General features: G+C 37.4%; 1 long non-coding RNA gene across 3 annotated transcripts; it reads left to right on the forward strand.

Moving 5' to 3' along the window:
* The first annotated feature begins 14,153 nt into the window (after nt 1-14,153).
* Nucleotides 14,154-51,089, forward strand: LOC102013717. 3 transcript variants are annotated; one of them, XR_263655.2, is made up of 4 exons: nt 14,154-14,382; nt 15,319-15,404; nt 15,841-16,069; nt 50,853-51,089. It is a non-coding gene; the product is annotated as an uncharacterized LOC102013717 (long non-coding RNA). The 3 variants fall into 3 exon arrangements; XR_263656.2 differs by lacking the exon at nt 50,853-51,089 and adding an exon at nt 19,180-19,305; XR_001230818.1 differs by lacking the exon at nt 50,853-51,089 and having other exon boundaries at nt 14,158-14,382; nt 15,841-16,117.
* Nucleotides 51,090-68,981: the final 17,892 nt, after the last annotated feature.

Here is a 68,981-nt window from a genome sequence, read left to right on the forward strand (position 1 = left end):
AGAGAGAGACAGAGAGAGAGAGAGAGAGAGACTCACATTACTCCTTGAAGAAACCTAGCCGGTGGTGTTAGATGGCATCCTAGCAAAGTGGACATCCTAATGATGAGAAGGAGGAAGTTCTGGTGTGATTTTCACTATGGATGGCAGTGTCTCCATGTGTATCCCACATGGAAGGAATTCCCGTGGAATTCCTTCTTCAGGAGGTTCATATGCTCTGCTTCTTCATCAGTTTCTGGGATTGAGCTAAAAATAAGAGTTCCAGGACCTGAGGGCTTTGGAAGTCTCAGAGAGTCAGTTCCAGAGAAGTGTTCCTTGCACTGAAGTAATGACAACAAACAAGAAGGCAATTTTACTGAAACAAGAAAAGAAACTCACAATTCTCAAGTCTGTGGTGGCTGAGTTTAAGGAAAGGCTTTTTGCTACTTGATACATACAAGGAAGAAACTGGAATTTTTTCTGTAGGACAGCATGGAGGAAACTAAAATCACATTAGATGGTAATAGACGACAACAAGAGAAACCTGAGGACGTTTAACAGACATCCTAATTACATTGTTTTTAATGTTGCTCCATGTGACGTTTTGTGCGCGTGATAAACAGGTACATTGAGCCAGGTACACACTTGAATGCAGGGGGGCATTTCTTGTTTTTAAATGCTTGGTGAGCTTTGGGTACATCCCTCCTTCGAGTAACAGTACTGACTATCCCTATCCCTGTCGGTCTGATTCCTCCCTGCCTTGTCAAGCGGGTGGATGTGGAATCCAGGTCTGCCCAACCCTGATTCCAAGTGCCATCAAATGACCACCCAGGGATGAGCTCAGGAGGTCATATATGGGCACTGACAGGGAGAATTTGGCTGGATGCAAGAATATACATTCAAGGCTGGGGATTTAGCTCAGCGGCACAGCGCCTGCCTGGCGAGTGCAAGGTCGTGAGTTTGATTCCCGGTACTGGGGAAAAAAAAAGAATATACATTCAGATGCCGAAGTCTAAGTCCCCAAAGCCTGGAAGACCTGCAGGATGAGGACAACACAGATAGAAGGACAAAAAGCCAGAGAGAAAGAATCCTGGTGGCTCAGAGTCATCTGAGGTCTGTATCACAAGTTCCCAAAATAAGACATTAACTGGAACTGGTGAAAAGTCATGTGGCTCCAACTTGAATGGTTCCCAAAGTAAGAGCCAAGGGAGGATCCAATGGCAAGATCTAGTCCAGATACACGAGTGAGATAATGAGTGGAGGAAGAAGAGCTGGTGATTGAAGAACTGAGTATTCATACTGGTGGAGGGATCAACTGATGGTGCGGAGGGGGTAGAGGACTGCCAGGGGTGGATGGGATGAGCAGGAGGAAAAGGACTTGGACTAAAAAATGAGCAGGACAGATCTTCATCCCGGGAAATCTCACTGGCTCAAGTGGACTGCTGTGGTGGAAAAAGTTTGAGTTAAGGCTGCAGAGAAGTGGAGAGAGAGCACGATTGTTTGGCACACTATCTTATAAACAGACACAGGGAAGCTAAGTTCCTGACTGTCCCTGAAGCAGACAGAGAGGCTGCAGTGATGATGTTGATGATGATAAGGATAATGATTGCTCTTCTCGATGAGTATCCACCTCACTACCTGCGAGGGAGAAGGTTTTTCTCAGGATAGGTAAAAAATGAAGACTCTTACACGTCTCTTTGCAGAGGAATCCATTCTGGGTAGACACACACATATGACAAACAGATTGCATCTATAAAGCCACATTCACAGGAGTGGATGGTGTCCTAAGAAGAATGGTAGCTGTTCACTCTGTGCCAAGAACCTGAATGTAGGCAGAAACTGAAAGGGTCTCCTTCCTAAGCTCACATCAAGTCCCATGCAGTCTTGCCTTGACCCACCTCCCCCATGAAATGGAGGTGTCCCAGAGAAAAGAACAGATACTTGCTTCTCCAGCAGTGACAGCCTGAGCAAGGGCTCAAGAGTCATATTGGGGGAAATTTTTGAGCCAGGAAGAGCAGCCAGGTTGCTGTGTCTATGGTCTGCAGACTGCCACGTGTTCGTGGCCATATTTCACAGTCAGCCAACGCTCACTGCAACCACTGCTGAACCTGTGCATGGCCCTGTCCAAGGTGCTGGCCCCAGCAAAAGAAGAAGAAGAAGCTGGAAGGGATAGGCAGAGAGAGGACTGTTAGAAATGATTGCTAATTGTGTGGAGGATGAAAGAGAAAAAGATAGGGTAGAACCCATGTTTGGAACCACAGTACTATATTGTGCCTCAGGAATCATTGCCGGGTCAGGTTGGATTATTGTAATTGGGATCACTGAGTGTTGTGTCATTGACTGACAAGTGTTACAAAATTCAGGATCAAAATTTTTGGAGTCCTCTTCCTCGTAAATTGGAGAAATTATTCATCTATCATAAAGTTGTTCATATTTATTCTTTTCCTTCAGTCTTTTGAAAGCATACTACAAACTGTACAAAAGAAATCTATTTTACAGTATAACATAAATATGTACAATATACTGCTTTATACACATACATTATATATTATGCTATAGGTATGTACTATGCACTGTACTACATTCATATAATATGTACTATGCTTTATACACTTATTATATACTATACTATATATGCATACCATACATCATACTCTATATCCATTCTATGCACTGTCTTATATACATATACTATGCACTGTGCTATAAATATATACTATACATGGTGCCATATATATATATATATATATACATATATACACACACTATGAATTGTGTTATGTTTCTTTACTAGTCAATGTATTCTGTACTATAATATATATATAGTACTACACACTATGTTATATATAACGCTACACATTGTGCTTTATATGTATAAATATATATAATGGACTCTGCTATACAATATAGAATACACTGTCATACAATATACTATGCACTATACTATATACATATACTGTAGACTATACTATCACATCCACTTGTATCACCAGATTAACTAACATGTTAGGAATGCCTGATATCCCCTTTGAAATTATTTTTGCTATTTTTCTCCTTCTGACAGATCCAGTGCCAGTGTATTCACACTCAATCAATGCAGTGTTACCTGCTCTCTTTTAATTCCTACTTTCTGTGTTGCCCTTAAATTCAATCATTAGAAAATTGCCAATGGTCTTTCTGCAGTAGAAATTTGAACTCATAAATGAACTGTGTCTGACTTTCCTCATTACTACTCCTGCCCACAAATTTGCTCAGCATCTTTTGTAATAGCATTTTTCTTTCTTCCAAGAGGTGCTGTGTTCTTCCCTCATCTATACAGACTGAATTCCACTAACTCATTCTTCCCAATTCTTGCAAATCAGTGCTGATGAAAAGGAAGGACTTTACACTGTGTGGGGCCCACACACTAAAGGACAGATGTTTTTCTCAATAGTTGCCTGACTTATTAGTTCTCTTCCTCTCTTCCCCTCCCCTTTTCTAACCCTTCTATCCAGCCCTGCCCTGTCTTTTCTCAACTCTCCTCTCCCTACAGCAATTTAAACTGCCTGAGAAGCAAAGCAGAAGCAATGCAGTAAATGACTCTTAATCCACTCCCAGGAACAAACCTCCTGGACCATGGAATCCTCTCTAGCCCCTCCATAAAGCTTGATGCCTGATACCCATGGTTGATCCTGATTTCATGTGATGTGAAACATATACAAGGGATACTATTCATTCCTTACCTTTGTTCTAAGTGTTGTGCTTGTGTATGGGGATCGGGAACATCCTCTTGACAACAAAAGAAGGCAAGACCTCAGATTTGTGTGCTGTCCTGCAATTCTTCACTGGCACCCAGGCCACTGTCTTCACAACTCAGTTCTGGATCTCCTGTTGAAGTGGTGAGTTGTTGCTGATTTTGTCTGTTTTCAAATTTAATTTTGTAATAACATGTATACATATTAATGGATCACAATGTGGTATTTCAATAGATAACATGCAACATACACTGATCAAATAAGGGTAATTGGAAATTTCCCTCTTCTTATCATTTCTTTATGTTTGAAGCTTTTGAGCACCTCTTTTCCAGGTATTATAAATACATGATGAGTTACTAATGGCTACTCCTTGATGAAAAGAATGCAGAATTATACACATCAACAGATATGAAAATGTTTATTTAAAATGATTTTAAAAATTTAGCAGGTTATAAATTTTGAAAAGTTGAAAAATATGCACATCACAAAATCCAGAAAATAATATGCTCCCACATATTTCAGCGGCATATTGTGATCATCTTTTATCAGAGAAACAACTTTGAAATATCATTTTCTATAAAGCCGTATTATGCAATAGAAATATATAACCCTCAAATATGAGCCACATCTATCATTTCAAGTTGTCTAGCTACATTTATCACTTTAAAATAGAAATATGTGAAATTAATTTTAGCAATATATTTTATTCATGCAAAATAGTCAAATTACTATAATACCAACATATAATTAATACAAAATATACATGAAGTATTCTATATTCTTTTTCTCTCACTAAGGTTTCAAACATGGTGTTTTACACTTACATCAGCTTTCAATTTTCAGTAGCTACAAAAGTGCCCAGGAGTCACATACGGGAAGTAGTACCATCTTGGCCTGGGTAGCTCCATCTCGACTAGAAAGAAAAGCCTTTCTATCAGGTCAAAATTTATTTTTATCATAGATAATTTACGTAAGCTGCTTTTACCTTCTCAAACTCATTATTTGTAATGTTATTACATTTATAGTATGATCATCATGTTTGGAAAGCCTTCTATTAATTCTATCATATATAAGTTGTAAAGGTTCAGGGCATTTTGAGATGACTCCTGCAAGGATTTAACCTTTAAATCTTTTTGAATTGAAGACACTTATATACCATTTTGTTGAACACAGTCCACATTGTGGTAGCTTATTATTTTCTTCTATTTTTGATGTCAAGATTCCATGACACATCAGCAAGAAATTGAAAGAACAGCTGCACAGATTGAAAATGATCCTCCAAGTCCATTTGCATGGATGGGGTGTAGGGAAGTGGAAGGTGATGGAATAAGATCAGAAAAGCGTGTTAAAGCCAAGTAAGCAGGTAGGGAAGGGTGTCTCCTGTCAGTGAGAGGCTGAGCAGGGACTCTCAGGTTAAGGAGTCAACACTTGTGTGCAGAAACATTACTGGAAACAGTTCTCCACAACTACCCAATACATCCTCACTTTTTCTCAGCAGCATAACTGAGGGCATTTTTCCTGGACATCTTTCCAAGAATATTTGCATAGTAAGTGCCTTTTGGAAGACAAATGATCTCTTTCCAGGGCAGAGGGTAGTTTTTGTTTCCTGATCAGGATAATAAGAATCATTTCTCCTTCTAAGCAGAGGTTTGTTAATAGTCTTTTATGAAATGTGTGTTCCAGGGGCTGGGGATTTAGCTCAGCGGCAAAAGTGCCTGCCTGGCAAGCGCAAGGTCGTGAGTTCGGTTCCCGGTACCGGAGAAAAACCAACCCCCCCCCCAAAAAAAAGAAACGTGTGTTCCCTAAACTTGGGATTTCTCAGGTGTGACACAGACCCATTATGCACACAGCATTGCTCAGAGCTACTCCACTCCATATCATCTTCATGGAACTGGGAACAAAGAGAGTTGATGGTAACATGAGCTCAGGCTACCCATGCTGACATCAGTACTGAAGTCTTTTGTCTCTGACTTGAAGACTTGTATTTGTTACATCTATGAAATGTACAGGCTCACTTGTGACCTTGAAAGTGGGGTATAATCTCAGACTTTTCACAACTCCTTGCACACCAGCAGCATGGAAAAGGCCTTTGAGTGTAATAGCTTGATCCTTAGTATCTGAGACCTAGAAACCTGGGTGTGGATCCAATTCTGAATCTAAATTTGTGGCTATAAGAGCTGCTACACACAAAACCCACTGCAAATCACAGATGCCATCAAACACAGGGTGAAAGAATTCACAACTAAGCTTTTTCAGTAAAGCCAAAAAATGCTTGCAGCCACTCCATACCAAGTAAACGAAGGGAAATTGGAGCAGAAATAGACAATAGTCTGAACTGATTGGACATATAAAGTATAAGTATTTACTGTAGCAAGTTTGCAATCACATGGACACATTCAGAGCAGCTCCATTCCCTGAGAGACGCAGGCAGCAGGCAAGATACATTCTAGTGATCCGCAGCTGGTTGCACCTCCTGAATGTACGCAGAAACATACCCCCCATGAAAGGCTCCAAAAGCTTTCCTGCTCCTCCAGCTGAGTCACCTGCTCCCCAAAACTCAATTGTCTGTTTCCAGATCTGCCTTTGCCAATTGTCCTTGAAATTTTCATCATCCGCTTACAAAACCACTGAAATATAAATGTATAAACATTTATGGTTTTCACAAAAACTAAGTTGAAAGATTTAGGAAACAAGATTTGCTTTGAGAGACACAAGTCATTTAAAACTTGCTGTCAAGAAAGAAGTATGAGGAAGATGACTGTAGAAGTTTTTGGGGAAATCATACATATACAGAATTTTTGTTACAAAGTTTCTTCCAGCTTCTTTTCCCCTCAGCTTCGAAGTCTCAGAAGTCAGTATTCCAACTCAAAACACTTCAAGATGACCACCCCAATAATGATTTTATTTTTCTTCCCTCCTCATTCTTTTTCTTTCGAATAGAAAAGCCTGGTCAGGGTAGAGATGACTCCATAGGAAGATAGTAACTTTTCTTTTAAAAAGTTATTAAAAGCCTGGTAAGGTTGATCTGCTTCCTAGAGGTAGCTACGAGTACTAACTTCATTACAGAATTGCTAGGTAAGCCAGGCTATTGCAAAGCCTTTGGTGTTATCTATTTCCCTCTGTCCTCCCACTTACTGATGGCAATGTTTATGTCTGTATTATTTCCATGGCTATTATAACATGTTGTCACAGTTTAGTGGCTTAAATTACACAGGTTCGCTATCTTATAGTTCTGTAGGATAGAAATACAATGTTAGGAAACTCTGCTGCTTGCAATAACATGAATGAAACTGGAGAGCATTTTGCTGAGTGACATAAGTCAAACAAAATAGACAGTGTATGGTATCAGTTACATGCAGAATCTTAATAAAATAAAACAGAAAAAGCAAATTCACAGGAATAGAAAGTAGAATGTGGTTTTCAGAGATTATTGGTGGGGTGAATTGGGGAGATACTGGTCAGAGGGTACAAACTTTCAGCTATGGAATGAATAAATTTTGGAGATGTAATATTCAGCATGGGGGCTTTACTTAACAGTATTGTATTGTAGACTTGGAATTTACAAATAAAGTAGACCTTTTCCATTCTCATCAAAATACAAAAGGTGATCATATAAAACAGTGGTGGCAAACCTATGGCACACGTGTTACAGAGGGAATGCACAGCCCTCTCTGTTGGCACCTGAGGCAAGTCCTCCCAGTATCACCCCAGCAGCAGAGCAGCAGATAACAGCACACAGTGAGACCAAGTGCATCCTTGGAAAGGAGTAGTGGAGCCAGACAATGATGTCATGAGTAGTTTGGGCCCTCAGTCTCTAAAAGATTCACCATCACCGAGAGGGATGAATGTTAATTGACTTGCGGTGATCATTTCACATTGTACACATACACGGGCCACACTTCCTTCTGGTAGCTAAAGAGGAGAATCATTCTTTCACTCCCTGTAGTTTCTTGAGGTCACCTACATTCCTTGGCTTCTGGCTCTTTCTTCCACTTCAAAGACACGCACATGTCTCTCTGCCCCAGCTTCCATATAGCAATGCTATCTACTCTCTTTTTCTGTCTTCCTCTTCCATTTTCAGATCCCTTTTGATTACAAGGAGTCCACATGGGTAATACAGGGTAGGCTCTCTATCGCATCAATGATTTGTGACCTGAACTCCATTTGTAAACTTAAAGTTTCCTTGCCATGTAACATAACACTCAGATGTGAATGTTTTTAGGGGTCATTATTCTACCTAACACCACAAAATTTGGAACAGTGAAGTTTGTGTCTTTTAAAGCAAACTTCCATCATTGCATACTGCAGGCTCCTGCTATCCAAATCAGCAAGCAGATCCCAGAGATCTGGAAAGAGTGGGAAGTGGTGTGGAGAGCAACACTCAGACTATATCTGCATATCCTGACTTCCAAATGCTGCACTCCTGAAATAGGGGGCAGAAGAAGGAAGTACAGGGTGTCCCAGCGCCTTCTCGTGACTCCCATGAACAAGAGGGGTGACATGGAATTTGTGCAGACCAGGAAGGAGACCTGTTGACAACATGCCAGTAATGTACAGGTGTAAAGTTTGAAAAGGAAAATCACAGCTGTTTCTTGTACTCTGAAGCAGGTTCATATGAGACATACAGTTTACCTTTCTAAAACACAGTAATTTTAATAAAGTCCTACTAGGCTACTGTTTTCTATGAATACTTGTACTTTTTGAATTCACTTTAATTGACAGTTTGGGAGTCTTTGTGAAATCTACTGAGTTCACACTCTCATAATTCACTGCACATTAACTACCATTTTAGAAATAATATGCCTTGTACCAAATAATAAAGACCAATTCCTGACCAGAAGACTATTCAATTCGTATTTTGCATTGAAAGATTTTAAAAGTTAGTTTATTTTTTTTACTTGTAAAGTGAAACTATGTGTAAATAATGAAGTGTTCACTCAATTATAGAGGTGTACTTTACTTGCAAGGGTTTTCATCTGTAATTATGCAAAGAAAAATATTGCTGTTGAAGATGGGAAAGTGATAATATGCAACCGTCTCAGCCTGCAAAAACATAGCCTGAGGGTCACAAAAACAGTGATGGGTTGAGAAAAGTATTCACAGTGTGTTTATTACTTGTGCATTACTGGAAAAAAATCACTGAGCATGTCAAAGAAGATTGCCACAGAGACCTTGTCCAAAAAGCTTGCAAATTCATTGGAGAAAAGACAAATGTAATGAAAATAGAACTGCACAGAATTTGTTAATAAACATGCTCTGTGCTGTTTATGAATTCTTCACAAAGAGCTTGAGCTGAGGTAATGATACAGGGGAGGCATTCCTTTCATTGTTGAAAACAGTTCTCAAAGGGAGCATTTGGCTGGACCAAGGTCACATTAAGTGCATGTATACCAAGAGCAGGAGGCTGGATCCCCTCTTCTTGGGCTGAATCAAACTTAGGAAAGAGGGGTAAGGTCTAACTTGCTTTCCCCAGAGATGACTGATGGTGAGAAATCAGGAGAGGACACACAAGCCTGGGCTGAACCAGTCTCCAAAGACTGGGAAGGTGAACGAAGAGGGTTTCATGGGAAGAAGGCATAGCTTGAGCTCAATGTTGGCACCTATGAGCATAAGGTTGAGGGATTATGTGCAAGAGATGAAGTCATGGCTGGATTTCCTAGAGAGCTGGGGTAGATTTGTAGAGCTTGGTAAAAAAAACAAATTGTGAAGGAGGGCAGAAATCAGAATTGGGAGATGATCAAGCTAGGGGTGATGACACTGGCTAGCACCAGGGTGTGAACATTAGACATGTTAAGAGGGTAAGATTCTGATTGTATATGTACCTGTTTTCAATGTACTTCTTTTTGCTTTTGTTTGTGATTTACTGTAAATCAATATTAGCAACACTAAATGCATACATGTATATCTGTGTAATATTGCTAATATTGACATAACGTATACTATCTATACATATGGATACATAAATATGTATATGCATGTGTAGACACAGATACATGTATTCATGGCACATAAATTGCAAAAAGGGGTATAAACTCAATGCATCTTAGTTTTCTCACTTATATTTAATAGATCCCTTTATGGAAGCCACTGAACGTCTGATTCAGTCTTTTCAAAGAACTGTGTAGTATTCCAAGTTGGGTATGTACCAGCACACATTCAACCACTGTTTTATAGTTAACACCAGGATGAGCATTGTACTAATATCCCTTTACATGAGTCTTAGCTACAAGTGATATAATTTTCAAAGCAGAACTTCCAAGGAGGAGAGCTACTGGTTATAAGCATAAGTAGTATATATATTTTTTGAGCACTTCTCTGGCTCACTCTTTTATTTTTTATTTTATTTATTTATTTATATATTTATTTTAAAGAGAATAAAAAGTAAAGATGATATTGATGTCATTACTGAAGTGTAATTAAGATACAATAAACTTCACTACTTAAAGTATATACTTCGTTATGTCTTGACATATGTATGTATTCATGAAATCATCAACATCATCAAGACAAATATGATTTGTTTTCAAGTAAATTTTGGGAGATTTTATGTTTCAAAAAATTTGTCTATTTCATCTAAGTTGTTGAATTCACTAACATAAAGCTATTTACTAGCATAATGTTCCCTTATCTTTTAAAATATCTATAAAATCTATTGTGGTGTCATCTATTTCAACTTGATATTGGTTATTTGTGTCTGTTCTCTTTTTTCTTGATGAGCCTGGCTGTAGCTTTATCAATAGTATTGATTTTCTCAAATAACCACCATCTGGATTTCTCTTTACATTTACTGTTTTATATTTCACTGGTTTTCACTCTGATCTTTACGATATATCTTCTGTTGACTTTGAGCTGAAGTTGCTCTACTTTTAAATTTTCTTAAGGTAGAAGGTGAGGTCACAGCTTTGCAATCTTTATTGTTTTCTTAAATAGGAATTTGGTCTTATGAATTTCCCTCTATGTGTTGTATTCATTGTCCCTAAAAAAATTTAGTATGCTGTATTTTCAGATATATTAGCATGATTTCATTCTGTTAAAAATTTCTAATTTCCTTTTTAATTTCTTCTTTAAAGTGGGCTATTTCGAATTATATTGTTTAATCTTAATACTTGAGGATTTATTTGATATCTTTCTGTTATAAATTTTTAATTGAATTACATTCTAATCAGATAATGTCCTTTATAAAAATTGAATCCTTTTAAATGTACTAAAGTTTATTTTGTGGCTCACAATTTGTAAATCTTCATTAATATTCCATCAACACTTACAAAGAAAGTAGATTTTGTTGATATTGGGTGGACTTTTCTCAGACTGTAAGTTTGCCAAATCCTAAGATCATAAATTTTCTAAATTTTAAAAATGTAAATTTGCCAATTTGATAACAGACTCAATCATATACTGCCTACAAAGAGTCCATGTTAAGTAAAGACACATATAGTGTTTTAAATAAAAGGATAGCAGAAAATTATTTACACTGATCAAAAAAAAGCTGATGTGGCTGCACTAAAATCAAAATGAATTTCAGATTTCCTACTTGCTCTGGCAATTATTGAAATTGAGGGCTAGGGCTGGGGATTTAGCTCAGCGGCATAGCACCTGCCTGGCAAGCACAAGGTCGTGGATTCGATTACTGGTACCGGCAAAAAACCAAACTACCCCCTCAAAAAAGAAATGGACAGCAGAAGTTTCTCATAACTGTGATCTTCCCTCTTTCTCCCTCCAACTCTCTCAGTTTTATTTCATATATTTTGAAACTGTCTAAGTCATTGCATAAATGTTTGAGATTATTGCATATTGTTGACTAATCAACCCCTCTATCATTATGAAACACATTTTTAAAATCTCTGGTAATATCCTTTGCTCTAGAATCTACATTGAGAAATGGAAAATTTGGGCCAGTATTTCTTCAAATGTCTTATTAGTCTCTCCCACTTTCAGTGCTTCTTCAAGGATTTCCATTGCACATATACTAAGCAGCTGAAATTTTCTTAGAACTCATTGATTTACAACTAGTTTTTTCAGTCTTTTTCTCTCTGTGTCTGTCATGGAGAGTAACGATTCTTACACCTTCAAGCACTCCACTTCTGCAGTGTACCATCTGCCATTCATGCTGTCTCGTGGCTCATGCCAGGCCAGGTAGCATAGCCTGGTTCACATAACCACCAGATGTGAAAGATCACAAGTCAGAGCTGAGCAGCCTGATGGGCTTGGAGGGACTAACTATGGTCAGGCAGGCTCAGATGTGTCACATGTGGGGTGTCCCGAGGTGCAGCAAGTACATAGACTGGCGTATGAGTAACAGGTTAGAGTTAGAGAAACAGAAAGGAGATTCCTTAGTTTGGATCCTAGGATTTTTACCCTAAAATCCCGTAAAGGGATTTACATTTAAAAGGTTGATCTCCAGCTTGAAACTATGGGAAGGTACTGGACATTTTAAGAGTTAGGCCTAGTGGAAGGTCTTTTGGTCAGTAAGGCCATGCCCTTGAAGGAGATACTAGTCCCCCTTCTCCTCTCTCTTTGCAACTCACCATGAGATGACCAGTGTTTTGCTCTGTCACAGCCTTCCTCCCACCAATATGTGCCGCCTGCCACAGACCCAAAAGCAATGGGGCCAACTGACCATAGATTGGACCCTCCAAAATTGTGAACCGAAATGAACATTTCTCTTGTTAAGTTAATTATCTCAGGTGTGTGTTACAGTAATGGAAAGCTAACACAGGGACAAAAAATGAAATCAGAGAAAAATTAAGGACTCCCTCAATTTAGAGTACACCTACACTGTGCTAAGCCTTTAGTGATTCATTTAATCTAAATCTGTCTCCCTGTGCAGGTTGAACAACAAGGGCAGTGATAAGGTTTTGTGCGTTTATTTGCCTGCCTGGCAAGCATAAGGTCCTGAGTTCGATCCCCAGTACTCCCTCCCCCCCAAAAAAGGTATGTTTGTTTATGAGAAGAACTTGGTCTATAGAAGCTGCTTAGGAAGTACTTTAACATAATTGGGGGAAGCAGTCTGTGGACAGATGAAGCCCTGAGAGGCCTGTTTAGGGAGGAGGCATTGACACTAGCTTCTGGGGTTCAAGATTTTGTGACATGGAAGCAAAGAAACAGAAGACAGCAATGCCATCTATCAGCTTTTCCCTCTAAGAATTTACTCCAATTCAAGTTTTCTGGCAATTATATTTTTACAGGGTGAGAAGGACATGAATACAGGGTAGATGTAATTATGCCCACAATGCATAATAGCTACCAGACTGATCCAATATAAATGGATTATGTTTATTATTGTAGCAGACTGTAATTTTAAATAAAATGAAAATTGGGGTTATGCAATGCATCGCAAAATATCTAATTACCAGAAACCAATTTTGTGAATAAATGCCCTAATCTATTATTCAAAACAAGAGCATTTGTAAAGTAAAATTACTAGTCAGTCACAGTTGTTCTGACATTATAAGGCAAGTCTCTTTCAAAGGCTGTCAAAAGTGTTTCAGCAATGTTGGAGACTTTCAGTTTCCTAAGGAGAGGTGGTTGATAAGATGGGGAGACCTTGAAACTGTCATCAAAAGCAAAAGAAGTCAGAAACTGCTACGGTCAAGAATTATGCAGGGAGACACAAGGGCTAAAGTGTAATATGGCATCCCGGGACAGAAAATGAATATCAGTGAAAAAAATGAGGAAATCTGAATAAAATACATGCTTCAGTTAGTAATACTGATTTATTAACTGTAACAAACATGTCATCATAATGTGAGATGTGAAAAATAGGAGAAATGAATGTGAGCTATGTGGGAATTAATTATCCTATCTTCCCAAGGTTTTCTATATGCATGAAATTGTGATAAAAATAAAATCTATTTTGAAAAAAGAGATACCTAAAATAATAACTCATGGAGGCTTGGAGCCATATGTAACTGCCCTAAAGTGGTTTTAAATTCCTTCGTTTTATTTGTTGAGTTACCTTAATAGCTTGTATTGTGTTTTCTTGGGCATTGCGAGTACATGTATTATGTGTACATTGCATTATATATACTAAAGTCACCCTAATTCCATGTTGCATGGATCTTCATGTAGATCATGTTTACAAACATAAAACACAGATACACATGGCCTCAGTGCAGTGTTAAGCTTGTTTTTGATTGAAAGGATGGTGCACTCGTAAATGTTCTGTTTGAAATCAGCATCTCCGGGTTGCCCGAGACACCGTTTTATAGGAAGAAGTGGGATGCAGAGAGCGCCATGGGTGTTAGGGAAAAGATGATTTTTTTTGAGACTTTCCGGCCATCTTCAAATGAATCATGTCACCTTTATGATGAGCTACTGTCACACTGAAAAAAGTTTAATTTGTTTGGAAACAGTAAATTGTGACACGGACAATGCGGCTGCCAACGCGGTTGGAAAAAAACAGCACCATTTCCACACCTGATTTGCATATTTTTTATTTAAACCAAATGATTACTTTACACCACTGAGGTTGTCAACATCTGATCTAAATATTCAAAGCCCGCTCCCCAGTGTAATCTGAGAGGTCTTTATGATCTATCAGGCTGGGCGGGCAGAGTGTGTTTTCCACGCGGGGAGCGGCGGAGTCGTAACTCAGCCCTGACTGGAGGGGGCGAGGGCAGCACAGCCGTTGGGAAACCGTCTAACGAGTCTGAAACGCTGCTCATGGATGCCAGTAAGAAAGGGGCAACCAGGATTGGGAAATATGGGAGAACGAAGCTTAATCATCGTAATAAAAATCGGGGTGATAATCAGTACTTTCCCTAAGCCATTGCACATGTCAAGTCCCGCACTACATGCGGTAGATGTGCGTTCTCTCATTTAACCTGCCTGGCAGCGCTGTGTGGCTGCTGGACCTAGCAGTATCCACCGGAGAGATGCAGAAACCGGTGTGCAGGTGGCATAAAGTATCTTGTCTGAGGTCCCATGGCTCAGGACTGATGGACCTGGGATTCTTAGAAAGGAGTATTTACTGCTAGAGCTCAATTCCTGGGCCCGGAGTCTTTAGCTCCTGGATGGATACACTAAGGTGGACCATACTCTTTGGTAGAATGAGGGCATTATTTTTTATTGTGAGAATTTGCAAATTTTCTAAAAGAATAATTAATAGATATTATCAGAAATGAAGTGAGAATGAACAACAGCCAAACCCCTTGCGTTTAAAAAAAATGGATGTCGAAAGAAACTAGGCAAAACATTACGTTATTCCTTTTTGAACAGGTACTTACTACATTTCTCTCTGTAGATTCTGTATATTTAAAATTTTTATCATAAAAAATAAGAATGGAAAGAAACTCCTTAATGTAATATAAACTATTTAGCAAAATCAATAGTAAATATCAATCACTTTAAAGAGTGAAACTCTAAAGCCATTATTAAAATCAAGAGCAACAAAAGCATACAATGAACACTTGTATAGTCTTGCTCTAGAGGACATTTGTCAGTGTTTTGCTTCTTGGTGTGTACGTGTCTGTGTGTGACTTTTTTCCCAGACTATTTGAGACTACATTGCAGACACCTGTGAGATCTTACTCCCTGATTCCTAGGCAGGCCCCTCCTAAAAATTAACCTGTTGAATGGAGGGGATTCTGACTCAGTTTTTCCCAAACAGGAAATTGATCTTCTATGAACATGGAGAATCCTATTGCTTTTGGACATTTTTCCATCTTCTGAGCTGGTGCCACAGGTTCTCCCAAGGTCAGGCCCTAGGAATGACATCTCCTCCCCACCCTTTTGCTGCACCCACCTGACCCCTTCCCATTCTCCATGCTGCTGAGCCTCTGCTGTCCTACCCCCTTCCTGGTCCATGGAAATTGTGCTCCCATTGAGGGTTTCCCTGACCATCATTGCCCGGGTGGGTCCCTGAGCCCCTCCCCTCAGTGCCCTCAGAATGCTCTGCTTTACTTTAGGGGCAGCTCTTTCCTGATCTGATTCTCTCAATGGGTAGCACACTCCATATAGAGAAAGGTGACCCATTCATCTTTGAATCTTCTTCAGCATGTGATATAGCAGTGTACATATAGTAGGTGCTTAGTAAACACTCATAGAACTGTCTGGATATACTTGTTGTAGATAAGTTATCACAGTTACTCTGGAGTTTAGATATTAGATATATATTTTTTTGTTGTTACAGGAAAAAGAAATCACTCAAACTAATTCACAGGTACAAACAAAATAATCCAGAGCACTGGGAATGTTACCGGCATATCAGACAGCAGAACTCAAAGACAGAAGCACTTTCACTTCTCTTAAACACCATCTAATGAAAAGAGCTGACTGTGTTGCGAAGTCATGGAGGCCATTCAGCACCCACAGTTATCACCACTCCATCTGTCCACAATGGGCATTTTAAGTCATATGAGGTAAAATGAAACAGTATTAAAATGAAAGTCATGATTGACAAAACTATGGAAGAGGGAAGATTTTTTCTTGGGAAGTGCCTGTAACATGGAAAGAATGCCACAGAGCAGAGGCTGTTAGCAGCCAATGGTTCAACAGTTACATTATTATACCCAACTGCCAAAGTGGTAGAAAAAGGCAGTAAATGAAGCAGTTGAGAGGAACAGAGCCCATTTAGAAGGAGAAAAATACATTGTATTTCTGAATGCAACAGCTGCATGTGAGTGTAACAAGAGCCTGGCTCAAATTATAGCTTTGGATTCTGCCCCCTTTGCGGTATCTAATCTGCTCCCCCAAGACTGGCACAGGAGGGCAGTGGATGCATCAAGGACATTTTCCCCAGCAGGAGAATGTGGCAGCTGCTTGTCAAGCAGCTGCATCATGTGGATTTCAGGTCAGGGTGCATAGGAACACAGCCTTTTCCGTGGCGCACTGCAGGGGAAGTTAATGTCAGCCTGTGCCAGCCTGCTGGCTCTCCCTGGCAAAACCCTCTGAGATGACCCCATTCTGTACAGCTGCAAGGCAAGGGCTTGTGGTTTTTTTGCTTTTTTTTAAAGACATAAACAGTCTGTTCCTTCTCTAATGGGGCTGAGAGAGGAAGGACTTTCAGTCAGTAACACATGAATGGGAAAGAACAATCACCATGTTGCAACATGTCCTTGGTGTTCATTTTGCCATCCTGGGCAAACATTGCCCCAGAGAGAGACCCTGGAGCCCTGTCACTCCTCAGAATGGCACACTTATAAGACAGAAAGGGATAATTCTCAGCATGCAGACACATGACACTGCCCAAAGCAATGATTAAAAACTTTTTGCAGTTGGATCCTGCCAGGCTAATCATCCCTGCTTTCCTTTGTTGGTGGGCTAAAGGACACATGAGACTAGAGGATCAGAATTAAGATGCAGAGAAGTGTTATGGGAACAAGAACCATGTGATAAGATGCTCTGATCAGCATCCCCTCCCTGGGATGCCCAGTCCCAAGTCATTTTCATCTCATTCAATCCTGTGAGGAGGTTGAAGCTGGACTCACCCTTTTTTTCAACGAGTAGGAACATGATACCCAGTAGCAAACTTAAATCCTCTAAGCCATTGTGGTTGGTTGGGAAGAGGGCACATGATCAGATCAGGCCAAGGAAAGTGCTCCGCTTCTGATCAAACCAGGGCCAGGAAAACCCTCCTTGAGATGTTGCCAGGACCTTCTGGGAAGACCCTCTCTTTATCTGAGAAGGAACATACAGGTTGGGCCAGAAGGTGTCTTGCTGCCGGGGTGGAGGAAAAACTTGAAACAACCTAAGCACGGCCGTCTGAGTCATGAAGGAAAAGGTAAAAGCTCTATACCATTGTTTACCCTAAAACCTAAAGCTGATTCAGCCCTTGGACTTTCCCACTGCATGATCTAGTCAATTCTTTTAGCTTGAGTTGAACTGGAGTCCTGTGGAAGCCTCTGAAATCACGTTTAAATATTTGCTTCATGTTTTGTGCCTCTTATGAGGATATGAGCTCTGTTAAACAGGGACTTTGCCTTACTCATTTTTATTCTCAGCTCCAAGAACATTTCTTACAATCAGTGAGGTGCCTAGTGCCTTTTAAGGTGAGGAGTGGGAACAAGGAAGTATAAGAATGGCTGGGAAAGAGAGGACTTATGTTGGGAGATACGGACCTATGGTGGGAGATACAGACCTATGGTGGGAGATACGGACCTATGGTGGGAGATACGGTTTTTGCAAATTTCGAATCTATCCAGTGCCACTGACACCAGGCTGTCCTGTGTATAACAGAAGCAGAACTGCCCCTCTCTGTAGATGTGGCTAGCCAGCTCTTCAGGCAGAACTGGCACTCCTAAGATCTGTTTCTGCGAGAGCAGCCAGAAGGCTTTGTTTCCCTTCATTATGACGTTATGGATATCTAAGGACACCTGAGCCAGCTGGGACTGAATTGTCTCCAAGCACAAAAATACTTGACTCCAGAAGGATTATGGTAGTGACCCAGCAAAACTTGTCAGTTAGTTTTCTAGGGCTGTGTAACAAATTTCTACAAGCTGGGCCACTGAACACAGCAGAAACATATTCCCTTATTGCTCCGAAAGCCAGAAGTCCAGAATCAAGTTGTCAGCAAGGCCATGCTCCCTCAGGACCCTCTAGGAGAAGAATCTATTTTTCACATCTTCCCTTTTCTGATACTGGAGATGTCCCTTGGCTGGTGGCCAAATCACTCCAACCTGTGCCTCCATCTTCACATCTAAGCATCTGCATCAGATGTCCCCTACCTCTTTCATAAAGATACTTGTGATAAAATGTAGGTCCATAGGGACAATACAGTGTGAGATCTTCCCATCTAGATCCTTACCCTAACCAAAACTGTTGCCTTGTAGTGTAACATTCTTTTCTGTTATTTAAAGTAATATTTACAGGTGAACATTTGATGTTGACTTCTTTTGGGGAGTAGTTTTTAGCTTTTCATAGATCCTTGCCAGAGACAGAATAAGAAGGGATGGAAGAGCTAGGTGGTTGTCCAGGCCCCAGGTACACAGAGAATGAGTAGCATGGAATTTATCACAACCCAATCTTCACAGTGTGGATTTCTTGAGGTCTTTGGGATACCAATGGGATGAAAATGCCAAGGATTTGCCTACAATTTCTCAGATTCAGTGTCCATGGCAGCCTCCTGCCTTCAAGCCTACTCTATGTCCAGTGGAGTTGAGGTTACTCAGTCCAATCCTACCTTGTAAGAGTTGGAGGCAGTAGAGTGATGTGTAGCAGAGAGCAAAGGCCAAAGGGGCTCAGGCATGCAGAGAAGCTAGGTGGTAAGGGGTTGGCAAAGTGGTTCAAGCAAAGAGCACTTCATAGCTGCCTCCTCACTGTAAAAGTGGGCAGAGAATGAGCCATAGAATGCTTTCAGCAACTATACTATGACAGCTGCCCTCTCTGCTCTTCCTTTGAGTCACAGAAAGGTCTTCTAGGATGTAGATAGAGGGTAAAGAGGTAATCTACATAAAACTGCATGGCAGACAGAACTTGTCCTTTAAAAGCCATGACTGATGTATCCACCTCCTCTCTTTCTCATCCTCATCAGGTCGGTGAACACCAGGATGGCAGGAGGGGCCAGAGACAGGAGATACCTGAGCAGGGCTTGTTGATGAGGGAGCAGGTTGCACTAGACCAAACTTCAGCAGCTCAGCTTACTAATAGTGTAACCTCAGGCAAGTTACTTTCCCTTTTAATTCAGATCTAAAACAGAGATAATGATATTGTATAGATCACTAGGTGAGTGAGACAATAGAATGAAATAACACAAGTACTGGGCTAAGAACAATGATATGCAAATACCGAGAACTTAACTAATAGGTGCTGTGACTATGGCTGGTGGGAGATCGGAGGTCCCGACCAATGATTCTGAGTGTTGACTAAGCACCAGCCAAGGGCAAGGTCCTGGAAGAAACCCAAAGAAGACTGTGCAGTATGTGCTCTCCAGCCACTCAGGCTGGATGGGACAGTGCATGAATATGTAGAAATTTTAGCAGCAATAGCTGAACAAATCTATAGTACTTGGCTCTATTCACTATTCTAAATCTACCAACTTCTTACTGCTCTCCATTCCCACTGTAATCAAAGCTTCCAGCATTTCTAACCTGGGCCATCATAACAGCCTTGAGATAAGTGAGTCCTTACTAAGCCCCTCTTCCTCACAGTGGCTAGTTTGGTCCTTTGGAAATGCAAATTGGTATTACTTTCCTTTCAGTAGTCTCCAGAGATATCCCCTTTCCCTTTGCAGGCAGATTAAGAATTTCTACCTGGGCTCATGGGGACCCTACCTAATCTCCCATCATCTTCCCTTGTCATGCTAGCTTTCTTTCAATCTCATCTTGTCTATGGTCCTCCACCTTCAGCCTCGCTGTCCACCTTGCTCCTCCTCACCACAGTGAGCACCTCTCTACCACAGGGTCCTTGCAGTGACTCTCTTCTGCCTGGCTCCTGCTCTCTCTCATTTCTGGACAGAACTGGGGCTCATTCCCTGTTCTCCCCACTCTCTTCTTTTAGCAAAAATGCCTTCCTGATTACCTTGATTTAAAAAGGTGATACCCTTCCCTTGTTTGCAGCAATTCTTTGCCTGCCTCTGTCAGTATCTAACATGATATTTATTGTTTGTTTTCCATTTGTTGCTCTCAAATAGAGTATAAACCTCCAAAAATCTAAGACTCATTTTTCATGGTTTAGGCCATTAATCCAATAAAAAGTTGTTGAATGAATATTTTAATGCCAAGGTACAATGTTCATCCATTTAGACAGCCATTAAGCTTTTTGCTTTGTCTTTGTGTACTGGAGATTGAACGCAGCACCTTGAGCATGCTGGGCAAGCACTCTACTACTGAGCTACAGCCTCAGCCCCCAACCATTAAACTTTTATGAAGCCCAGATCTTGCTCTCAAGTGAGCTTCAGTAGGTGAATAAATTGTAAAATGAATGAAGACAGCATTCAGGAAGATAAAAGGAAGGAAATCTTCCATCAGTGGAGGAGAGGGATTCCCAGAGGTTCTTGACACAAGGCAGGTTAGTGGTCAGAGGGATTTAATGGTCTTAAATCAATAAGACACCCGCACTCTTACTACATGTGAGGGGTTGAGGCAGACACAGAGATATTGGAAAATAATCCAACATTACTAGAAACATAAAAAAGGATACTTTTGGGGGTAAGTCAATTTCATACTGAAATCAATATTTACCCATAAAGTAGTCTGAATGACCTTTATTGGGAATATATTCATGGTTGAGCAGCTCACGCAAAAGTTGTTTTATCTTTTTCTGTATTCTTCATAACATATGCCTATAGCCCTACAGAGACAACACTCACGTTGATGATTTCTGCTGAAGAAGCCATTGGCTCAAGCATGGAAAAGGCAGATACACAAAGAACTGAGTGACAACCCACGAAATCTGCCTGGCATCTGGGGAACTTCAGAACCAAATTTTTCTCTTTAAGAAGCCATGAAGAATATAATCTAAATGTGAGATACAGGGAAACCTCATTAATTCAGATATTTCTATTCTCAATGTGTGACCACTTGAATTTTATCACAGTAATGGAAAATTCGCAAAGCAAATTAATATAAATAAGATTAGAGAAGGAATGTTTAAGCTACTGAAGAGAACAAAGTGTTTCCATGCATTCATAAACAAAATTGATAGGTTAATTAAAATATCTTCTCATTATTAAAGACACCTATTGCCCATATGCTTAATCACATAAGTGTATTTGAAGGTAAATAAATTTTGTTTTTCATGAAATAGTTCTGTGACTCTAGAAATGGAGGTTTTTCTGATCATTCAGTACTCAGAATCACTTTCCATATCACTGTAATATTTTCTCTTTTGTGTTCTTAATATGCTTTCTTGAACATTTTTGTGTTGCATGTTTTTGGTTTTGTTTTCAGCTCAGCTTTATTGACCAGTTGATGAACATTAGAGCTACTCATAGTTTAGAAGAATTGAGTTCTGAAGTTCCCCAGGGGCCTCGCAGATTTCATGGGTCTTCACTCAGCTCTTTGTGTATCTGCCTTTTCCATGTTTGTGCCATGCCTGAATACGCTGGTTCTGAATATTCCAGGTGAATCCTTGGGGTTTTTACTTTTCTTGGGTAGATAGATACCTAACAAAGGAATGGCTGCATCACACAGTAGGTGAGTGATAAGTTTGTAAAAAAAAACTGTCACACTCTTTTCTGAAATGTTTGCATCATATCTTATGCTTACTAGAAATGTACAACACTTTGTAATTTCACCTTTTAAAATTTTAATTATTTCAATATGACACTGTCATAATTACTATAACTTTTTAGTAAGTCTTGATAGCAGGTATAGTAAGCCCTCCAATTTTTTTTATAAAAATTGTTTTGGATATTCTTGGAATCCATTTGTCCATTTAAACCAAAAAAGCCTGCTTGAATTTTAGTTGTTAGTATGTTATAAATGTAAATATATTTGAGGATGATTGATATCTCTTCCTTTCACTCTGCTTTAATTTCTCTCAACAATGTTTTAAGATTTTCAGGATACAGGTTCTTTATATATACTGTCATATTTATCCTGAAGAATTTCATGTAATTATACTTTTGTAAATGATGCAAGGTGCCAACTTTTCAGTGCTAATATAAGAAATGCAACTGATTTTATGTCAGTCTCCCACTTGCTAATCTGATTAGTTCTGATACAAGTTTTTGTAAATTCTTTAGGATGTTGTACAAAGAAAATCACAATCTCTATAAACAGTTTCATTTCTTCTTTTCCAATCTGCAATTGTTTTCTTGTTCGCGGTTTATTTTTGTCTTACTGGACTGGCTGGCACAACCTTGAATACACGAGATGAGAGTACACCTCATCCTTGCCTTGTTGCTGACCTTAGGGGGAAAAATTCAGCTGTTACTTTGATGTTAGCTGTGAGGTTTCATAGATGTCCTTTATCAGACTGAGAAAATTCACTTATACTTCTTTGATATGGAAGTTAATAAATATAAAAAAGAAATAAAATTCATAATTAGATGTTAAATTTTTTTTCAAAATTATTTTCTTCTTTTCTTGAGATAATCATATGCTTTTTCTTTTGTGGGTTCATTTATGTAGTAAATTGTATTAACATTTGAATGTTAGATCAGTTTTATGATTTTAAGATAATTTCAGCCCAGTCATCATGAATTCTTCCTTTGGTAAGTTGCTGCTTTATATTTGACAATATTTTCTTCAGAATGTGTGAGGGTGGGTGCATGTGTGCTGACATATCTGTTTTTATGAAGCAAAATGGTTTGAAATGTTTTTCCCCAAGGCAACACTAATATTGTTTGATATGAGAGTGATTCTCGCAAAATTAGTTAGAAAGTCTTTTTTCTGTTTCTTCTTTAAATGCTTGGTAAAATTTGAAAGTGATGGCATCTTGGCCTCCACATGTGTGTATAGAACTCTTCAGCTCATTTCATTTTTGTTGAGAGAGTTTTAATAGTTTATGTCTTTAAAGAATTTTTTCCAATCCCATCTAAGTTGTTAAGTTTAGTGGTATAAAGGTTCTCATGATATTCCCACATTATGTTTTTAATGCCTGGAAGATCTATCTCAGTGTCCTCTCTTTCATTCCTGATATTGGCAATTGATGTCTTCTGTGTTTTTTCCTTTGCTCACTTTGGCTAGACATTTATTGATCTTCTCAAACAATTAGCCCATTTTATCTCTTTTCTTTTTTTCTAAGTCATTGATTTCTGCTCTAATATTCATTATTTCCTTCCTGTTGCTTTAATTTCCTTTATTTCTGGTGTTTTAATTTGGAAGATTCAGTGACTGCTTTGAATTCATTCCTGTTTCTAACATTTTGGATGCTGTTGTTCTATAATTGTGAATTTAATCAAGTTGGTTGATAGTGTTCTTTAAGTTTTCCAGATACTACAGATTTTTTTTTTCATCTTATTCAGTTAGTTACTGAGAGATGGCTGTGGAGCTCTTCAGCTACAAATGTGTGTTTTCCTATTTCTTATTTTCGTTCTACTAGGTTTAGCTTTTGATATTTTCTGTCTTTTTTATTAGATTTATACACCATGAGTATTTTTCTTTTTTCTTCTTCTTCTTTTTTCTTTTGCAATCAAACCACAACCTCACTGTTGCCCAGGCAGGGATCGAACTCACAACCTTGCTCTTACCAGGCGGGCACTGTGCCACTGAGCTATGTCCCCAGCCCCATACTATTCTTTATACACCATAAGTTTATACATCCTAAGTATTATTTATGCACCATGAGTATGCATTATTAAATAATTAACCCCTCTACCATAATGAAATACCTCTGCTTATTTATTTATTTATTTATTTTTTGTCTTTTTGAGACAGGATCTCTCTATGCAGTTCAGGCTGGCCTTGATCTCACTTTGCAAGCCAGGCTGGTCTCAAATTCACAGTGATCCTCCTGCCTCAGCCTCCCAAGTGCTGGGATTACAGGCATGCACCACCATGCCTAGCAATACCTTTATTTAAAGCAAGCTTCAAAAAGATCGAATTGATTTCATATGGCTTTACTGTATCCTAACATAAACCTCCCAAATACTTAAAAGTAATAGAAAACTCAAGACCCAACACTGTAAAATTCCGAACAACTGGTGTCCAAGCAAAAATTACCATACATGCAAAGAAGAAAGAAAACACAATCCATAAACAGAAGTAAAAATCAATAAATAGTAACAGAGCCCAAAATAACAGAATTAGCAAAAAAATATGTTAAGACAATTATTATAAACATTCTTTGTTCATTTAAGAAGATAGAGGAAACCATGAACATGATGAGAAGAACAGAAAAATTAAAAGACCCAAATCAAACTGAAAGATAGAAAGTAATATCTGAAATGAAAACTACACTCAAAATTATCAACACCTAAGCACTGGAGAAGAAAAGATTAGTGAGTGAATTTGAATGTAAATGGGGAAACCTGGCTCCTACATCCACAATTTGCTATGTAATGGCCCAGTTCCAGTGTATGTGTTCAGAGATATCACATACTACCTGTTTACCTGCATCTCCTAGGAAGCAGCTTTATCAACTAACGTACATTGCTTAGGCACAGGTTTTTTTTTCTGCCCTTAATCCTTCAAATTCTACTCATTTCCAGAGTAACTTAGGTCAGCACCTGCTCTGCCCCATCCCCTTCAGTGGTATTGTTTTATGTATTTCTAATACAGTTAGAGTTAGGTACTTTCTTACTTTCTGCATTACTTCCTGGGATCTCCTGACCTCCTAACTGGTATTTCCAGTGTTCTTACATTAATTTTCATTCTTGGTGCTGTAAAGTCTTACAGACTTTGACAAATGCCTTATAGTATCATACAGAATGACCTCAGTACCCTAAAAAACCTTTTGCTCTTCATTCATTCAATTCTCTCATCTCCCCCATAAATCTCTGACAATCATAGGTCTTTTCATTACTGCCATAGTTTCGCCCTTTCTAGAATGGACATAATACAATAGGTAGCCTTTTCAGAGTGACTCCTTTACTAAGAAAAATGTATTTGAAGTGTCATCCATGTCTTTTTGTGGTTTTCTCATTAAATGCACCTATAATATTTAGGGTTGTTCCTTTTGTGCTCATACGATGTGAAGTTTTTCAATCGAAACAACCACTTCATAGAACAGTTAGATGTTCAAGCTCCTGGCACTGAACATATAGCAGAAGAAATCCACCACAACCCTCACATCACCTCCCAGCCTACCATCTTCAGGAACAAAGGACAAGGAGCATCTCTATGATCAGGAGCAGAATTAGTGTCATGGAAGATGGCTCTAAAAATAACCAGAAAGTCCACTTCAGAGGAAACAGATTATTCAGACAGTCTCAGACAAAAATGAAAGACCTCTCATTGCTTGAATGAGAATAATTTGCAGGAAAACAGTACAGTGTGTAAAGCAATAACTCTGAGCTAAGGATAAAGATGAATTAGTCCATCCTGAGGAGATGATCTCAGGAAGGTCGTATTAGTTAAGCTGCCTGAACAAATCAGTAACAATGGCTTACAATAGAAGACATCTCCGGAAATGATTTTGAAAGACTGTTTATCCTCTTTGCATACATTAAGTTCCTTTCTAAAAGTTTTAATTCTTTTCATATACTTGAAAAGAAAATAACTTCCTGCATATGAAAAATATTAGTATTAAATGTGTCTACATTTAAGTCTCAAAAGGAATCAGAATGCCATTAGAGCCTACCATCACTCACAGAAATACATGACTAGGTGTTACTCTGAAATTAGAAAATTTACTTTTTACCTAAATATACTCTTATAAATAGTTTATTGTTTGCCTCATTATTACTGCTTACAAGTAAAAGAAGGTATTTAAATTGAAATGTTTAAATCTTCTAAATTTTCTGAAACTATCACCTCTAAAATGATCTTCCAGTTTGAGGAATAATTACAAACCATGCTAGTATATATGTTATGAGACACCATCTCATTATCTCTTAATGAGATAAATATAGCTTTATCAAGTTACTTCATGTAGCTATTTGTGAGTATGATGTATACTAGAATGCGACAGGAATCTCATCAAGTTTATTCCTGAGTTTTATTTTCATGTTCATAAGTACTGAGGAGTGGTGACATAAATGAGTAGATTATCACAAAGTAGCATTTTAATGATCAGTCAGCTTTTGTTGATTAGATGTTAGCTCTTCGGTCAATTTTGTTGAAAGCAAAAGTCGTTGATGACCGTCTGATTTGCAAGAAAGATTTACTACTTTCTCAAAACTTGGGGAAAAGAGCAAAAACACACTGAAACATATTCAATAACTATTAAGTGCACTTCTCACTCTTTCACTGCGAGGCTTCAAGCCACCATAATCAAAAACCTGAGCTACTGATTGAAACCATTAAATTTTATGGACATAGCCTACAAACACCCTAAATCAACCCTAGAGCAAAGTCAATTCTTGTTATCAAATAAATATGTCAAATCAGATTTACTTTCTTTTTTTTTTTTGAGACAGGGTCTCACTATGCAGTTCAGGCTGGCCTTGAGCTCACTTTGTAGCCCAGGATGGTCTCGAATTCGAAATGATCCTCCTGCCTCAGCCTACCGAGTGCTGGGATTACAGGTGAGCGCTACCATGACCAGCTCTTCTTTATTTGTTTTTTCTTTGCAAATTTACTTTCTACTACCTAACTTCATTTTTCAGTTTTTAAATGAGAGTGTTATTTCACATATATTAGCTTCCCTGGCTGTCAAGACAAAGTATATGACTGTGCGGCTTCAAGCAACAGAAATTTATGATCTCACAGTTTGTGGGGCTGCAAGTCCAAGGCATCACCAGGGTCAAACCTCCTTTCAACTCTGGATCATTGCCTCTTCCTACATCTGGCAATTGGCTAGAGATCTTTGGAGTTCACTGTCATGTAACTGTACAACTTTAATTTCTGTCTTTGTCATTCTGCAGAGTTCTTCCTGGGCATCTGTCTTTTCATGGTTGTTTTCCTAGAAGAATCAAAATCATAATGAATTAGGGCCTCCCTACTTCAGGACAAATTATCTTAATCCATTATACTTACAAAGATCCTAATTCCAAATAACATCATAAACTGAAATCCTGAGGATTAGAGTCTTAATGCATTTTCGGGGGTGGGTAGGGAAGGGGATACAATTCAACCCCAAATAACATATTAGGAATATTTTTTAAATCACCAAAAAGTAAATTACTGAATCCACCTCACAGGTAATTAAACTCTGTTAAGATTTAAATAATTTGGATCTGCAGAAATTTACTTGTGTATTAATTTTTAGAACAAAATAAATCAGCATGCCATGTCTCATTACTTAATTTGTACTCATACAATGGTATGCAGCTAAAATTGTAAGTAATTATGCTTAATAATTAACTAACATGTAACTACAATTACAACTGAGTTACAGTGTAAGGGGGAAAATTCCTGGCATCTCTCAGTAAACGTGTTTACATACTCATGTGTCAATTGCTGGTATTTGGCTCTGAGGCATAATTAAAACTTAGATATAAAACCAGTCATTAATTCCAATATATTTCACCATTAAATTTGTCCTAAGTGTTTAATTAGAGTGAAAATAATACATTTTCCAAATCTAATCTTCCCAATAGCTGCCTTATTCTATTTTTTTGTTGTTGTTGCCAAGAGGTTGAAAATATAAAACTTTTTGAGTTGCAGTGAGAATGTTTCTGAAAATAACGAATAACTACATGATTTGAACTGGACAGGAATTGACCATTTGCTATGGTTTGAATGATGGTGTTCCCTCCAAAACTCTGTTGAAAATCCCCCAATAGTCTTAAGAGGTGTGGATTTCAAGAGATGAGTAAGTCATGAGACCAGCAATCTGACCAGTGGGACTTGAACTATTATCTCAGGGTTCCAGGTCAGGGGATCTCTTTCTTGCCCTTCCATCCCCTCTGCCATGAGAAAACAGTGTTCTTTGGGGCTGGATAATGCAGAAACTCAAGTTACATGATTGAATACTCATCATAGAGTAATGGTAATAAAGACAGTATGATACTGAGAAAAGGATGGAGAGGAGATGAGTAGAACCAAACAGACCAGGACCAAATCCTCATATGTATCATCAGTAGGCTTTGGACAGACTTACTAAGGGAATTCTATGGCTAGAGAAAATTCTTTTCGAACAAGTGGTGCTGGAATAACTGGCGATTTATACATTAAAAAATGGACATTAACACTTTGCATCTTCATACCAATCATATTACTAGACTCTAAAAAAGACTAGGTTTAAATGCAAAGCCTAAAACTAAGAAACTTGTAGAAAAAAAGTATAAGGTAAATTTGATGATTTTAGTTTAGGGAGATATTCTTAAAAAACAAATATTTGAATAAAGGTAAACAATAATAAATTGGCCTTAATCAACATCTAAAAATTTTCACATTTGAAAGACACTTGTAAGAATATAACAAGTCAAATCATACAATAAAGGAAAATATCATATATTGGGTGTGATATACAGAGAGAACCTGAGGGACAATATATATCTTTTGACATATATATTATTTATATTACACATGATATATTATACATATATGAATATATCTGCCAAAAAATTATATTCAAAATACATGGAGAACTTTTGAAATCTAGTAATAAAAGACAAACAACCCAAAGTAAAATGAGCAAAACTTGAAGCATATGCTTCACCAAACAAGCAAAGATGGAAAAGATGCTTAGCACCCATAGTCACCCAGGAAATGAGACACTGGTACACACCCATAGGATGAGCCACATTAAAAAGAACAATATCCAGATTCTGGCAAGGATGTTAACAACGGGAATGTCACACTTTTGGTGAGGATGTGAGATGGGGAAGCCACTCTGGTAAACTGTTGGGTGGTTGCTTTAAAAGTTGAGCATATACTTAACTGTGTCACTTGGTCATTTCAAAAGTATGCATTTGCCCTGGAGAACAGAAACCTGGACACAAATATTCATACGCTCCTTAATTAGATAAGTTCAAAAACAGAAACAACCCAGATACTCATCAGTGGGGGGATGGATGAAAAAATGTGACATGGCCACACAATGTAATACGTATTACAGAGCAATAAAAAGGAACAAACTATGGAGACTCTCAAAAGCATTATACTGAGTGAAAGAATCCAGACACAAAAGACTATGTACTATATTATTACATTTATGTAAAATTCCAGAAAAATCAAACACATTCATCATTACAGAAACAAGATGAGTGGTTACCAAGGGACAGAGGAGGGGATGAGAATGAATTTGAAAAGAATAGAAGGAAGTTTTTCCTGATGAAAACATTCTATATCTTGAATGTGGTAGTAGCTTTAGGGGTACATACATCTGTTAAATGTTCTCATGTTGTACACGTAAAATAAATGCAGTTTATTGTGTGTGTATATATACACACACACACACACACACACACACATATATATATAATAGCTCGATACAATTGACAGAAAATACTAACACAGGGGGCAATTTAATAGGACTTCTACTAGCAAAATAGAAAAATCATTTGATTGGTGGTAAAGCATGGACCATATTTTAAAAATTAAAACATAATCCAACTAAACCTCTAGATCTAATGACTAATCTTCAAGGAATACAATGGGCAGAAAAAAACAGACTAAGAAATGGGTGTGCAGGCTGAGGGAGCTTCTGTAGGATAAATGATTCTGTTTCTTCAACAAATTATAGAGGAGAAAAGTATGAATTAAAGTAGAGTTAAGAGATTTATCAGTGAATTGCTATGTATTGACCTTATATGAACCTTTATTCAAACAAAAAACTGTAAACAGCTAGAACCCAAAGCAGAAATTCAAATCCTGAATATTTCATATTAAAGAATTACTGCTAACTTTTAAAGTATGATAATGATACTGTGATCATGGTTTTAAAATGGTATTTTAGCTTGATACATACTGAAGATTTTATGGATAGCATGATATATCTAGGATTTGTTTCAAAATATTCTATGGTGGTTTCAGGGAGAGGTATAGTTGTAACAATGCTAAACTAAAATGTATGCATATTTTAACTCATTTACTCCTCACAACACACCTGTGGGGCAGACCAAATTGCTATACCCGTCTTACAAATAGGGGACCTGAGGCCAAGAAGTTAAGGAACCAACCCGTGTGGTTTCGAACTCCATGCGGTTCCAAAGGCCATTGTGTGAGTTTTCTGCTTGCTGCTTAGTATGTCTGTCTCAATTATATATCCTCAAACTAGAGAAATAACAACTGACAGGTTTAGAGAATCTTTGATCCCACTGTAGTATGGACCTGCACTAAAGGTCTACTGATCAGCGGCCTCCCATAAGCACCTACGCTGTGGGCCACAGTGATGTTTCAGGTCTCCTGGAATGAGTATTTGTGCCACAGACAGTTTCTAGTAGTCCCTGGCTAATCTGTTTATGTTTGTTCCCCTCTTACACACTTATCCTGATAAAAGGCTGTAGGACCCCTTGGGGAAGGCCAGGACAAAGATGAACAGAATCCAATTTTTGGCAACCGCATTGGGGTCCCACTTCAAGAGGACCCAGCTTCTTCTTCATTTCAGGGGTTTTCTGTCTGTAGACTGGTTCAAGTCTTGGAATTGATTGAGAGGCCATGACCCTATTTTTAGGATTCAGATTAGACTTCTGCTACTTGATCAAGAACTTTTCTGCTTATATAAGCAAATAAAAGTATTGTAGGTGTCCTATTTCACTTCTAGGAGGCCCAGATGAATTGACTAATCCTAAACGTTTGTGGAAGTCAAAGTATTCTGCTACTGGCTTTGGCCCTGCTGTTCATCTCAGTCACTATGTCCACCTACCTTTGCATTATGGTTTAGATTTTAAAAATGTGCCCCTGTCTTGGTTACTGTTCTCTAGTTGTTCAGACAAAATATCTGACACCCAAAATTAAGGAAGGAAAAGTTTATTTAGCTCACAGGTTTCAATCCATACTCGGCTGGCTCCAAGGCAGAGTGGCACATGGCAGAGGGCAACAGTTCATGGCAGTGGAAGACAGCAAAGCAACAAGAGCAAAAGGGAGGAGTGGTGGCAAGCAGCCTCTTTCTCTCCCTTACATAGGCAAACTATCTGCCCCAGGGCGGGTGTAGCACTCACACCCATGAATCAATCCTAAACTCTAAAACTCCACCCCATGACTGCATGTGTCTTTGGGGGGACACCCTGACACAAACCATAACACCCCTAAAGCCTCATGCCCTCATAGGTGGAGCTTTTGGAAGGTGATTGAATTACCGGGGCTTATACCTGACTTGTTAAGCAGTAGAATCTGGTTGGAAGAGTTGGGTCACTGAGACAGCAATCTGGAAGGGTTTATCTCTTCCCAGCTCCTTCCTTCACTGCTTCCTGCTGCCATGCCATGAGCTTTGTCTCCTCTGCCATGCACCTCTGTCATGCTACCCAGCTTAGGAGCCACCTGACTATGGACTGAAACCTCTACAAATTGTGAGCAGAAATAAACCTTTCCTTCTGTAATTGTGGTGTTGGGTACTGTGCCTCAGCAGTGAGAAAGCAAGAACCTGGAATCTGGTTGCTATCTCCTTGCTGTGCAGGATCCAGTTTCTCCCTCTGCATTTAGGTTTCTGAAAGAGGAATCACAGAACTGTTCCAGAATGCCAGCAGGACCCCTTCCAAATTTATGTCTCACAACTGTGGTGAAAGGTAACCTCTCAGTGTAAAGTTAAAGGGTCTCAAATGACAAAGCCACTCTCCCTAAGCCCAGGAATCCCTCCCTGTACAGTAAACCCAGGTAGGTATGGCCTTTCCAATTTGCTCTTTGTGGACACCTCTTGCCACATGCTCCAACCACCCAATCAAACAAGTCCTTTCTAATTCCCCAAACTGCAACATTAAATGCAGAATCTCTGTTTAGTGAGACTGAATTGAATTCATATCAATAAATTCAACCTGATCTAACATTACACTCCTTTTGCACCTTTTGTGATCAGATAGCCTGTGGCAGAATCCAGAAAGAGGCACACACTGCTGTAGAATAGCAAAACCATGAAAAGGAAGTAGGCTCCTTCTACTGGCATCTCCATTGTGTTACTCTCAAAATGAGCATCTGGCTTGGGGAGGTTTGAGTGTGCTCACAACCTGAGCAGCTGGGCTGCAGAAGACTTTGCAAATGAAACTGACCAAGGGAATCCATGTTCTCTCTGACTTGGGGGCGGGGTGCTTCTGCACACTTTCTCCTACACAGGAGATAAAATCCCACCAGCTAACACTTTTCAGCAGGAAATGCCCTGAGAATGATGGTAAGCCAGTGCCCTTGCTTACCCTGGGGGTTTAGGAAAACTGCTCTAGGTAGAAAGAAGGGATCCTGGCCCTGAATCACCAGATGGCGGTCCCCATACTTCCTGAAACCTCCTGTCTCCACTAGATAGAAGTCTGAGTCCTTTCAGGGACAAGGACTGTTTCACCGCTAAAACCAGCAGGTACTATAACTGTACTAAATGAATTGGATTGATTAAAATAAGAGCACTTGTGTGTCCTGTATGCAGGAGATTGAACTCAGGGGCACTGTATTACTTAGCTACACCCCTGAGTCCTTTTTAAAGATGTTTTGTTTTTTAAATTTCAAGACAAGGCCTTGATTTTCTTCTGCTGGTGAGTTTGCAGCGACATGGACTGTACTGTTGGTGACATAGTAAACTGGTACCTACCACACCTTTAGAAGAAATTTGGCAATATATATAAAACCTTTAAAATGTTCATGATCTGATTCAATAATTCTACTTGAAATTTAGTGCAAGGTAATTCTAAATGGATAGTGATGGTAAAAAATCCATAAGGACAAACATCACAGCATTATTTATAATTTACAAAAATTAAATATAATTTAAATATTAAACAGTGTGGGGAGGGTTGAATGAATTCTTATGCAACCTGGAGAATTTATACTTTGTGTGTATGTGTGTGTGTGTGTGTGTGTGTGTGTGTGTGTGTGTGAACCCAAACAACAAGGAAAAAATGTAAGAGGAATATTCCAAAGTGGGGTTACATTTTCTGTTGAGGCCTCAGGACTTTGAATGGTTCTCTCTAGTTTTAATTTGCAACTCTTATTGCTATGAGGCTCACATTTTAAACTATACACAATATATTTAGAAAAGGTGACATGGAGGGGAAGAGAGGGAGAAGGAGGGAAGGAAGGAGGGAGGAAGAGAGACAGAGAAAGAAGATAGAAAGCTGACCTATCGAAAACCCAAATCCATCATTTGCTCAGATATTTTGGAAATTTATAGGACACAATGTCAAATGAGAGAGAGTGTGGCCCCGGGTGACTTGCCTGTGCTTCACATTTTTAGCCGCGTTTGTTTTATATAACCTTTCTTTGGGGCATGGCAAAGCTCACCCTGTCAGAAAATGTCCCACTTCTTGTTCAGGCCATTCTATTTATTACACACAGAGCTGCTTGCTGTGTGAAAATACTTACGGGACTGTATTTTAGAAGCACTTAAAAAGTTTTAGATAATCCCATTGTTTATTTTATTTTTTAAGTGTCTTTTAGAGAATGTGTGTGAAATATGAAGGGGGGAACTTTGCACATGAGAAATAATTAGGAGACCTATAGAAACTCTTACTCTGGGAGTGCAGTTTCTGCTTAGTCAGCACCAGTTGTCCTTCCCTGGGATACAAGTGTCGGGCACCCTGGCGGGGCGCTCTGAAACCTCAGCCCATTGGTGGGCTTGGGGGCTGGCGGATATCTCTGCTTCAGGCCATGAGCCTCCGTGTAAGTGACTGTGAGTATAGGGTCGATCCTAGCCATCGAATCAAATGCAGCCATACAGAACGCTGGTGCACTCACTCTGTTAAAGCTCATTGTTTCTCCTGATATTATGTACCATTGACAAACATAAAATATGCACATTTGAAACTTACTAAATAAAGGGCTGGGGATTTAGCTCAGCGGCAAAAGCGCCTGCCTGGCAAGCGCAAGGTCATGAGTTCGGTTCCCGGTACTGGAGAAAAACCAAAAAAAAAAAAAAAAAAACTTAATAAATAAAGTTTAATTTATGGTTAGCAATCCAGTTAAAGCCTGATAAACTATTATCCATCTGGATTTTTTAAAAAATATTTGGATTCTGAAGCTATAAATATAAACTCAAAAATCCTGGAGTAAGGGAGAGGGAGAGAAAAAGAGACTGATTGCTTGGTAAAAATAATCTCAGGTTGGGGATGTGCCTCAGTGGTAGAGTTCTTGCCTTGTATGCATGAAGTTCTGGGTTTGATTCCCAACACAAAAACAAAAGCAAAAATATGATCTCTCTCTTTCTTTCCTCCCCAATCAGTGAACCATATGAAAAAATATTACGCTTCTCTAAATATAAACTCACCCTAAAATACATAGAAATGTGTCTAAATAAGACCCTAGAAGTAAACCTAATGAAAACAGAATACTTATGACACATTTATATAAAATATTCAAACATGAAGGAGTATCAATTTTTTATACCAGTTGTGTGGAGTGATCTCTGATTCTTGTTTTGATTGCCTGAAACTATAGCTGTTGCTTGAAATGAGCTTTGAATTTAAATTTTGTTTAGGGACAAATATATAGAGCATGGCAAAAATCTGATGTATACTAAACTCATACATTAAGTCCTAAACTAATATCCTATATTTGAAGCTAAACTTGCCCTTTCTATGTCTTTTTTTTTTGGATTGTTGGTCAGATCCTTTTTTTTTTTGATAATGTCGAATCCAAAGGATTCAAGTTAAGTAGTCACAGCTAAAGTCGTCTATCTCAATGCTACAAGGGCAGAAGACCCTGTGCTGTACCCTGGGTGCAGAAAGCGTGCAGCATGAGTAAAACACAAAACACAGCTTCAGCTCTCTGGATTTCAGCACCTTTCATCTCCTTCTGGTCAAATTCTCATTCTCCATTTAGGAAGGGTTTCTCAGGCTCTTTCCTTGGACCACATACTGCTGTGGTACTTCAGTTATAAAGGTGAGTGTTTTTTAGAGAATGTGTGTGAAATATGAAGTGTGGAACTTTGTACATGAGAATTTTGTACATGCTTCCCTTCCCTTCTTAGCTTCCATTAGAAAAGTCTAACTATGGTAGTTTTGCCACATTATGTACAGTGCAGAGTTTCAGTCTGGCAGGATGAAAATGTTCAGGGGATCCACTGCACAACAATGTGAATACACCAGACGTGGCTAACTTGTATGCTTGAAAATAATTCAGATGGCATTTTTATGTTAGATGGTTTTTAACCACAATTTTAGAAATACTAGGGAAATATTGATGTCATCAAAGTAATGTGTGAAATCTTTTTCACATTCCTCCCTCTAGAGCAGGGTGTCTACTTTCCTCCCCTTTGAATGAGGACAGCAGAGTAGCCACGCTTAATGTGTACAATGTAGTGGGTGTGATGCTCTGTCACTTCCAAGCATAGGTCTCTCAGATTATACTTGCCTGGCTCACTGGCTCTAGACCCTGCTGTGTAGGTGCTCGTCAGCCCTGTGGAGAGGTTCCTGGCAACAGCAGTGAAGGTCTTCTACCAACACTAATACTGACCTGCTAGCCTTGGGAGCACATCTTCCAGGAAGCTAAGCTTGTAGCCCTTTACCAGCTGCCAAGGGCTACAGCCTCAGTCGGCCTCCATAATCACACCAGAGACCCCTTGAAGGAATAATTCACTAACTACTCTTAACTTTTTCACCCAGGGAAAACAATAAATCATTGTACCTTGGGGTGATGTTTTATGTAGCAGCAGATAACCTATATGGGCAAGTGTTACAGTTTGTGTCTGGGTGTCCCCCCAAAGCCTCCTGCGGTCATGGGGCTGGCTTTTAGAGTTTGACTGATTTTGGATGTGAGAACTACACCTGCCCTGGGGTGGATAATTTTGCATATGTAAGGGAGAAAAAGAGGCTGCTTGCTGCCATGCCGCCCTTTTGGCTCTTGTTGCTTTTGCTGTGTTCTGCCTCCATGAACCTTTGCCCTCAGCCATGTGCCCCTCTGTCTTGGAGCCAGCCAAGTATGGGCCAAAACCTCCACAAAGTGTAAACTAAATAAACCTTTCCTTTCTTAATTCTGGGTGTCAGGTATTTTGTCTCAGCAACGAGAGAAGAGTAACCAAGACAGCAAGCTACTTGGCAAGAGTGGAGGGTCTTTGTCAATGACCAGACCTAGGTTCAATTTCTTTTTTATGATACCATCCACAATCCATTCCAAACCTTGTAGCTTCCTTTTTAAAATGGCAGATCACTGCATATTTGGTAAGGTTGTTGTTAAAAGTAAATAGAATGGTGACTGTCAAATACAGTGTACACAGTAGAAGCTCAGTAAATAGTGGCTATTATTATCTGCACCTATGATTTCTAAAGATGAGAAATCATATTTAACTCATCTCATCCCAAAGTCAGTATAATTCTTGTCATAGTATTTGATAGTGGTCTAAGTTAAAAAAAATTCTTGCCCATTTGTGGAGCCACAGAATACTAGATCTGGAAGAGATACTAGAGCTCCATTTGTCCAATGCCTTTAATTAATAGATATGGATACTAAAAACTGATATGTCAAATAATTTGCCCCAGAGCAATTGCAGACCAGCATAGAGACCTGCCTAGGGGACTATATGGTCCTACAGGACCATATAGATAATTTCAGGGACCTTATCTTATGTTGCTTTGTTGCATCTTCTTGATGAAAATGTCACGAGAGCCTGACAGGGAGCCTATTCATTAGTCCCACAAACCACCCCCTGCCAAATGCCTGCAAAAGTACCATTCCACATGGGGTACTGGAACTGAATATATACACAATTTCACAGCTGACCTGAGGTGACCAGAAGTGACCCAAGGGAGGTCACACAACCCCAAGTCTCTGCTCGGCTGCCTGTTGTACCCACGGAGTCAGACTCCAGCAGGGTGTTTATTCTCTTTGCTCACTCCTGTCCCTTCAGCCCAGACCAGCACAGGAGAAGTCACACACTGAATGGCAACAAGTGTCAATACCCTTGACCAACTTCCCACAGACTCTTCTGGAAAGTTCTGGTTAAGACGTTAAATTTGGATTAAGAGCATGATAAAACCGTCTTCTGTGAAAGCTTTTGAAGAAATCAGAAAGTTTACTTAAACTCAGTGTTTCTAAAATTGAAAATCAACTCAGTGGAAGTATTTTTGAAATTTGGTCTTCCAGGTTTTTACTTCTAAAGGGTTTGAATATGATTTCTTTCCTTTTCTTCCTCCCTCTTTCCCCTCTTTCTCTCTCTTTTTTGTCTTTTCTTTCTTCCTTTCTTTGTTATGCCTTGGTTTTAGAAACCAGTAATTTTGGCTTCATTATTTATTTTATCTGGTTATTGATTCACTCATATTTCCCACACACTGATTGGGGTTGAAGGCAGTTTTTATTTATTTTATTTTTTTTATTTTCTTACTGAAGTATATCATCCAATAGTGTTTCCAAAGATCTTTGAGAAATGAACTTTCTAGACCATTCTGGAACTATACTATGAGAAAGTGCCCTCCTGCTGACATTTTAACCTAACACTATGTGATCAAACATATGGTGAATGTTTAACTTTTTAAAACATTTTTACAGTAAAAGACATATTGTCCTTAATCCCCTTCAAAATACTCCCCTTCACTTCAAATGCACTCATCCCATCATTCCTGCCACTTTCTGAAGCCGTTCTGGAAGTGCTGTTTAATTGTTTTTAGCTGCTCTGTTGTGGCTGCCTCAATGTTCTCAATCTATTCAAAATATTTAGCTTTGTGGTGATATTGACTTTGAGGAAGACCAGAAGTTACAGAGTGCCGAATGAGGTAAACACAACATAACGTTTTTATAAGCCTGTTTTCATTGGGTAGCACTGTGTAGCAACATTGACTGTGTATTTTAGCAAGCTTCAGAAAGAAATTATGTATTTTATTGTAATAAATCCTCATTTAAACATTTACCATATATTTAGATCACACCTTGCAGCTAACCATGAGGCATGTTCTTATTTTTAGGACTGCTCCTGAGGATCAAGAATCAAGCCAATCCTTATTGTCTTGTGGAAGATCAGCTCTTTCTATCTAGAGGCCTTTAGAATATGCTTTTTCTTTGATGAATTAAATTACATGTGTGAGGAGGTTTTTTTTGTTACACAACTTGGATTTCATAAGATTTTGTTTCTAAGATTTTAAACATTGAACTTTTTGGAAATTTTTGCACTTTTCAAAGTGCATCTTCTTTTTTCTAGAAAGCATACACATACACACTATTCTGTATGTATGATCACTTTCTTGATATGCACACACATCCTGCTTGTCTCAATGTTTCTGTCATATTTTTCAACTTTTTGTTCCTTTCTGATGCTTTCAAAGGATTTTCTCAATTGAAATTTTTGATTATGAATTTTTTTTTGCTGTACCTACTCTTCCCTTTATTTTTGCTTTGTTATATATTTCAGCCACTACAGTTTTTGTGCAGAATATGCCCACTTGGTTCTATTTGTTTCTGCTTCTTGTTACAGATGTCCTCTCTAAATCTTGTTGCATTTATTTCAAAGGCTGGATCATTCTGCCCCATTTGTTCTAGTTTGTGCAGTAGATTTTACAAAACTTTGTTTTGCTTTCCTTGTCTCTTTTCTTTGGATTTTCATTTGATGATCTCCTTAGGCATCTAGCCAAGTTTATCTTCAGAGACATTTCCCCCTTGGGGATGTCAGCTTCAGAGAAGGTCAACTTTATGCTGGAGTATAAGGGCAAGGTCATAGTCTGTCATACTCTGGACTGACTAAGGAAGGAAGATACTCAAAGAAGCATGCCCATAAAGACACAATCTGGACTTCATTCTAATGCTGACCTTTTGGGGGGCTCTCAACACTCATGTCCCCATTTACTTCCATCCAAGTACTAGTACTTTTACAGAAAGAGATTCCACTTCCATTTTAATCACCCACCCCTTGCAGGGCCTCCAGGATACCCCCACTTGCTGTAGAATGGTTCTTCTTAGTCCAGTATTTGTCTCTTACTCTCATTCTACGGGATTGGGCTGTTGCTACTGTTTTCCCATCCCACACTGGTGATAGAGAAGACCGAAGCCAACTTAGGCAATGCTGCAAAAGAAAAATAACACAACTAAACAACCCTTGCCCCACCTGTGCCTCCCCACCCAGCCTACTACCTTCTCCTCTGGCAGCTTCTCCACTGCTTGCTGTTCCTTTCTCCTTGTGACAGGTCACCAAACAATTTTTCCCAGGTGTCCTGGTGGGGTTTATTTACTTTTTCCAAAACCATATACTTACCTTCCTTCTTCAGCATCATCGATCTTGGGCTGGGAAGGGAGCCAGAACCTGGTTCTAGCTCTCTTCTTCCTGTTGATGAACAGTCATACTATTACCAGTGTCTCTTTAAGTTTTTTACTCTCAAGACAAGTTATTAATTCAAACAAAACCTTTGGCATTGATTGAACCCCAACTCATGGAAAATTCCAAAGGCTTGCTGAAAGTCAACCTGTGCATTAATCTAGTAAAGAATATGCCTGAAGCAGTCACAACTTATTCAACCAACAGATATGTATTGAACACCTATTAAGTTTTAGATACTGATGAGCTGTTTGGGATACACTAGTGAACCCAAAAGTCAAAGACCCTAGACCTTGTGAAGCTTAAGATCAACTATGAATGTGGCAAATTAACACCCATGGGGAGGGGTGCTTCTTGGCTTTTCCCATTTATTTTATTTTTTTCTTTAAAAATTGTATCTTATTTGTACCTGTTTGTAGTACATGCACTTTACAATCATTTTGGGAGTTAATACACCTTGTGTCTTTTAAAAATCCCTCTAGTTCCTCTTTCCTCCTTTTCATTCTTGTTGATATGGTTAATTTTAGTTCTTATTTATGGCATGCAATGTCCACATTCAGTGAGGTTATTAAGACCTTGTACCAGAACATCTTCACTCTACCTATTTCTCCATCTCTTCCCTTCCACCCCTTGCCTTTGGTCCCCCGGACCCCTCCCATTTGCAAGAAATCTATCTCCTTGTCTTGATATAGCCTTCCTTTATTTTTCTTTTAGTTTGTACTTTGCCTAACTTAGATGAGTTACCACATGACTTGAGTTTGTGTATCTGATTTATTTCATTGGACATTACATTGTCTAGGTACAACCATTTTTATACAAATGTCTCAAGTTTTCCTTTATACCTGATAGTATGCCACTATATACAGATACCACAATTTCTTTATCCAGTCACCTGTTGGTAAGTATATAGGCTGCTTCCAGGATTTAGCTAGTATGAATTGTGCTGCTATAAGCATTGACATGCATGCATCACTGTAGTATGATGTCTTAAATTCTTTGAGGAAGATACTTAGAAGAAGGATAACTAGATCACTTGGAATTTCTAATTTTAGTTCTTTGAGAAATCTCCATACTGATTTCCATGATGGTTTTACTAGTTTACATTCCCACCAATAATTTAGGAGACTTCTTTTTTCACCACAGGTACACTAACATTTATCAGTTTTTAATTTCTTGGTGATTGCCATTCTTTCTGGAGTAAGATAGAATCTTAGCATTGTTTTAATTTGCATCTCTCTAACAGACAGAGATGTTGAATTTTTTTTCATACACTCGTTGGCCATTTGTACTTTTCCTTCTGGGAAATGTCTGTTTATTTCACTTGCCCATTTCTTGACTAGGCCTTTAATTTTAGGTGGTTGAATTTTTTGAGTTCTTAATATATGCTAGATATTAGTCATCTGTCTTCAGCAGTGTAGCAAGATATAAGGTCAACATACAAAAATGATTAGCATTTGTGGAAACCAATAATGAACTCAATGAGAAGGAAATTATGAAACAACACTATTTATAGTAGTTTCAAGAAAAATGAAATATCTAGGAATTAACCCAACCCAGGAAAAGAAGGACTTCTTCAAAGAAAACTAATTACTCTAAAAAAGAAGATTGAACAGGACATCAGAAAATGGAAAGATGTCCCCTACTCTTTAATATGCAGTCAATATTGTCAAAATGGCTGTACTCCCAAAACTGATATGCAGATTCAATGCAGTCCTAATCAAAATACTGACAGCATACTTTATAAAACTAAAGACAACAATCCTATAATTTACATGGCACCAGAAGAGATCCAGAATAACAAAAACAATTTTGGCTACCAAGAATAAAGCAAGAGGCCTTATAATACCAGACTTCAAGCTATACTACAAAGCAATAGTGATTAAAAACAGTGTGGTACTGGAATAAAAATATATATATGTTATAGTTTGTGTCTGGATGTCCCCCCAAAACCCCACGCAGTCATGGGCTGGACTTCTAGAGTTTATGATTGATCCATGGTCCAATGCTGGGATTATGGGTATGAGTGCTACACCTGCCCTGGAGCGGGTAGTTCGCATACAATGTAAGGGAGAGAAAGAGGCTTGCTCTTCCCTCTGCCATTCCTCCCTTTTACTCTTGTTTTTGCTATCTTCTGCTGCCATGAACAGTTGCCCTCTGCCCTGTGCCACTCTGCCTTGGAGCCAGCTGAGTATGAACTAAAATCTCCACAAACTGTAAGTTAAATAAAGCTTTCCTTCCTTAATTTTGGATGTCAGGTATTTTGTCTCAGCAATGAGAGAAAAGTAACTAAGACAATACATGGATCAGTGGAACAGAATTGAGGATATAAAAGCATCCCCAAACACATTTAGCTATTTGATCTTTGACAAGGGAGTCAGAAACATATGTTGGAGGAAAGATAGCTTATTCAACAAGTGTTGCTAGGAAAATTGGTTATCTGTTTGCAGAAGATTAGACCCATATCTCTCACAGTGTACTAAATTAAAATCAAAATGGATCAAATATTTAAATGTTAAAATAGGAACATTAACCTTACTGGAATATAAAATAACTAAAACATTTGAAGACATAGGTAAAGGAAAGGACTTTCTAAATGGAACTATAATTGCACAAGAAATAGCAAGAATCAATAAATGAGATTATATCAAACTAAAAAGCTTCTATACAGCAGAAGAATCAATTAGTAGAGTGAAGAGACAACCTACAGAATAGGAAAAAAATTTCCAGCTTCCCCATTTTGATCTCAGGTCAGTGGTTGTGAAACTATCCATCTTAAGGTACCTCAGAAAGTCCCTACAGAATGGAACACTCAACACCCACACTGGTAACCAGTTCAATAAAGCCTCCTCACTTTCTTACCTCCTTGATCTGACTGTTACTCTTGCTTCCTGAAATCATGTTCCAAATAAGCTACCTACACAAGCCTTTGTCTGAAGTTCTGCCTTTGGGGAATCCAGACTGAAGCAAGAACCCAGCTGCAAGGAGAAGTGTTGGGATTTCAGTGTAAGTAGCTCACCTTCTCAGGCTGTGGTCATCATGCTTACTGACTTTGCATCTTCCTCTTGGAGTAAGTATGGCAAGCATGAGCTCAACATAATTATTCAGTGAGATATTAGAGTTCATTACCAAAGGAACAACCTGAACTCACCCAGAAGGATGAGAATGCAGTCACTTAGAGACCAGCAAGCCATATAATGTCTTTGCCAAGAAGTATATCTTATTCCCCTTGGTAGCTCATGATCTGCAAGGAAATGAGGACTCAACCAAGGTTTTTTGGAGGCCATTAGAACACAGTACACCTTCATAATACTGGCAAAGTTAAGAACCTTACAGACATAGTATATCAGACCTTCATAACTTAATATCCTTTGGGACAACATGGAAAAATAGTCTAGATAGGTAAATTGTTTGAATAGTCACAATCACTTAATGTTACTGTCTTCAAAATTGATCAAAAGACCTCTGGCAATACAGGAGGAAGTTTTAAAATTGATATTAGCAGTGTTTAAGGTATCATTTCTATCCATTTTTACCAACTTTCATTCAGAAATTTCAGTTAAGTTACTGAATCCTAAGAACTAGAGTATTACTAGAGTATGTTAGCAGGCTCAGGTAAAGGAAAGGAAGAGATGGAAGAGTAGGGACAAAAAAGTTAAAACTCATCCAGAATTTACTCAGTGTCCAGGCACTGTGACAGCATGACATACATTATGTCATTCGGTCCTCACAGTGCTTAGTAGAGGAAAATACTGAGACTTAGAGATGCCCTTCGGTTGGCCTGAGATCCACACAGGGGGCCCAAGATCTCATAGTAGGTGAGAGCAACCATTCTGAGATGAGACCAAGTAGTTCCAGAGGCCTTGTTTTTCACTAGCCCAGTTTCTCAAAGGATGAATTATCTGTCACCTCCCACAGCAAAATCACCAGGAGACTCTGTGCACATGCCTTTAGACTTACCAGATCAAAATATTGAGGAATAGAATGGAGAATAAAAGGAAAAGGGAACCTGGCCATGGACTTGACTGACCACCCAAATCTAGGACTCTTACATGTAGCCTGATGGTTCTGTACCTCGGCATTTTTCCATATTGCCTTAGGGCAGCCATCTAGAGGTGGCTGCTTCAATCCCTGGGCTTTGTAAGGGACACATGTGTAATCAAGGTTTTAAGGGAATCTCAACCTCATATTTACCCTATCCTAAAATTCATCCTAAAATACAGGTTCCTCTTTCCTTCCTGCCCTACTACAATAATCTTCTTTTAACAGAAATAGGGCACATATCTTACGTTGGTAAATTGCTCTGCGACCCCACATAAAGGGATAGTGGAACATCCACATTATTGCTGGGAATGTGAATATTTTAAGACATGGAAAACAACTCTTTGTTCAACTTAGGTGTTCCCAAAGCCTTTAGAAGCCAAATGAGAAGCTAATTAAAGCTGTTAGTAAACAGTCATTAATTTTTAAAGTTTTAGGTCACTATGATCTTTGGCATATCACTCAGAAGAATCACTATCACGAAACTCCTTATATCTCTACATATGTCAAAAAGCTATTTTAATACTTACATAAATTTTAGAATGCAAAATAAAATCTATCACATGTTAACAAATATCATAATCACCCGTGCATACATAAATTAACCATGAAAATCCCATCCACTTTTTAAAAGATATATTTTCAATGAAATTTTATAAGGTTAATAATTACTTGTTAAAACTTATGCTGCATAGCTAGTGATTGACCAATTGCAGAGTTGTATTATTTTTAATAATATCCTTAGGCAGAATAATTTTTTATTTTATGAAAAAATGAAACAAAATTTCATAACAAAATAAGAAACTAATAATTAACACACTGTGTATCATTTTCTTCAAAATATTTGCTCAAAACACAAGACACAGAGCAAAAAACGAGATTCTAACGAAGAAAAGACAGATAATAACACAAAACTTTTTTCAATGAAATAAGAGATAGGCTCTTCAATAAATGGTGTTGGATATCCACATGCAGAAGACTGAGTCTAGGCCTATACCTTTTACCATGCACTGAATTAAATCAAAATGGATCAAAGACCTAAATGTTAACACAGAAACACTTAATCTGCTCGAAGATAAAGCAGGTACAGCTCTTGAAGAGATCGGCATAGGCAAGGACTTTCTGAACAGAAACTCAATAGCACAAGAAATAAAACTGAGAATCAAATGGAATCATATCAAATTAAAAAGCTTCTACACAGCAAAAGAAACAACCAACAGAGTGAAGAGACAACTTACAGATTGAGAAAAAACTTTTTGCCAGCTATTCTTCAGACAGAGGGCTAGCATCAAGAATATATGAAGAACTTTAAAAAATTAGACTTCCCCAAATAAATTTCTTAGCAGAGTCTTATGGTAACAATATTTTTTAAAGAAATATAAATGTATATTATTTTATTTTGGCAAATAAATACTAAAGGATGATCCATAGAACAATTTACATCATAAAACTTAGAGAAAATTCTGAGCATAAATGAAATAAAAATGCAAGTTCAAATAGAAAAAGAGACATAACATTTCTAAGTATTAAAAAATCATTTGTATATTTCTTAAAGGAATAATGGTGATATCAGATGACCACAATATCAGATTTTATTAGATTTATTAAAATGAATGATAATTTTTTATTCTCAAATGTATATGTATAACATGCTGAAAGTTATACTTACTTGCATCTTTCATACATTTTATGAAAACATGTAGATATTTAAATAACAATATTTAGAGGGTAAGATGTTTTGCAAAACTTTGTTTGTTTGTTTTAGAGTAAATGACCCAATCCACTTAGAAACCACTGACCTGGAATATTGAACATTCAGGGCCTGTGGAATTGAATTTACTGAAATAACAATGTATATTACACATAATGTATTAGGAAATAGAAGTTGGAGATTTAAAATGTGCTCATGAGACCCAAAGGCAGGTCTTTGAGTCTTGAGATGACAGATTTATGCTTGGAGTTCAGTTCCTACATTCAGCTATATGATGAATTCAAGAAAGATGAAAAATGATCCCAGAAAAATAAAAGTTTAAAATTCTTAACTTAAAAGGCATATATATATAAGGTGACTTATATCTGATATAAAAATTTAAAGTTAGATGTGTTCCAGAAGCATTATAATAATGTATAAAGGAGACTAAAACAAAGAGCATATCTACATTTTACCTTTAAGGAAAAAGGTAAAATAACATACTACTATAGTTCCTCAAACTTAAGCACACACATACAAGAGCTTCATCAAGCTGTAGAAAAGTACATCATGAAATGTCTAAATCTCCCAACCTGCTTAAATAGAAAAGGGTATTTCTAACCACTTCCTTTGTCCTAACCCTTTTCAGCTTATCATGCATATCAGAATGCCAAGGTCCAAACCTCAGGAAATGAATTTTCTTGATTAGAAAGATTTCAGCCACAATTCCAACACTTTGGGAATTCAGTTTAAACTTGAATAACTACTGAAAGTGCTGGAAAGGCTACTTTATGACCAACGTATAAATTGAAACCTCTACTTTTCCAGAAAAGTAAACTTTTAATGCATATCAAAAAGCGTATATATCTTTTGTGAGATGAGCATGCTGCATAAGAAGGAAGCTGTTTTTGTTCACTCAAATTATCCTCAGTAAGACCAGAAGAAAAAATGAGTTTTTATAATTACAAACTCTGATCAAAATATTATTCTAAAACATGCTGGAGGGACTCTTTTACAAATACTAATTATAACTGCCATCATAATGCAACCAGTGATGTGGGTTATCTAACATTTTTGGCTTGAATTTTCAAATAGAAAATTGCTATCTCTGAAAAATGCATAAAATGGATTCTAATAAATCAAGGGTTATACTATGTGTCAAATATCAGTCTGAAATATATTCCTATCAGTAAGCTATGAATCTAGAAGTTGGGTCTTAACTTCCAGTGCACAGCTCCTAGAGTAGCACAGAAGGAATAAGTAATAACTTTCTCTTTCTGAGTATTATGTCTGAAATACTGATGTTGGAACTCAAATGATGGTATAAATCAGAAATGCTGATCTTATGCCATGAGTCTTGTAATATCCCTTTGTCTATGTATGTGTGTGCTTGCTGTGTATGTGCCTGTGCAAGCATTTGCACACAGGCACATGTATGTGTACGTGTTTGTCCACGCTCATGTGCACTGGGTTTCAGAAGAGACCTGTAGGCACTGTCCTTGCTTGAAGAACTCTGGCTGGGGATTTGAAACTCATAAGGTTCTGACACTGACTCCTCCTTTGCAGAAATCAAATTTGACTCTTCTTTGGGTGAAAACAGTGTCTCTCACACCTGACGAAAAAGTAATGTGACTTCCTGTGTGCACTATTTTGACTTTGGAAAACATACTTTGCCCATATTTTAACTATAGATTTTCTATAGCAGAAAAAAAAAATAAAAAAGATTTAGATGAAGGTGCCAAAAAGTGTGAGCACTGGGTTCATATTGATCCAATCAAGACTTACGAGGACAGGTGAAATCTGATCCAGAAAGTGGTTTGTAGAGGAATTCATTCAATGATTTGCACCTTCATCAGAAATCATTGTCCCTCTATTGGCTGAAAAATGGATAAACATCATTTCAGAGGCCCAGAATTTCAAGGACTTTGACTTCTTTGACTGACCATCTGGATCCCAGCTTCATCACACAATGGGGTAAAACTCCAACCTGCCATGCTGGGTTTGTGTAAAGATTAAATGTCTACCCATATTTGGGAAAACAGTACCTGTTTACATTCCTTCACTCTTGGTTTTCCTCTTTTCATTCATTTCCCAAACCTCTCTATGAAATATAAGCAATTTAGAATCTTAGTCAATGAGGATACTGTGGCTGGGAGTAAGGCTTTAGTTCTAGCTTCCCATATACTCTCTAATTAGACAATGGTGTCTCAATCTTCCAGCAATGAAGCCAAGGATGTAGTTTGGAGGCTTTTTAATTGAGACATAGTATTTGTACATCTATATGGGGTGCATTATAGTAATTCAATATATGTATACATGTGTTATAGTCAAATCAGGTTGATAAGCATTTACTTCTCTTAACCATTAAGTTTTATGTTGGGAATGTCATAGTTATATTTTCCAGTCATTTCAAAATATATTAGAAAGTTTCTTAACCAACAGATGTTCTGCTCTGCCAAGGAAGAACCAGAAGTGATTCCTCCACTCTGCAATACTGGTGCCCTTTACTGAACTTTTTTTCTCTCCCACACTCCTGCACTTTTCATTGTAGAGATTTTTTTGCCTGCTTATTTCTGCTCTGGTCTTTATTCTTAGTTTCCTTGTACAAAATTTGAATTTGATTTCTTCTTGCTTGTCTAAACCTTTGAGGTGCGTTGCTACATTATTTGGGATATTTCTATTTTTCGATGATTGCACTTATTTCTGTAAACTTCTCCCTCAGTATTGTTTTTGCTATATCCCCACCAGTTTTGGTATGTTGTGGGATGCTGTTTTTATTAGCTTATAGTAAATGTGTGGTTTCCCTTTTCACTTCTTCCATTACCAATTGATCATTTAGAAGGATGTTATTCACCTTCCATGTATTTATACTGTATACACTCTCCTTTTCCATTTCCTCCCCCAACCCCCTGGTCCCTCCTTCTCTTTTTCCTCCTCTTCTTTCTTTTTGTGGTACCGTGGATTGAACCCAGGGTCTTTGCACTGAGTTACATCACCATCTGTTTGTTTTTTTTTTTTTAATTTTGAGACAGGCTCTTGCTAAGTCATTGAATTGCCAGGCTGGGCTCAAACTTAGGATCTTTGCACCTTGTTCTTCCAGAGCTCAGAGATTACAGGTGTGTGCCACCAACCTAGCTGCAACTCTTCTTCTTGTTGATCTGTAGTTTTAATTTGTTGTGGTCTCTGGAGATAAGTGATATAATGTCAGTTTTTAGGAATTCATAGAAATCTAATCTGTGGCTTAGTATTTGATCTACCTTGGTGAATGTTTCATGTGCTGATGAGAGGAATGTGTATCCCACTGCTATTGGATGAAATGTGTTGTTAAATCTTTTTGCCTATAATATGGTTCAACTCAAATGTTCCTTTGTTTGGTTTCTGGCTGCGTGATTTGTCCACTGAGAGAAGTAGGATGATGAAATCTCCACCTATTTTTGTATTGGAATCTACCTCTCTTTTCAGATCTAATAATATTTGCTTTATCTATTTGGGTGATCTGGTTTGTGTACATATACATTTATAATTGTTATATCTTATTGTTGACTCTTTAAAAATAGATGTATAATAAGCTCCTTTGTTTCTTTTTTACAGCTTTTTAAAAATCTGCTTTATCTGAATATAGCTGTTCTTGCTCCTTTTAATTTCTGTTTGAATGACATACCATTTCCTAACCTTTCACTTTTAGTCTGCACACATCTTTACCAGTGAAGTGGGTTTCCTGTAGGTATCAAAGAGATAGATCTTGATTTTTAATCCATTCAGCTAGTCTATGTGTTTTGATTGGTGAGTTTATTCCATTTACAGTCATGGTTATTATTGGTAAATACAAACTTCTATTTGTCATTTTGTTAATTATATTTGCTTACTTAGTGTGGTTATGTTCCTTTCTACTTCTTTTACTATTTGTTTTTGTGATTTGGTGATTTCCCGTCATGCTATGGTTTGATTCTCTTCTGGACAGGTGATCTTTTTTATCTATTTATTTTTATATTTGCAATTGTAAATAGTAGCTCATACTAATGGTACAAATAAATATATTTCATTGTGACATTTCCATATATCATGTATTAAGCTTTAATCATATGCACCCTCTGTACTCCCCTGTCTTGCCCTGCTTGTTCTTCTCCTTAAACCTGCTCTCCTTCACTAATAGCCCTACTTCTACTTTCAGGTTTTTGTTGTTTTGGTTTTGACATATAAGAGCAACATAATACTTTTCTCTCTGTTTCTTGGCTGGGTAATATTAAGAAACCAGTTTAACTTTAGGTCCCAACCTATCAAATTGTGGTGGTGGTGTTGGGAAAGTGACACTCTTTATTGTAGATAAGTGACAGGTTTTAGGTGGTTTGCTTGGCTGTTGCATAAATGAATTTTTAAATTTAACATACCACAAAAAGAATTTGCAATTAAATATTTCCTTTTAATTTTTGTTTATACATTTTCATTTTAGAGAAAGATATGATTTAATATCAAGTGAATTGGTGCCATAGTCAACACTTGATTATCCATGGTTAGAGAACAGATGTCAAATACTAATAGTGTCTTTCAGTCAATAAGTTTAGCCTTCTTCCTCAGATGGCACTAAATTAATTCAAATTATGCCTCTTGTGAGAAATTATGAAGGTCCACTTGGAAGATGCATTTAATCAAGACTTCTCTGTAGCTAGAAAGAAATACTTCAGAAACCTGCAGGCTGCCAGATGTTGTACAGAATCATTTTAATCTGAATTCTTGCCAAGCCTGAAGATTCACACCCTCAAAATCACTCCAAATTCTACTCATATATTTTACAAGTACAAATTCTTCTAAATTTAATTTTCCTAATTCATGTTTTAGGATAAAATTAGAAAATAATCTACTGGATAGTTATAAATGTGTCCATTATATTTCAATTTTACCACAACTCTCTACTCATGCTGGAAACTACTCTCATGAGGTGCCTGTTTGTGTGTGAATGTCTCTATGTGGGTAAATGTGTATGTGTGTTTAATGCTAATATTATGCTGTGGGAAGGAGTCAAGGAAGATTAATAGGGTATAAAATTTCCAATAACAATAGGATATTAGAAGAAAATAGGAAAATAATTACTTGAGTACATAAATAATATGCTTCATACTTATTATTTTGCATTTGTTGAGTTCGTAATTTGTATATTTAACAAACCTCAGCATTTTCTCCAAAGTGCATCCCAGTTGTCTTTTTGACCTAAATAATGGGAACACTCATTATAAAATATAATTATATTGTATAAACAAAGTTCTAATCACTGTTAAGACATTATTTGTGAGCATGTAACACTGAAGAAAATCTCAACAAAGTTAAGTCTTGAGGATTATAGTCTATTCCTACTGAATCCTTTTTGTTTCTATTCCTATTCCTATCTCTAGAAGGAATAACAAATATTATATTTTTGAATCTTGTGTTGAGACCTAATCAAGCTATGCCAGAAGACTTCACACATAGTCCAGTATTTCCAGTGTCACATAACATAGAAATTTAAGCTAAGTATATGATTACAACATTGACTGCTATTATGATTTTATTAAGTTAAATGTATTTTATCAACAAAAGTTTATTAAACAAGTTTTTGTCCTGTTGTGAAGTATTTTCACAAATCAGGTTTTGAAGAAATGAAGTTCCACTTCTTCTATACATGTAACTTTTTCTTCTTTCTACAGTGTTCCTGATGAACAGACAAAAATTAAAGAGGGAATACATTCTAATCAAAACTACACTGAGAGGTTTCCCTGGTTGCCAAGGTAATAGACACTAAGTTAAAACTGAATCTCCTCACAAGTCGTCTAGAAAATTTAACAAATAAGAAGATCAAATAAACCTACATAAATCCCTTGAGCTCTGAAAAAGGGAACATTAAATATTTCTAATTGACATGAAAAATAAACATCTAGATCCTGCAGCATTGTCTTGTAAATTTCTACCATCAGTTTTTACTAGAATAACTTCAGAGGCTCTGGAAAATTTCACAAGAATGAGCAAAGGGGCTAGATAAGTTGTCCTCAGAAATAGAAAATGAAAGACACTGAAAAATAACTAGTTTAGACAAGAACACTGGCTATAGGGAACAAACTTAAAATTGAGCACAGAAGTGGAAGGGACAGTGAAAGCCTAAATAAAAAAGAAGACTTTGGAGACTGTGTGATGAAAGGATAAAGGAAGAAAGGAGGAAATTCAGGACTTTTCAAGACATAATAATGAAGAAATAAAATTAAGGATGCCTTCTCAAAGAAACCACACACTAAAAAACTGCACTACACAGAAGAAGAACATGCTCTTGTAAATCATTCCAGGCCATCAACTATTTGCCTGAAGAACAGGAACATGAGAATTCTTTATCATAAGGCTCTTCTAAATAGAAAATTACAACTTCAAGAACAAAGCATGTAGACTTATTAAAATCCTCCTACACTCTAACCCCAAATAACCGCAAAGCATGAAGAATCCAATAAAATTATATATCATTATATATCATTAAGCAAGCATTTGGAGATGTTAAAAACCTACAAGGAACAGAATTCTTTTATAAATTTAAAGGTATGGTAAAACAAGAGTTGATTTGACCCTGAAAAAATTTAAAAAGACAAACATTATGTCAGAAATAACTAAGTCCCAAAGTGTCTGAAAAAGCATATATTTGAATGAAAATTTAACAAAAGGCATACAAGAATAGAAAAATACAAAACTCAGAAATAAAAGTGAAATTTAAAGAGAAAAGAAAGAAAAAGCAGTGCTTACAAGAAAAGTGGTTGAAATGGGAGATAGGCAGAAACAATCCAACATATACATAATTGGAACCCCTGCAGTTTGAAATCAAATAATGAAAGAAAACTAATATTACAACTATAAGCCAGACTTGTGGACACTACTAACAGAGAAGAGTGGACAGAAGCTATTTCAAAAAACCTCTTTTGAAGGAGATCCAACATGGCTGAATGAAGGAGAAGCCACACTGGAGCATCTCAGAGAATATCAGCTAAAAATAAGTAATTGAACATACATCCTGATGTAAAAACTAGTCTGAAATAAGAGACTTGTAGATTAAATAAAACATAGGCATAGTACTTTAGAAAATCGTAGTCCAGTTCACAGGGGATTTACCACCAGTGGGATTAGAGCAGGAACTACATTTCTAGGAAGTCAACCCCACAAACAAATAAACAAACAAACAAAAAACCCCAGAGACTGCAAATGTGTGACAAAGTCAATCCACACAGGATATAGATATAGAATATAAGGCTTCCCACCTCTTTTGAGTCTCTGCAAACAGAGGACACTGCAGCCTGGCAACAAATTTCTCTGGCACACACAGGGGTGAGTGGCTGCTCCCTCCCTGATGGGCTGCCAAGGTTTTTTTGTTTTGTTCTTTTTCTTTGTCTGTCACGCACCATAACTGCAAACTGGAACCTCTAGTGACAACAAGGTTAGAGACCAGCTGAGGATTTAGGATTGCTGATGAAATAACACACCCTCTCTTGTCCTACCATTTGCACAAGAAGGATTGGATCATTTGCAACCTGTGGCAGCAGGGACAAGGAGTGGGAAACAAGTACTCTCCCACCAAGTGACCACTGGTGCAAGCACCCTTGGGCTGGGAATCAGTACTCCCTCTGACTTGTGACCACCAGCATGGGACAGGGAAGGCAGCACATGAGAGGAGCCAGCTGCGTGGAACACAATAGGCTGTATAAGGGCGAGAAAGGTCCAACTGTACACAGGACTGGGAGTAGCCTTGGGCTGTCTCTGTCTGAGAGTGCCACAGCAAGTAGGAGAGCAATGCAGAGACAAACTGGGTAAAGAGATGTGGGTGGGCCATCAAGAAAGCTGCTGGCTAAAGACTGGACACAGCCTCCACATCCTGAGGCCAAGATCAGCCTTGCATCTAATTCAGCACTAATACTACAGCAGATATAGTGGGCCTCTGATTCGGACAGAGAACAGTGGACAGCAGAGGAACTTTATTTGATGTTTTTCCTTTGTGTGTATTATTTTCCTTTTACTGCTTCTTGGGGATTTTTTGCTACATTTTTTTTGTTTTCTTTTTTTTTGGTTTATATATGTTTCTGTTCTATATTACTCTTCTTCTTTCTCTCTTCCCTAAGCTATCTCTCTTAATCTACTGATATCTTTATATGAATGAGCATTTTCTCTAATCTCTCTGATTTGCTTCAATAATCTTTTGCTTTCTCTTTATTTCTTTCTCTCCTGCCCTTTTCTCCAGTTTCACAAGGCTTATTTGAACATCCTTTGTCTTCCAGCCTTGCTTCAACTATATTTCTTTTTGGTTATTTCTCTGTTTTGTCCCTTATATCTTTTAAATTTTCCTAGCACAAGATAAAATCACTCTACTAGGGAGAAATTAATTGTACACAAGTTCCTCATTTATGTTGAGTTTTGTTATATGACTGTAAATCTTGTCTCTAAGGTTAAGGTACCAAATTAAGAGTTGTCACAATTTGCCTATTTCTAGGCCATGCTTGATGCCATTGTTATTGCTAATTGTACTACTTTAGCCAGGATATCATATCTGTTGTAATCAGTTATTCTCCCTTCCATAACAATGCTGTGACTGTCTGCAATATAACCATCACCACAGTCCAGTACCAAAGGACTAGTGTGCTGAGCCAAAAAGATAGTAACATCTCATCCTTAATAAATTGAAAAGATAGGATCTTGGGACAGACACAAAAGCCAAGAACCTCTTACATATAGAAGTTGTATCTAAAGAACAAATGTTTCCTAAGAAGGCCATGATACCAGTGGCAAAACTATCTACTATAGTAAATTTACATGTAACAACACAGAAAAAAAATTTTTAAATGGAAGACAACAAGATGCAAAAGCAAAACCCACTCTCAGACATTCAGCCTATCCAGGACAAGTCCAAGGGACAAAGAAGCAGAGAAAAAGGGAAGCCACCCATCTGATATTTCTGAAATGATAACAGCAGAAGTTCAAAACACAGGTGCATGAGACTATACAAGAAATAATCTCCCAGGTTAAAAAAATTAGAGATGGTGACCATAAAGAACTTACTCAGGAAGTCAAGTGTAAACATAGATTAAAATAAAAATAGAAGAACATAGGAAAATGATGGAAATCATGAATACCCAAAATAGGAAAGAAATGGAACCCATGAAACAGTTTCAAACAGATATCTAGGAAATTTAAAATTCCATTGAAAGTTTGCAAAACCACATGAACAAAAGTAAAGACAGAATTTCAGACCTACAATACAAGATTGCAGCTGGTGATCACAAAAAGAAAGATCCCTTAAAAATAACAAGGGATCATGAGAAAACAATCCAATAGCTGCAAGGTAATGTAAAGAAAAATAACATATGATTGATTGGATTCAACAAAAAAGCAGGAGCCAGGACAAATGACATAAAAACTGTTTACAGAAGTAAAGTCAAAAAACTTCCCAAGTATGGAAAAAGAATTTGACATACACCTAAGTGAGGCATATAGAACTCCAATTAGCCATGACCTAAATAAATCTACACCAAGGCATAAGATAATCAAAATTCCAGAAATTCAGCACAACAACAGAATATTAAAAATTGTTAAAGAAAAGAAATAAATCACCTATAAAGGAAAGCCCATCAGAATTACATTAGATTGCTCAACAAAAGCCCTAAAGTAAGGAGAGCTTGGAGTGAAGTATTCAAAGTCCTAAAAGAAAATAACTTCCAACCCAGATTGATGTATACTGTAAAACTCTCTTTCAAAATTAGTGGAGGAAGAAGATAATTCCATGAGAAAGAACAGCTGAAGAAATTCATGATCACAAAACAAGCTTTACAATGTACTATGAAAGATTCTCGAGGGAGATATAACACTGGGTACAAATCCAAGAATAATGGAAAGAAGTCTCCAGGCAGAGCAAGCAATTAAACTGAGGAGAAAGACAAGGAACCAACAGTAGAAAATAATATGACAAGGATAAGCCAGTACATATCTGTTATAACCATCAGTGTAAATGGTCTCAATTCACCAGTCAAAAGAAATAGACTGGCAGATGGATCAGGAAAGAAGATATAACAACATGCTGCATACAAAAAATACATTTAGCACAAAAAGACATTCAAAGGATGGGTAACAATATTCCATGTGTCAGGAAACTGGACAAAAGCACTGGAAGCTATTCCATTTATAGACATTGTGAACCTCAGGCCAAGATAGATTTAAAAAAATAAAGAAGGTCACTACATTCTTGCTGAGGGAAAGAAGAATAGATAGCAATCATAAATATATATGCACCAAACACAGGAGCATAGAACTATATAAAACAAATATTAATAGAGAAGAAAAATCAAATAAGCACTAACACATTGTGATAGGGGACTTTAAAACTCCACAATCATAAATAGGTAGATCAACTACACAAAATATCAACAAAGAGGTATCAGAACTGAGCAAAACCTGTGAACAAATGGACCTAGCAGATGCCTACAGAGAGTTCCATCCCACAACATCAGAATATATGCTCTTCTCCATTGCACATGGGACATTCTTCAAAATAGACCATATACTAGCCCATAGAACATGCTTAAGTAAATGCTAAGGTATCAAAATTATCCTATGCATGTTATTTTACCCCAGTGCAATGAAACTGGAAATCAATGGTGAAATAAACCAAGAAAACTCCATAAATATATGGAAATTAAATAATACCTTACTGAACAACAAATGAATCCAGATGAAATTAAATAAGAAATTAAACAGTACCTACAACTAAATGATAATGCATATACATCCCAGAACCTATAGGACACAATGAAAGCAGTCCTAAGAGGGAAATTTATCCTGGTAAATATTCATATGTAGAAGACATAATGAGCTCAAATAAATAAGTTAATGTTGAGCCTCAAACTTCTAGAAAAAGAACAAGTCAAACACAAAGGTCATATAAGGGAAGATATTATAAATACCAGAGCAGAAATTAATGCGATGGAGATTAAGAAAACAGTGCAAAGAATCATTGAATCAAAGAGTTGGTTCATTGAAAGAGTAAATAAAATTGATAAACCCTTAGCCAACCTTATCAAAACAAACAAAGAAAAGACTAATATTCACACAATTTGGAATGAAAAGGGTGAAATCACAATAGATTCTGCAGAAATTCAGAGGTTCATCAATACATATTTTGAGAAACTTTATTCTAATAAAGTGGAAAACACAGATGAAATGGACAGATTCCTAGATACATATGAATTACCAAAGCAGAATCCAGAAGATATAAAAATTCTAAATAAACCAGTATCAGTTAATGAATTTGAAATTGTAATTAAAAACCTACCAACAAAGAAAAGCCCAGGTCCTGATGAATACATGGCTGAGTTCTATAATATTTTAGAGAAAATCTAATGCCATTATTCCTCAAACTCGTTAATGAAATTAAAAGGAAAGCAACACTCCCAGACTCATTCTTGGAAGCAAGTATTACCAAAACCAGAGCATCCAACCAAAAAAAGAAAACTACAGACCAATCTTCCTAATGAACATAGATGCAGAAATCCTCAGTAACACACTGGCAAACAGGATGCAGCAAACAATCAAGAAAATAATACACCATGACCAAGTAGGATTCATCTGAGGGATTAGGGATGGTTCAACATATGCAAATCAAAAACTGTAATACACCATATTAACAGAGCCAAGGAAAAAACTGTATAATCACATCAATAGATTCAGGAAAAGCACTTGACAAAGTCCCACACCTATTCATCATAAAAACCCTGAAGAAAATCTGAATAGATTGTCTTTATCTCAGTCTGATAAAACCCATCCATAAGAAATCAATAGCAAACATCATACTAAATTGTCAAAAACGGAAAGCTTCCATGCTAAAATCAGGAACAAAGACAAGGGTCTCCATTATCACCACTCTTGTTCAATATAGTTTGGGAGACATTATCCAAAACAATTACATGAGACAGAAATAAAAAGAATAAAAATAGGAAAAAGAGAAGTTTAATTATAATTATTTGCAGATGATGTAATACTCTACATAGAAGATCCCAAAACTTCCACCAAAAGACTTATAGTTTTAATAATCACATTCAGTAGCATAGGTGGATACAAATTAAGCACTCAAAAATCAGTAATATTCCTATACACAAATAACAAACTCACTGTGAGAGAAATTAGGAAAACAGCACTCTTCACAACAGCAACAAAAAAAATTAAATACTTAGGAAACAATCTACCAAAAGAAGTAAAAGACCTCTACATTGAAAACTATAGTACTCTGAAAAAAAGGGATTAAAAAGACTATCAGAAAATGATAAGATAACCATTGCTCTTGGGTAGCAAGAACTAACATAGTGAAAATGGCCATACTCCCAAAATTGCTAAACAGATTTAATGCAATCCCAATCAAAATACCATTAGCATACCTCATAGATCTAGAGAAAACATTCATAAAATTGATTTGGAACCCAAAGAGACCTAGAATAACAAAAGCAATTCTGGGCAACAAAAGCAAAGCAGGGAGCATCACAATCTTTGACTTGAAATTATACTATAGAGCTACTGTGATGAAACAAACACACACACACACACACACACACACACACACACACACACTGGTACTGGCAAAAAGCAGAACTGAGGATCAAAGGAACAGATTTGAAGATCAGAAACAACTCCAAATGCACTCAGCCACCTGATCTTTGACAAAGGGGACAGACATGTTCACTGGAAGAAAGATAGCTTCTTTAATAACTGGAGCTGGAAAAACTACCTTTCCACATTTCAAAGGCTAAAATGAGTCCCACATTTACCGTGCACTAAACTAAAATTGAAATGGATCAAAGATCTAAATATTAAAATAAAAACACTAAATCTGATGAAAGACAGAATACATAGAATTTTGAATGACAGAAGTGTAGGCAAAGACTTTATGAACAAAGCCCTAATTGCACAGGAAATAGCACAAAGAATCAACAACTGGGATCTCATCTTATTAAAAATCTTTTGCACAGAAAAAGAAATCACTAACAAAGTGAAAAGACAATTCACAGGGTGGGAAAAAATTTATGCCAGCTGTTCTTCAGATAAGGACTAATATGCAGAACATACGAAGACCTGTAATAAAGTCAGATCCTCCAAATTCAAAGACCCAATCCACATATGGGCTTCTGAGATGAATATATGCTTTTAGAGGAAGAAGTACAAATGGCAAATAAATATATAGAAAAGTGTTGAACCTTATTGGTTATTTAAGAAATGCAAATTGAAACAATGCTAAGATTCCATCTCACTCCAGAAAGAATGGCTAATATCAATAAAATAACCAATAACAAATTCTGGTTGGGCTGTGGGGAAAAAGGAACCCTTCTCCACTGTTGGTGGGAGTGCAAACTGGTGCAACCGCTGTGGAAACCAGTGTGGAGATACCTCAAAAAATTTGGATTACATCTCCTGTTTGACCCAGCTATTCCCCTTCTGGGTATCTTCCTGGAAGAATTAAACACACCATACCACAGTGATATACAGTTTGTAGTAGCTAAATAGTAGAAGCAACCAAAATGTCTATCAACTGATGAATGGATAAAAAGATGTTGTTTTTCATACAATGGAGTATTACTTAGCCAGAAAGAAGAATAAAATTGAGACATTTATAGCTAAATGAATGGACTTTGAGACAATAATCACGATGACACAAATTGGACACACGTGTAAATATCACATTATCTCTCTGGTGTGAGAAACTGAAAATGTACATAAGAACCAAAATGTATGATACATATTGTGAAATGGGAAGAAAACTGTTCAAAAGGAAAAGGGAACTGGGGAGAGGGAGGAAGGCAGGGAAAGAAAAAATGAGAAAAGAAGGATAAAATGAAAACAAAGCTTTGTGAATGGGAGGGGAAGAGAGTTTGAAAGGAGTAGATAGGAAAGGGAAAAAAAGAGGAACCAAGATACATCATGTACAGGTACAACTTCCCTGTGATGAATGTGATCACTATGTAACCTAAAATGTACTACCGCTATAATCCAGTTAAAATTTCTGAAAAGAAAAAAAGACCAGCTTCTACATAGTGGAAGAACTCTCTGAGGACTTGGGAAAATTGACTCAAAATAACAAATTCTGAGATATATGTAAGTAAAACAATTAGATTACAATGATAAAGAGAAACATTCAAGGATTGTCCAAATAAAAAGTCTAAATTACTTATATGGGTATAAGTATCCAGCTAACATCAGGCTTCCAAAGAGCAATATGCAAAACAAAGCAAAACAAAATTAAACAGCCTTGTCAAAGAAACCAAAGGAAAGAAATGATGAGTCAAAGGCTCTATGTTTCGTAAGTACTGACCCATAGGAATACAGCTATATCCATGGAACAACTCAGGGAATTCTGTGCTCCTTAGTCCTTCTTGGGGAATAACAGAAAATGAACTTTATTTTACCAAGGAAAGACTGGAGAACTAACAACAAAAGAGCTAGTTGTGAGCATCTAACCATAGATGTAAGAACAAAGCAAAGGTAGAAAAGTCATATCCAGATGTCCTATCTTATGATTAAGTAGAATTAACTCAACTAAAAATAAGAGTAAAGGGAAGAGGGAAAGAGAAAGCAGAATCATTTTTAATTGTGTAGGTACTAAGTGGAGTCAAGGATACTAATCGAAGAATCAGATAGTAAACCAAAGAGTAGGAACATAAGTACATTAAAACATTCAGACAAAAAGTCATTTTAGCAATTACCAAAACAAAAGAACTAAAATATAACCTGTGAAGACAGAAACAGTAAATATTATATAGTATTTATGGCACTATGTTTATATATATTAAGACAGAGTAGAAACTACACATATTGGTAATATTAGTAAATGTGAATAAATCTAATTTACTTGTTAAAGGAAAAAAAAATTGCTCACAGAGCACCACCCAAACTTATGATATACATAAGGGGCAAACCGACAAGCACATCCACAGCTTTGTGAGTTAGGAAGGCTAAAATGAAGAGACAGGCGAAAAAATACAAAGCAAAAAAAGCTTACATTCTACTTCAGAAGAAAAATAATGTGACAAAGGACACTTTTGAATGTTGAAAGCCACAATTAACAGTAAAGACATAAAGATATGAATGTCTGTGCACAAAAAATGGAGTAACTACTTCTACTTTTATAAACTATATACAAAAAGATGTTAAGAAACATACGAATAACAGAAACAGAAACACACCAATAACAGATTTTAAAATATTATAGTACAGATCAAGAGTACAAAATGAAATAAATAAGGATATAAAACACTTAAGTAACATAATAAGATGTATTTTATTGTACAGTCAAACTAAAATAGAGACAGGCTCTGCACAGGTACATAGAGAATATCTGCGTTTCAGACTGTTGGAACACTCCCAGCCCATCTTCATATGTTAAATTCCTAAGCCTCCACAGGACTGTCTCGAGAGTTGCCAAAATAAAGCAACTTTTAATAAATTTGGACCGCATACAGACTGAAAACATACAAAATGTGTTATATGGCCACAACAGAGTTAAACCAAAAGCTGATCACTGAAACATAACTAAGAAAATCTCCAGAGTTAGAAATTATGCAACTACTTTGCTACCCAGTATTAAAGACAAAGTTGTGATGGAAATCAGAAAGTGTTCTGAAGTACATTATCAGAAAAATACAACATATTAAAATCTGTAGAACATAGCTAAGGTTATTGGATGGGAAAGTTATAATTACAAACTTGCATGATAAAAAAGAAAAAAGATTTAAAATCAATTACATAAACTTTATTCTAAAAAAGTTAGAAAATGTACATCCCATTAAGCCCCAAGGAAAGGCAATAATAAAGATTAGAAAAAGAATCAATAAACTAGAAATCAAGTACACAACAGAGAATATTAAAAGCCAAAACTTGGCTCTTTGAAAGATTAATAAGATTTATAAACCTCTAGAGTTGTTCAAAATAAAAGAGAGAGGAAATTTTATATTTCAAAATCAGAAATGAAAAAATATTACTATGGATGTTGCAGATATCTAAGTGACAATAACAGGATGTTGTAAATAAATTTATGTCACCTAATTTGACAACTTCTATTATACACTAATTTTCTTTAAAAATAAATTTTAGCAAAACTATCAAAAGAAAAAAATAAACTCCAAACAATCCTTTATCTAACAAATAAATTATATTCATGGTGTAAAACCTTCACCCAAAGAAAACTTTGAACTAGATGACTTTACCAGTGAATTCAGCCAAGCACTTATTGAGGAAAAATATTGATTTTACCCAAAGTGTTTCAACACAATATACATTTGAAACCTTACAAAGCACTGCAAGAGTAGTATCCATGCAAGGACAGACCAATAGTGCAATGCTGTAGAATAGAGAATGCAGAAGCTGATCCATATACCTGTGCTTATATGTCTACTATGATAAAGATCTCTTGGAAATTCTGCAGAAAAAAATCTCAGCAAATGGTGTTCTGCCAACTGGACAACAAAGTTTTTGCTGCTATAACAACATACTTGAGATTGAGTGCTGTAATTTATTTAAAAATCAGAAATGCATTTCTTCACAGTTCTGGAGAGTGAGAAGTCCCAGGTCAAGCTGTTAGCACTGTTGTCAGGAGACGGCTGCTCTTTGCTTCCAAAGTAGTGCCTTATTGTTCCATTTTTTCATGGTAGGAGGCAGAAAGGCAAGAAGGCCAGTGCTCGCTGAAGCCTCTTTTATCAAGGCCTTAATCCCTTTTCCTGATCCCAAAATATGATCATGTGGGCAATTAAGTTTCAACATTTGAATTTTGTAAGGGACATAACTTAGATTATAGTAGTCATATTAAAAATAATCCATATCTCATAATACATGTAAAACAAATTCAGAATATGTCAGAGGGATGAGTATTGTGTTCAGTGGAATAACATTTCTCTAGCATGCACAAAGCCCTGAGTTTGGTCATTAGTACTAAAAAAAAGTGAGAGACTTGAAGATATAGCTCAGAGGTACAGTGTGTGCCATTTGTGAGGTCCTAGGTTCAGCGTTTAGCATTTAAAAAACCCTACCCCCTTTACTTACATATTTTAAATATATTTGACATAGAATTTTTATCCTTCAATTACAATAAGCTCCTATACTTTGAAAAGAAAAAGGTACTCTACTTAAAAATCAGAAAGAAGGTTCCCGTCTCATAAGAGGATATCCCGATAGCATTAAAAAGCTGTTCATTCTCATTGTCCATCAAAGAAACAGAGTCAAATAATATTCAGTTACCTCTGCACTTAACATTGGATTTGGAACAACTGGAAGAATCACATTCATGTTAGGTACATGAATTGATATGGCCATGTTCCAAAATTTCATGGCAGTATCTTTTATAGCTAACGACTCACAAACCCTGCCTGTCAACAACTGCAGTACTGGAGAAATGTCCAAATGTCCAACAATGTCCAACATTGAAATGTCCAAATGTCCAACAAATGATATGTATAAAAATGCTTAGAGTAGAAATATTTATAATAGCTAAAACTGGAAGCAATCTAACTGTTCATCACAACTAAAACAAGATACATAAATTGTGGTATATCCACATAATGGAGTATCACATAGCAATGAAAAAGAATGAGCTAGGACTCAGGCTAGGACTCCATGGATGGATTTCATGGATATAGCCTGGAGGGAAAGAAGCCAGAAAAAAAAGTGTGCATATTATGGGATTCCTTTTCTATCAAGTCAAAAGAAGATCAAGTGAATCTAGAGTGGTAACTGAATGGCAATTTCCTCTAAAAGGAAGAAAAAAAACCAGGGAGGGTGCCTGAAGGAAGCTTTGGGGGTACTATACACGGTCTATATTTTATTATTCATGTTAGTCATGTATAAAAGGATTTATAAAGGTGTACCCTTAAGATTGGTACATAAGAGTACCTAAATAAGACTCAATTCTTAAAAGGCAAATGAAAACATTTCATGGATTAAAGAAAAACTGAAAAAAAAAAAAACTGAGGTAAAATAAAGATATTTTCAGACAAATACAAACAGAGGATTTTATCAGCAACATACTGCACCATAAGACTCCTGAAGCAGTTTTTGGCTAAAGGAAAATGACATTGTATGGAAGCAAAGAGCTCCAGAAAGGAAGGGAAGGTTTTCTCCACGGTGAATATACAGGTGGACAGGAACAAAGCAACTATCCGAACAGGTCTTGTAGCAGTTCAAGCATTTATGAAAGGAAAAGGACAGGCAAAAAAAAAAAAAAACACCCAAAATGTGGGACAAGGAAATGGAACTTGAGACTACAAAAAGGGCTAGATTAAGAAGGATCGTAATGAGGGAGTGATGCCAAGTTGTCATCTCTAGTGTTTTATAAAAGAAAACAATGTATAATTAAGAACTAACAGTGAAGAAAATATTTAACATTGATGTGTCAAGAAGGAATATGTGCGTTATCCAGGGTTATGAAGGGAGCTAAGAAGGACGAAGCAGAAATGTTATAGAAGTTTACCTCTGGGAAATGAGACCAGGTGGAAGACACTAGGAGACGCTACATTCTTTTTTTAAAATTCACTATTACCCTGTCACTTTGGAGGGTGTAGGTGGAATACTTAGATAAAAGAGTAAAATTAATTTTGTTCAACAGACTTCAACTGAATTGTTGGTTAAATGACTGATTCCACAATCATTCTTGAGAAAGAAGCATGTTCCAGAAGTGTGGGTTTTCCTATGCAGCCACCATCACTGCGTCCTCCTGTGCTAAGGAAAGCCACCCCAAAATATGCCACTTTGGGAAAGAACTACTGTGGGAAACTGAGAAGAAACAGATGCAGAAAAAGCTCTTTATTCTCCTACTATTTGCCTCAAAATAGAGCATAAATTTTCAGAGGCATCCCTCCCCCCTGCAGGGCAGAAAATAGGAAAATGTCAGCTTGTCAAGTTTCAAGAATATTTCGAAGTGAAAAAGCATGTATTTCCAGTTGAATACAACATGGGTTTTAAATCAACATGTATTTCACTCTCATGTGATTTTAGGAACTTTGAGGTCTTTCAGGTGCTTTGAGATTCCTGGTTACTTCACTTGAGAATTTTAGTTTCAGCTAAAATAACTCCAATAACTCCAGCGAAATACTTGTATATGTAACTGTATTTCAGAGTGGTGCTGCAGATTTTCCTAGGGATGTCTCTTTGAAGGATTCTTCAGGGATTCAGGGATACTGAAAAAATTCTGCAGGTGGATGTGGCAGGCATACAGTGCAGGGGAAAAAGGCAGGATTTGTCACTACACAGGAATATGTCCAAATGTAGTTCAGACCAAAGGGGCTTGTTGCCTTGGGCAAAGCCCTTAGCTCTTCCTGTACCCTCTCTCTGCAAAGGGAAGTCATAATATTGCCCAGTCTATGTGGTGAGTGGATGTGAGAAAAACTTCACATTGTCAAAATGGGATAATGATATGACTATGCTTTTTAGAATTTAAACAATTCTGAAATGACATTGCTATCATTTTAGTTAGTGTTATTCAAAATGTAGACGCCAGTTTAATCATACATTTCATTACATCTATCCATTTAAATAGTCATAAATTAAGCATACGGAGCAACATTGAAAGTTGGGGTCAAAGGACAAAATTGAGACAATTTAATTCAATGATTTTAACTGATTTTAGTTTTGATTCTGGAATCAGGAAACACTTCATTTCATAAAATAGATGAAGTGCTGAGCAGAAGTTGGTTTTATAAACAGAAGAACTGGAGAAAGCAGATGCAAAAACAAGATGACTGATCCTTTCAAAGTTACTTTCATTGTAAAGCAGGAAAGAGACAGAGTACTAGAAAAGATGTGAAGTGGTCAATATCAGGTTACCTTTTGCAAAAGTATTAGGCAGACATCAATTGAAATTGGCTTGTTTGGGAAATTTAGTTTCTCTCTCTCTCTCTCTCTCTCTCTCTCTCTCTCTCTTCCTCCATCTCCCTGTCTCCCCACTGATTTCTTACAAAGACAAATAACAACTTAATTTCAGTTTGGTAACATGACTCCATTTTTATTTTCAGTCTGGTCTGTCGGAGCACATGCTTAAATAAATGACCTCCTGTAATGTTTAGTTAATACTTGTTAAAAGGTGCCTGCACAGATGCCCTTGCACAATAATCTTCTTCTAAAAGGATCCTGTTGAGATTTGGGAAAAACATATTGGATGATTTGTTAAATGACAAGTGCAGGGATTTGTGATAGGAAAAATCTTGATGGTGTATAAATAAACATGGCAGCATACAAGAAGATAGTGCCATTGTTTCTGATCTCAAGTGGGTCTGTCTGGAACCCACAGACAAAAAGAAATTCTGACATGTGCTAAAGTTAATCACAAGGGTCAGAGAATGGAGGCAAGGAGATATGTAGGAGGTTAAACTGTTAAGAAGGTGCTAGGGGAGAACAAAAGAACTTCTAAACCCTTCCCTCAAATCCCATCATCAATCCCAATCTGCTTGTAACTTCAGTGATCCAGAAGCAACAATTTCTTCTCCTGATGGACTCTTTTCCTATCCCAAAGCTTTACCCACTTCATGTAATCCCACTCCTTTTAGCTGTAGACTCAAGGAAAAAAATATATTCCTTCCTTCTTCAAGTTTTCATTATAAAACAATGTCCTAATTCTGGTCTTGTGAACATTATTGCCAACTGCTGCTCAGCTCTGTTGCTAGCAGTTGTGGAAATTTTTCGTAAGACCTGATCCTTTTTCTGGTTCGTACCTGTAATGTCTGGATAAATACTTTACTTTCACAGATCCTTCTGTCTCAAGAGTTTTAACATTACAGCTAAGCAAGGCAGAAATTCAAGCCATGGTTATAACTGATAAAATTTGACTTTTAGAATATCTAGAAATATAAGAAGGAGAAGAAAGAGGAAGAACAGGAGGGGAAAGTGGAGGAGGATAAGCAAGAGGAGGAAGAGGAAGAAGAGAAAGGGGGAGAAGGGGGAAGAGCAGGAAGGGGCAAGAATGAAAGAAAAAAGAGAAGAAAGAAGAAAGGAGAAGAAAGAAAGGAGGAGCAGAAGGGAGGAGGAGGAGAAGGAGGAAGGAGAATTCTGTCTCTACAAGAATATTGTTAATTTTTTAGAAAATACAACTGCTACAGCTCCCTTTTAAGAATAGGTATGGGCCACAGTGGTGGCGAACCTACGGCGTGCATGCTACAGCAGGCTGATTGTGTCACTGAAAGCTCTAAAAGGTTCACCATCAATGGTCTGCAGATGCCAAGAGTAACCCATATACTGAAAACCAAAGAGAACCTCTTGTTGCCCCAGTAGCTAAAGCATGCATCTGCTGGAAAAGTCACTCCTTTAAAACCTTCAGTCAGAATTACCTATGATCCTGGCTGTTTAAAAACTTGCTGCATGCAAAATTTATATGCTTTTGTTCTTTTATAACCTGGTGGCCAGAATATAAATCATATTCTGGGACCATCTACAAGGAATCTTGTGTATAGAGAGCTTCATTTGTACTTCTTTAAACAAAACCCACTCTTCAGTCTCTCCCTTCCTCTTCAGGAAGAACTCATGGGGCAGAGCTGTGAGTATACATCAGAGCAAGGGGCAATCCATCACTGAGTGAATGGCACCTCCTAGGCTCTATTACACCATCCGTCACCTAAGCAAGTTGTTGCTCTAATGATATATTAGTGTAATAATCTACTCAAGATACATCAGTGATGCATTACTCAAAAGATGGCCCTATTTATGGAAGTGTGGCTCCAGGAAGCTCTTGAGTACTTGTGGAGACAGTTGGAAGATTTCCATGGAATCTAAACTCAGCCAAAAAGCACAACACAATGGAAGGCATTTTCTGAGCAGCAGAGAGGAATCCTGGTTTGAAATAAATCTGTTGTCATCTTTATAATAAATCTTCAGCCCTATTTAACCTTGGTGTCTTGACTAATTCTAATTTGTAGGCACCGTCTTGCTTGGCACAGAGGAATCTGAATTTTGCTCTGGGGAGCTTCTGGCTCAGAAGACAGACAAACTCTCTTCTGCATGTCTGTTTCCTAGGGAGTCTGTGGTACAGAATACCTTAGAGATTTTCAATTAGTTTGAAATAATTGAAATCACCTATAATGATAATCTCATTGAACACTCATTTGGTGTTCTCATATATTTCATTGCTTCTCCTGCTCTATAAAAATAGATTTATTTCCCTCCCATTTCTCTTCCCTCACAATGTTTCTTGTTATTAAAAACAGAAGATTGCTTGTCAAATATTTTATTTGCCACATGCATGAGACCATCCATCATCTTACTCCCTATGTATGCCTGTGCATATGATTAGTTGAACTTCACTCATCATATTCATGTAAAAAAACTGCTAATTGGATGAACACATATATAAAAGCTAATTAAAATGTAGCATTTACATCATAATAACTGCACTTGGTAAAGACTAATAGAAACATCATGGTAAGCATGAAAGTCTACCCTACAAATTGTGCTCTAGTCACATAATTGCTCTTGTGATAGAGGTGAGATCCTTAGGCCAAATTTATGACGCTGATGACATTCATCCATGTTTGGCAATGAATTAGAGGTATAACATCTTGACAGAAGCACATTGCAAATGGTCAAGCAAGAAAGAAGGACAGCATATCAGTCCAGTGGCTCTCAGAATGTTTCCAGAAATGAGGCTGATCTGTCCTGTGTCAGCTTCTTTTTCCAGGTGTACAGGAAACAGGACCCTGGACCATGCTCAGGTCAGAAAACCCCTAGGCTTTGTGATGAGTTCTCAGAAAAACAATCTAGGATTGCTGACCTAATATATAGGCAGTGCTTTAGCCTGGTACTATGGTTTGAATATGTGTACCCCTAAACTTCACATATTAGAATCTAAGACCCAGTGTAATAGTATTAAGAGTAGGGGCATTGGAAGGTAATTAAATCCCGAGGGATCTGCACTCATTAATGGATGAGTCCTTATGAAAGGACGCAGGAGCAACTAGTTAAGCTTCCTTTTTTGCCCGCCCATCTCTTCTGCCATGTGAGGACCCAGCAAGACACCATCTTGAAACCAGATGGTGGGTCCTTACCAGACACTGCATCTGCCAGTAATTTGATCTTGGATTCCAGCCTCCCAAGCTCCAAAAAGTAAATTTCCATTATTTATAAATTATCTATTTACAGGGATTCTGTTATAGCAGCACACATATCACAGACTCCAAATGAGTGTGAAACCATGGAGTTACCTATTTGTGCCTCAGTTTGCCTGTGGTGTCACTCTGTTGAACAGAACCACAGTGTCGGTGAGAGACTGCATTCACCATGGATACAGACATCTCTGGGTCTCTCCTGTCTGACTTTCCCTTGGCTGCCTCAGGTTCCACTCCCTTTCCTCTTCACTCCCAACTGACATCATTCCAGCTTGCCACAGGGTCAGCCCAGCTCCAGGCTTCTCATAATATTGTTTCTGAATAACACAGGAACTGAAAAAAAAATAGGATCCTCCCGCTGTCCTGGCTATAGGGTTTGCCTGGCAGAATGCTCATAGAGCACTGGGTGATTCTGGGCTCTCCAAATAACATGCTAATGAGGATGATGATGCAGCAGTGATCACGGCTTAAACAGCTACAAAGAAAGTAAGCCATGGTACCACTCTAATAATTGAAATTAAATCATGTATTTAAAGACTAATTCATCTTGGTGAAGAAAGATTTATTCTGGAAATTGAAGATGGTTTAAAGTTTTGGGTACACAGAATAGCAAAAGCAATCCTGGGCAACAAGGACAAGTCAGGTGGAATCACAATCCCTGACCTGAAATTATACTATAAAGCTACTGTCATAAAATCCACC

Source organism: Chinchilla lanigera, unplaced genomic scaffold (assembly GCF_000276665.1).
Source record: "Chinchilla lanigera isolate Chin_1 unplaced genomic scaffold, ChiLan1.0 scaffold00076, whole genome shotgun sequence".
Taxonomy (NCBI): Eukaryota; Metazoa; Chordata; class Mammalia; order Rodentia; family Chinchillidae; genus Chinchilla; species Chinchilla lanigera.